Raw genomic sequence first — 71,669 nt, 5'->3', positions numbered from 1 at the left:
GCACATGCCCCCCCAACCCCCAACATATAGAAGATATAGACCCTGTTGTCAGGCACCAGAGGTTTGTAAATAGTCCCTGCAGACCAAGTTTCAAACGCACTTAAGTTACAGTGCAAATTAAACAGCCCCGAGTCCTCTCTCTTTTGTCCTCGACTTTCAGACTCCACGAAGCTGATTCATAGGGGTTATTCATAAGAGTCTAGCTAATTAGCAGGATGGCCGGAACAAATGGGGCAAAACACAGGAGGGTGGGGATGCCCAACCTCTGCCATCTTACCAAGGGCATCAGTTTGTCAGCTCCCGGTCCTGGCTCTTCCGTGGAGAAGTGACGCACGGAGGCTCGTGTGGAGAGCGACTGTTGACTGCGCTTTTTCTTTCTCCTCATGATGCTTCTGCCCGCTTGTGTCATCACAAGCGGGGTTTTAAAGGTCTTTTCTGAATGGAACAGGCATGCCTTTCTCCTCCTTTTAACAAAAGCTGTATCTTTTGCTGGCTGGCTTTCTTTATTCCTTCCCCTTTCAATAGAGCCTGCTTAACAGTAGTGGCAAAGCGAAACATAATTTATTTAGGGAGGCACACCTTGAAATGAATTACCCTCAAAATCCCACATACCTATAAAACAGAAGCATTTAAGTTTATTCAATATAACAAAGCACAGTGAGCCCATCAAAAGGACCATCCAAACAATGGCGCCCAGTTAGCTGCCTAAGGAAAGAGGGGGCCAGCTTCTAACTGACTTTTGACTGTAGGATCAAATTCTGAGTCCAGTTAAGGATTCTATTATAAAACTGGGTAAATTTTTAGTGGGTAATACAGTGAAGAATATTGTTGCACGTAATGAAGAAACAACTTGTATTCATTTTTATTGTTGTGATTGTGTGTGTGAATGCAAGTACACATGTATCTGTGTGCACATGTGTATGGAGGTCAGAGGACAACCTTGGATGTCATCCTCAGAAACACGGTCACCTACTTTGAGACAGGGTCTCTTATCACCCTGGAACTCACATATTAGACTACCAATTAGCTGACCATATTAGCTGACCATCAACCCCCAGGCATCCTCCTACCTCTACCTCCCCGGCGCTAGGATTATAAACACACCACACCATGCCTGACATCTTTATGTGTGCTCTGGAGCTCAAACTCAAGCCCTCATGCTTGCAAGGTAAACACTTTCCCCACTGAACCCTTTCCCAGCCCCATCAGTTTTTGCAAGTGAAGACACAAGAGGTCCAATTAATTTTTACTTTCAGCTCAATAACAAATGTTATTTTAGCATTAGTATTTCTCAAACCCTTTATACAGGTGGTCCATCCTAAATTGAAAAATTAGAAGTTGAGAAATATTTGTTAGTCATATGCCTCGATTGCTAACCCTCCTATCTTAGCCTATCCTACTTTTAATGTGAGTAAAGCAATCAACAGTTGGACAGAATTTGTCTTCTGACTTCTGGGTGCTAGAATATGCTTTGCACATTCACACATACACATACACACAAATTAATAAAATAAAATGAACCAAATTAAGCCCCTGATACTTAAACTGAGGTAAGTGTGCTCTGTTTTAAATATTTTCCTGTTTTTTGTTTGTTTGTTTGTTTTGTTTTCCTCTAGCTGTGATTTAAATTTTCTGTGAACTTTCTGATAAGGACGGAGAACTCATGTAGCTTACATGCATGTGGCTTCTGTTCATTTTTCAAGTCATTCATATCTAATTCCTTCCTGGCAGAATCATAGTTGGTTATTTGGTTGGGATCATTGGCTTCTAATTTGAACAAGTGGTTGCAAATTGAGTCTGTAATGTTATTTCTAAAATACCATTTCAAGAATAAATTATCAAATGTAATAAGAAAAATGTTTCAGGTGAATTATCTGTTTATTCCATTTGCCAAACATCAGTCTGGTCTCCTAAACATGATTGTGCAGACAAGAAAATTTTTATAATTCTTCCTGGTCAATTGTCCAACAGACAACAAAGCAATCTCAGAACAGAGCACCTGCATGAAAATTACAGAGTATTAGACAAAATTACCTAAAAAATAAAATGTGGACAGGAAAATTGTGTCATTTTATTGTCAAATATACAAGTTACTTTGCACATACCTATACGTGTGTGCGTGTGTAAAGGTCATTGGTCAAACTTCTGGGTCATTCCTCTGAAGCTGTGTTTTGACACAGGGTCACTCACCAAGACCTGGTGTTCTATTCTGCCCTAGTTTGCTCCTCTGTTGCTGTGACAATGCACAGTGACCAAACGCAACCTGGGGTGAAAGGGATAATTTCATCTTAAGGTTTACAGTCCATTCAGAAGGGACTTCAGGCAGGAACTAAAGGCAAGAACCTGAAGACAGGAACTGAAGCAGAAGCCATGAGGAACACTGCTTACTAGCTTGCTCCCCGTGGCTTTAATCTGTTTGCTTTCTTAAACACCTCAGTAGCACCTGCCAAGAGATGGTACAAACCCACAGCCATCTGGGCCCTCTGAAATCAATCAATCAAAAAAACACCCCACAGACTTACGTAAAGGAGGCACTTTCTCCTTTGAGGTTTCCTCTTCCCAGATGACCCAGTCTGTGTCAAGTTGATAAAAACTAACCAGTGCAGGCTGCTGGTTTAGGGTAGCAGGTTTATCAGGATCTCTGTCTGCCCCTCTAGCACTCGAATTAAAGGTATATGCTACAGTACCTTGCTTTTTACATGTGTTCTGGGTACTGAGCTCAGGTCCTCATACTTTCTTAACAATCTGGCTTAGCTGCCTGCCCAGTGCCCAACTATGTAAAATTGCTCATGTGTACAGTGCTAAGGAGATCAAGTGGCTGTAGCATCTCATTTCAAAGCTGTCTCAAACTCACTTTAATTTTTAAAAATGAAACAGAGTTTTAATGTTAATAACAAATAGGGATACAAAACATAATACTATCCAACAGACACTGTGTGTGTATTCCTTCTCTGTCTTCTAGGAACTCTGCAGGTCAGATGTTTATGGATGAGGAACTAAGACTATGAGATGTTAAATAAACCATCAGAGAGCATAGTAGTGAGGGTGGAGCTGAGTGTTGATTCTGACCTAGAGAACCCAGGTGTACACACTTTTCTACTGTTAGCTGCTGGATCCCTGGACCAAGATGATCTGGTAAAAGATATCATGCAAGGTGCATAAACATCTTCCTTTCAAAAATGGAGTAGTGGCAAAATAAGGTAATATAAAAACATGCCAAATAAAGTGAGGACAGAACGAAAGGTAGTTCAGGTGACTTGATCTTACGTCAGAACACTTCAAATGCACTTTAAATTTAGCTGAGTGCCCTAGCAGCCAAATAATAATAACAATAATAAAAACAGCAATTTGAATTATATTTTTCTTTCCAAGCTAAAAAATCCAATTCCCTGAGCACAGGTTTTGGGAAGCAGGGCAGGGAAGCAAGCCCATCTGTACAAACGATGTTCTTTTTTTCATTTTTTTTTGATGGAAGAATTTGCAACTTAGATCCTTTGTTTAAAGAGGAGATAGCTCAACAATGAGTATGACTTAATGTTGATCTTGTAGAAATATTGTTGGCTTCATGGACACTGATTCTAATGGAGGCTGAACTGCATTTGGGGATCATAAATTATCATTTCAAAAGATAAGATATATCTTCTGCTTGGTACAAGTTTTACACATGTGGATATAGTCCATCTTAACATGTAGAGAGGTTAATAGTCCATTGCAATTCATTCAGGATGTTTTGGCAGAAGTCTAAGCCACAGTACCATCTAGCTAGTGCCATTTGGTAATATTATACAAGTGTCATCAAACTTTACCTGTGAAAAGCCATGTGGTCTCAGCTGCAATTCCTCAACTCTGCTGTTGCATGAAGGTCACCATAGACGCTACATAAAAGACTATGGCTGTATGCCAATAAAACTTTATTAAAATACCTGTTAAAGGGCCAAATCTGGATCACTAGGTATTATTTGCTGACAATAACTTTGATATAAAAGAAAGAGCTTTAGGATGGTGATGTAGATGTAGACATCATGTAGATGTCCAATTGAAGCTTTTATCACAGGCCTTCCGAGGAGAATTTGCTCAAAACTTATGCGTAGTCCCATTTATTGCTAAGTCAAAGTTTCATTATTTTTTTTTTTTGCAAGTGTATATGTGTGTTTTATGCAGGCATGCATATTTTCATGTGCATGTGTGTGTGTATATGTGTGTGTGTGTTTAGGCCCACAACTGACATTAGATGCCTTTCTCAATATCTCATATATAGAGGCAGGGCCTCTCACTTGAACTCAAAGCTTGTGGTGTAACTAGCCAACTTGTACTGGGGATGCCTTTTCTCCGCCTTCCACTGCTTGGCCTACAGGCGTGCCTCCGCTTCTACCCAGCATTCTATGCGTGCTAGGAATTGGAACTCCAGCCCTTAGGTTTGCCCAGCCGCTGAACCATTGCCTTATCCCCATAAAGCTTCATTGTGAAGCAAGGACGGCAAGATGCAGGGGTTTATGTAGTAAGGATATGGGGCAACTGAGCACACGTGACCAGGCTGAAGGCTTCCAGTCATAGGCACCAAGGGATGTGGAAACCGAGTGGATATTATGCCTCACACACCCAGAGGAAGGGTGCCATTTCCTAATTCTTTCCGTCAAAGGAGGTGCCTTTTTCTAATTTATCCACAGGGAGGGACGTCTCTTTCTCATTCCTACGAGGGTGTGGCCTGTGCTCAGAGGGGCCCTATGAAACCTAAGGACCTGACTCATACCCTTCCCATTTTTGTGGGCTGAAGCTTGGAAAGCAATGTGTGCATAGATCTTTAATAAAAATTAATTGGAAGACATTAGGGTCGGTGCCGCCTTTTAGAGAGAAAACAACTTAGGCCTGAAAATTATTAAGGATCTCTGCTAACAATTGCCCGTTGCAAGCAGAATGCATAAGAACGTGCTTACCCTTTAGCTGCGGTTTCCGTAAACTGTCAGAGACGTTTTGAAATCCCAGTCCTCTAAAATATCTAGGGAAATTTTATGATTTCAGTAAGGGGCCATTACTCCTGAGAGTGTCAAAAGCTTGTTTTGGTTGGCCGTTCCTTCTTTTGGATAAGATTTACCATTGTACTGACCCATTAAACTTTTCTTTGTTTACTCTCTGGAGTTTGGGCCTTTTTTTATTATTATTATTTTTAAAAGTCATCATTGAAATCTAAATAAATTTAATGCATTTAAATAAAGAAAAAAACAAATTGAAGTCCATTGAGAAAGAAGGTAACTCCAGTTAGGGCTAGGAAACAAATCTTGGCACACTTTCTCGTACTAGTTTTCTTGTGTTATATTTGTATGTAGGTCTTCAATCTGACCCACTTCAATCACTGACCCACACAGTCAGGAAAACAACTACGGTGAACTCTAAGCTCATAAACAGGTTGAGAACTGTGCACTGTGGGAGCTGGCCTCGTTATTTATTTGTGTGACCCTGTTCATGCATGTGCTGATATTCATGTCATGCTCATGTGAGAACATGCACGTGTGAGCATGCTCATGTGTATGTGTGTACAAGTACACATACACATATGTGCGCGTGGAGGTCAGAGGTTAAAGTCAGGTGTCTTTCTCCGTCATCTTCTGCTTTATCTTTTGAGACAGTGTCTTTCTGGAAACTGGAGCTCACCAATTTCTGGAGAGTAGCTCTCCAGTTAGTCCCAGAGGTTCTCATGTCTCCAACCACACCGTGCGTGCTGGAATTGTAGGTGTGTGCTGCCATGCCCATTTGTATGTGGGCACGGGAAATCCAAGTTCAGGCCCTCATGCTTGGGTGACGAGTACTTGACTGACTGAGCCCCCACCCGACCCCTTTTTTCCTTTTTTCAGTCCTATAACTCTTGGTGCAAAAATTCAGTAGATTATGTTTGGTCCTAAGAAGGAAAATGCTAAAGATACATCTTCCGTGACTATTTTAACCCTCTGCTGCAGAAGCTTATCTAGGTTTATAGACTCATCAGATCCCATTGATATAATCCATTTTGCCTGAGCAGATTTTTAAACTACACATTAGAAAAATTTAATTTTAAATACATGCACACCATATCGTTTCCATGCCATGAATTATGGTAGTAATCTCACATTTTGTGTTTGTTTCCTCCAATTCAGTTCATTTTCATATCCTTAATCATAAAACCATAAAAGCAAGATGATACTGTTACCAATACCTTGTAATGTTCTGACAACTTCCTAGGCAAGAAGAAGCGAATCTGAGGTGTGACTTTAGCTATACCTCTACAGAAACATCAACGACTTTGTCACTGAAGCTCAGAGAATGAAACAAAGTCTTGAGGATGCATTGTGTCCTTAACCATCACAGCACAAGAGGGAAATAATAGATCAAATGAGCTGTCCTAAGGAAGCTGGCTATTTGTTGTAGTAAATAATAAAAGGCTGTTGGCTATATAACATTTATTGTTAGTCCTAAGGTCATCATGGCAGTATTAGTTTAGCCTGCTATCACAAATAATAAGGCACAGACACCTGTTAGATTTACAATTGCCTTATTTACCTTGAACCGGGCGGATATTTCACTTACACTGTCTCAATATCCTCACCATCCATCTCGCAGCCTCCATCCAATGCCATCCACCTTAATCCTCCTAAATTGGACTACCTTTCATCCATAATCCCATGGTACTTACTTTTACTCTTTATCTGGGCCTTTCCATGCCATCATTGGAGTCTTTTCTCCAGTCCCGCATTGTTTTTTCTCCACAGTAACCCATGGTAGCCTCCTCCTTCCTTCTCTCTTCCCATCCATCTGTCCTGTGATTGTGATTCTTTCATCCTCAAAAATCCCAGAAACCTAGCCACACCTACCCCAGGGCCATGCCCTGCCCAGGGATAGGCCATTTAATGAACCAATCAGGTGTGATGTTTTAGGCAGATTTACATAAAGAAGGATGTGTGTATCTGGCGGGGCAGTAACCAGATCTTGAGTGCCAGTAGTTAGCATTAGACCATCCTCCAACACCTATTACATAGAGAGACTAACAAATCCCATGTAGGGATTGAGGGATACACGAGACTGTTGCTAGGAGAATGGGAATTGGGGGAATGGAGGGTGCTGCATCCATCTTTGAAATGTCACTACCTTTTGTTCAGGAAGGTGCATCCCCATCTACATTGGTCGTTAGTGGAATGTGCTACACCTACGCCAGTGTCGCCATAGTAGCATAAGCTACAGGGCGGGGAATATGCTTTCTCTGGAAATACGCCCCCTGGAAGGTCCCTGGCAAACTCATCCCACTTGGAAAAGAGACGTGTTCTGAGATTTCTACGCTTCTTCAGTTGTGGCTCTGGGGCTGGAATAATGAATTCTTTGATCTTTCTCTGTGACATCTGAAACAGCACAACTAATTTTATAAAGAAATTTATCATTAGTAGATTGTTAAAGGCTTTAATATAAATAATAAGTTTAAGAAAGGTAATAAATTAGATTTAGTATTAATAGGCATTAAGAATAGTGAAAAAATAATAAGCTCCTTCTTAAGAAAAAATAACAGGAGAAGTACAGCTGGCACAAGTTTACCCCTCCCTTCAGCGTCTTGTTCCTAGGGAAGATCATAAATCTTTAGCAGGACATAAGGGAGGATGGTTGACAAAGGTGTGTTTAGACTTTGGCAGGTATTCTCGGCTCAGCTCGGAGGACTATTACAGCTCCTGACTTTCCTCTTCACTGCTTAGCAATAATGAAACTATATTTGAGGTTTCTTTTCCTTTGTTTGCTCTGATCAAAAAGTTTCTAGTCAAAGATTTCTTGTGGGCACTGTCCTATGTTAAAACATAAACTTTGTATCCTTGGTAAAAGTCTGAATGTTCTGGGAAGTATGCCAATTTTAAGGTGCCTTTTGTATAAAAATACTAGCTTGATTTCAGTAAAGTTGCAGCAGAGTCAAAACCATCAAGGTGTCTCTGTCTGTCAATTCTTTGCCGAAACCGTGTCTTTCCTGTCTAAAGCCTTGTTCTCCCTCGGACGACGAGAGCCCGACTGGGCCGGTCCGTGGCAGGAATGCATTTGTTTGCATCCTTAGTGAAACATGTCATAAGTGTCTTTAATTCCAGTAAAAAATAATAATAATAATAATAACATTTTGACAGGAGGGCTCAGTTTCCAACACCCACAGGTTGGCTCACAACCATCTGTAACTCCAGCCTCAGGGGACCTGACACCTTCTTCCGGCCTCTGTGGGCCCTAAGCATGCATGTGGTGTACATACAAACAAACAGAGAAAACATCCACACATAAAATGAATAATTTTTTAACAAATTTTTTAAATCACTTCTTTAAGATGTGTTCTTAAAAAAAAAACAACAAAAAAACAAAACAAAAAACATGTATCAGAACCCAATACAGATCTTACACCTCTCTAGGTCTAAAACTAAGGTGAACATTGATTACCTCTGCACAAAAACCTGAGTGAAAACATGGAGAATGGAGTGACAAATAAATGTGTACTCTACTCGGAGAATGTACTCACATTGACGTCACTCAGCAGAAGCAGGAGTGACTGAACCTTTACTGCAGAGAAGTCAGCCCTTACGATCCCAGTGCCACAGAACTCTCTGCCCATTAGAACACTGCCAGCCACCAACATCCTCCTTTTTTTTTTTTCAATCACCCCAGACCAGCCAACTCTGAAGTTGGAAAAACAAGGGACCCCACAGGCATAGGAGGCCTCAGTGTGCCTGCCACAGCTCACAGTTGGAAAAATGGGCTAGGTCTTTTTTTCCATTATCACCATGGGCTTTGAGATGGAAATTCAGTGTTCCTGTACCTGCATCTTAGGGGTGCTGTGAATATTATACAAAACATGCCCCCTCCCAGAGCCCTTCTCTGACGTATCCTAAGGCCTGTCCAGGCCTCTCTTTTGTCTGCCAATTACTTTCATGGGAAACTCCTCCCATTCCATGTTGCTCTGATGTAGCTTCATCCACAGTGCCCTTGCTCTCCTGCACGCTTTCTCTCTCTCTCTTCCTCCTCTCTCTCTCTCTCTCTCTCTCTCTCTCTCTCTCTCTCACACACACACACACACACACACACACACGAGCATGATGACACTTAGTACCTGTATCTATCCTACCTGATAACCTCTCTATGAACTTCCCAAACTGGGGCAAAGGGGCAGCTCTCTATGCTGATACTCCTTCTTTCCCTCATCTTTCCTTCCCCGGCACACCCTCACTTATAAGCAGCTTTCTCCCTCCTCCTCCCTCCCCCAGTGCTTTAACGCTGCCATTTAGCACCTGTTTACAAAGAAAGAGCCAAAGCGACATAACAGAAGATGCAGAGATGAGCAGTGACAAGCAGAGAGAACTCAGTACTCTATAATTCCTGGAGCCTGCCACAGCTGCATTCGCAGCTGATATGGCTCATTGCATTCTCAGTGGGGCTGAAGCAAGTGGATTCGAGTCTCTATCGTTTTCAGTCACAAGTCTCTACTCCTGTGCTCTGTCTTTGCAGTTCTGGAGCCTCAAGGCCAGTCCTTACCGTACAATCTCTGTGACCAGGCATGTACCTTTAGCTATAGCACATGCATGTGCCAAGGTGGGCAAGCTGTTTAATGCAAGAGATACCGAGTGTTGATGAAAATGAGGGTGTTGCAAACTCAGGCTGTTTACACAGAGCGTTTCTTGCTGCATTAGCTATTTCTCCAATAGCTGTTACCAAGTACCAGGCAAGAAGCATGTTAAGGGAGGAAGGGTTCATTTTGGTTCACTGTTGGAGAGGGCTGAGCAATTCCCACGCCATGGAAGTAGAGAAGGTGAATCCCCTGGGGCTGGCTAAGTGGCCAGCCAGTCTAGCCTATGACACTCCAGGCCAGTAAGAGGCCCTGTCCCCAAAACAACAAACAAACAAAGAAAAAACAACAAAACCAACCAACAACAACAACAAAAAAATGGGGGATCGACTGCACCTGAGGGGCAACACTTGTCCTCTCACCCCTGACACACCTGCGCTCACATACATGCGTACTCACGTGCACATAAACACACACAAAACCAGGATCTAGGTGAACACATAGGATCCAGAGCAGAGCGCTGTCCTAAGAGGAGACACGGCTCCAATGATGGCTTTCACTGTGCTTCAGACACACTTGAGCATGTAAATCAGGTACCACAACAGCTGCTGGAGAGATGTGACGCTGACAAGTCTTTGGCAGAGAGATAACAGTTGCTACATGTCCCGCTGATGAAATGAGATTTCATCCATTTGGGCTCTAATTGGCTGACACACGACATCACAGACGGATCCTACACTGTCTCCGCTGCTCAGAAATAGGAAATTTAAAGCAATATGCACAATGTCTGGAAATCAGCTAGCTTAATGAACCAGAAAATTAGACCTTCCTGTCTCTTTATTTAACATCCAGTTTTCTGAACATATCCAAGTTCGTTGCAAAGGTGCAGATTTTATGTAAATACCACTAACTTCGTTTAGAACCGAGAAACCTTGTGTTTTTAGAAGACACTGTTAATAAATACAAATTGTTTAGATGACAAACATTGAATCTTTCTTCTGCTATTTATAGTTTAGATTTTGTAACATTGCTTCAAAGATAATCAGTTTCTCTCCTCCAAGACTCAGCAGTGAAATTCAGAGAAACAATGGCAGATCTTCCTTTACGGCTGCTGTCAACCATTTGTTTCGGGAGGGGAGGGATTTCTCACCAGCAGAGGACATGAGACCACGTGAGAGAGAGACTTATTTGGTTCTCACAACTGGGAAGGGAGGCACTCAACATGCGTCTTGTAGGTAGGGACTACCGATAACAGCAAATGTCCTGAAATGCCCAGGACAGGGCCTCACAGAAAGTTCTTCTTACTTACAGCAATGGTGGCCCCCAGACTCCACAGCTGCATCTCACTAAGGAATGCTGTCCATAAACACTTACACACACACGTATACCCAGAGTGCTGAGTTTACAGGCACACAAAGGGCACATACATGACCGCGTACCCAAACATGCATGCTCTGCGCTTAATTTATCCTTTCTTTTCATTCTTTTCTTTCCTTTTCCTTGGTTTTTTAGAGAGAGGGTTTCACTGTGTAGCCTTGGCTGTCCTGGACTCACTTTGTAGACCAGGCTGGCCTTGAACTCACAGAGTTCTGCCTGTCTCTGCCTCCTTTAGTGCTGGGATCACAGGCGTGTGCCACCATACTTAGCTTAATTAAATGTTTTCTAATATGAGACCACATTCCTTCTCTTATAGCTTAGAGTTTTGTTGGTTTTTGATTTGTTTTGTTGGTGGTGGTTGGTTGGTTGGTTTTTATAAGCTTAGACTAAAACCAACTAAGCCTAAATCTGTATCAAATTAGTTTTTTCTTTAATATAACATGATGACTTGACTTTCACATCAGCAATAAAGATGGTAGAGCTGAGTGCTGCTGTTAGCCTTAAGGATCATTTCATTTCAAGAAATGACTTCAAATGGCCCAAACATTATTATTGGCTTCAGGAGATATACTTCCCTCCTGAAGCCCGAAGCATCTAATTAGCTAATAGATTTCTAAATATTCACCGATTGGGTCAAAGTATTGAAAATCTACTTGAGTTGCTGATCTATGGCCAGAACTAAAGATGAAGGCAAGAGATGGAAGGTCAAAGGTCAGTGTAACTGAGCTCTTGTTTCCATGGAATATTATCTATGTTTTGCTCTGAGGAGGAAATCTCACACCAATTATAGAGATAAGTCGGATTTCAGTGTTACAGAATTTCTCTTTAAGAGTCTACATCTTTCTTCATATTGGATTTTTTTTGTTGTTTGCTTTGCTTTAAAACCAAGTCATCATCATTATCTACTATGATTGTATGTGTCTGAATGGTTTATGTATGGGCACTGGTGCTACTGAGCATGTTTGTAACTTCATAAAGCCCGTTTTCCCCTTTTCCCTTTGCACAGCCTCTAGGGCATAAACTCAGGTCACCGGGCTTGCACAGCAAACACCTTTATTTGCTGAGCCTTCTCATCAGCCCTTGTTTCTAATTTTGTTCTTTGTTTAAAATAGTATTTTCATTAATTCCTTAGAAATGCCGTATGGTGTATCTTATTAGAGTCACTCCCCACCCTCCTCCCTTACGTACCTCATTGCCTCCCTCACCCACTCAAATTTGAGTTTTCTTGGTCCCTCCACCCCCACTAATCGAGTCCAGCTTGTAGTGTCCAACAGCTCTTGGTGGTGGGACCTGTCCTGGAGTGTGGTCAGCCTTTCGTAGGTCAGACACAGAACCCATGCTCCTTCTGTCTATATCTAAGAATTACCAATACCGCCTCAGCCAGGGGCAGGATTTTGTGCCCACCTCCCGGCCTCCATGCTCGGATTTTACTCAGCCCCAGCTCACCTGCAGTTTTAATTCCTACCGAGATGGAAGTGTGAAACCACCTCAGCAAGCCTGTTTAAACCAGCTGAGCCAGAGCTAGCTGGCAGAGGGAGCAAGGCGAAACTGGCCTGGAAGGCTGACTGTAGCTTCTGAGAAGATGAACCCCTTGAGTTAGTTGAGAGAGCATGTACTGGTGAATGGACCTCCCAGAAGTGTGCTCATCCATGTGCCCAGTACGATATTAGCAAATGCGGCCAAGATCTCGCCAGTAAATAACTGGTTAATGAAGGGTGCTTGCCTGACAGTGCAGAGGGCAGTTCAGCCAGCCCTGGAACCAACAGACACACTCAAAGAGCTCCACTCAGAATTTCCCAATACAGGAAGACTGAGGGACGATGGCTTCAGCCTGTGCCCTATGGAACAGATTGAATTCAGCTTCCACAGGTGACATCTGTCTCCTTGGTTATCTGCAATAACAATGCTTTAATTAGGTAGGGTGTTTTTTTTAACTTTCCAAAGGACGGTCAAGTTCATCAACTCATCTGCTTTGTTGCATTGTAACTGCCAGTCGATTGTCCAAACAGAAGGCTGGCACGCTATGAAGAAGGATGTGCTAGCAGGTAGGTCACTGCATTAAAATATATATGTATATATATTTCTAGAAAGACATTAAGTGTTGATGAAAGGATCTGAAGATAATTTGGGGGGAGCTGAGGAGATGGCTCAACCAGTAAAGCCTTTATTGAGCATGAATGAGGATCTGAGGTTTGACCCCCATATGGGAAAAGGTCAAGCCTCGTGGCCCACATTTGTATATCCAGGGCTTGGGAGGCAGAGTCAGGCAGACACCCAGGGCTCAACGGACAGCAGCCTGGCCTACTTGGAGAGCTCCAGTGCTAGCTCCGTATCGAAATCAGAATAAATGCCTCCTGAGTAAGGACGATTGTTCTCTGGCTTTCACACGCATGCACACACATGAACACACACACCCGAATGCGCCCATATACACACATGTAGGCACACACATGTACATGCAAACATATGAGCAAAGGCATCTGCATGCCCAAGTATGCCCACACACACATGTAGGCACACATATGAATCATGAATGCGTGCAACTACACACCCAGGTGTGCCCATACACAGAAGAGCATGTACACACATCAATATACGTATCTGCAAGTACACCCCCCCTGCATGCATGCACACATGTGCATATATACATACAAAGAATTGGGGTGTGTGAGACACTTATTTAATCCTCAAAGATTATGGACCTTTTATATGCTGGCAGAAGAGTAGAAAACAGGTCATAATGTAAAAAAGAAACCTTGAGTGATTTCTAAGTACAAAGGTGAAAAGCAATGGGGATAACTGTGGAGTTCCCTCTTTTGCATCTGTTTTTTGTTCCTGTGTTTTAGGGATGCTGGAGCTTTAACCCAGGGCCTCCTGAATGCCAGATAAGTACTCTGCCCCTGAGCTATAGCCCCAGTCTTGATTCATTCCTTTCTGTCACTTTCTCTCCCTAAAAAATGAAATGATTGGTGTTTACTATACACTCACAATTCCAGAACACACTGAAAGTGGATTTAAAAACTAGCAAGGGTCTGGAGTTGGCCTCTGAACTATGTATGCTGTGTTTCTCTAAAATTGCATCTTTCTCTGGTTTACGACAACGACAAAAAAATCATATACTCACCATATTAAGAAACTAATAGCTATGTCGGCAAACCCCTCAACTATAAAACCTCCTAAGTGGAGTTTAAAACAGCGGGGAACATTTGTCTGAACGCTTCCCATTACTGCTTTGAATTGTATGAGATGAGATTATATGGCATATTTTAACATTAGGTGTCAAAAGAAAGCATAAAACTCTTAAAATATACAAGGCTCTAAACTTATATTTAGATATTTCACTATGTAAGAAGACAAGCTTGCAGGAGGAAATGAATAGAAGGGACGCACTTAGGCAATTTTAGGAGTTAGATCAAAGAAGGAGGGCTGTTAGAGGTGGTATTTCTATCCAGGAAGAGGTCATGAAGATATATCAGCTAAGGAAAGGACCATGTGGGCGTATGGTATGTGGTGGATTGAAAAGAGTCGGATAACTAGAAATAGCGTGTTGCCGCACCAGTGTTGATTTTGCCCACAAACACTCTTGAACTACTGAACTCCTGCCTAATCAAAGATGGCAACTGGGATTTTCTCTGTCCATTGTGTTTCTATAACTGTGGCTACTTGTGTCCCTGGTTGCTGTTACACAGGCCCAGGTACCAAACTGGGGGGTTTACTCTTTGTCCCTGAGCTTCACAAAATTTATGACTGTCGTTTCATCACCCCAAGAATGATGTCTCTGTCCCTGCCTTCTTTTTGCAGTAATAGAAGGAAGACACCCAGCGCCAGGGCACCACGGAGCTCTAGAGGCAGCTTTCCCAGTGTAGTTTAGAACGGTACACACCTCCAGAGTGTTCAAACTGTGCAGACGAGTAAGAGAATCTGAGTAATCCAAGTTCGCTCCGTGAGTTGGCTCTTCTCCTCCACCCAGCGTCCTTCTCAGGGTCCTCTGCTCTGCTCCCAACGCAGGCATCTAATGGGACAGCCCAGAGCTGAAATTCTGACAGGCCCAGGGTGAGTCAGGTCCAGTTAGCTGCGGCTACAGAACTGGCACCGTGCTGTTTGTTTAGCTGTAGACAGACCCTCCAAGAAAACAGTCTGGTCAGCCAGGTGCGATGGCTGCCAAGCTGGCCGGGCATGCACAGCCAGTGCCAGATCTGGCCAGGGCAGCGCGGACTCTGTAAGAATTCCCCCTCCTCCCATAATTTTTCTAATCATAGAAGGGAAGAAAGACGGCGTTACCACACCACGGAGCTCCAGAGGCCAAATTCACGTTATAGCATAAGTGGATCGCCAAGCAATACACGTCTGTATCAGCAGCCTTCACAAGACTAACAGAACTGAGAGTCCCCATAACATAACTGCAGAGAATTCGGGAAAGGGGAAGTAGAGGACAAAAGACAGGACAGAAGAAAAAAAAAAAGATGTAAGCAGATAAAGTTATATTGGTCACCACAGTAAGTAGTAACATGGCCTCTGTTACAACATAAGAAGAAGGCTCTGGGGGAGGCCATGAATGGCCCTTCAATCTACCCAGAAGTAACACCCATCATTTTCACCAGCACTGTACAGGACTAAGCAAGTCTTGAGGCCATGGGAATTAAGACGAGAGCTCAGTCAGTGACGTACTTGAATTGCAAGCATGAGTACCTGTGTTCAGTACCTCAGAACCTACTTTTAAGGTGAAAATAAAAACAACCCATGCTGTGCCTGGGGCACATGTTTATAATCCAAAGATTGGTAAAGTAGAGAAAGGAGGCTCCCTAAGGCTCACTGGCAAGCCAGCGTAGCCTCCTGGCTGAGCTCCAGACCAATGAGAGACCCTGTCTCAAGAAATAAGGTGTGGAACCTAAGAATGACAGGGGAGAAAGTCCTCCTGATATGCACATATGTGCACGTATGTGCACATACCTGTACACATGTTTGTATGTGCAAACATATTCGTAGAATTTTCCCACTAATATGTAAGTCTCTGACTAGGGACACTTAAATTACACACAATAGTGGATATAGCTTAATGTAGTAAATGTATTTCCCTTTTTAAAAAAATGATACTGCCCTTCCTTGGGAAGGGGGAGTGACACCTTGCTCTCTGAAAGTCATGTATGGCTTTTTAGTCAATATTCTACTGCTTTGAAGAGATGCCATGACCACGACAACTCATACAGAAGAGCGCATTTAACTGGGGTTTGCTTACAGTTTCAGAGGCTTAGTCTGTTACCATCATGGCAGGGAGCATGGTTGCAGGCAGGTGCTGGAGAAGTAGCTGAGCTATATCCTGATCCATCCTGATCCGTAGGTGAGAGAATCTGGCCGTGATGAGAGCTTTTGAAACTTCAAAGTCCACCCCCGATGACACACTTCCTTCAACAAGGCCACACCTCCTAATCCTTCTAATCCTTTCAAAGAGTGCCAATCTGGTGACTAGGCATTCATACATGAGCCTATAGGGGACGTTCTTATCCAAACCACCACACTGGCTATCCTGGCTAGTTTTATGTCAGCTTGACACAAGCTATAGTCATCAGAGTGGAGAGAACCTCACTTGAAAAAGTGCCTTCATACGATCTATCTATAGGGAAGCCTGTAGGGCATATTCGTAATTAGTGATTAATGGGAGAGGGCCCAGCCCATTATGGGTGGTGCCATCCCTGGGCTGGAGGTCCTGGGTTCCAAAAGAAAGCAGGCTAAGCAAGCCTTGAAGAAAGAGCCAGTAAGTAACACTCCTCTATGCCATTGGCATCAACTCCTGTCTCCAGGATCCTATCCTGCTTAAGTTCCTGATCTGACTTCCTCTGATGATGAACTGTGATGTAGAGTTGCAAGAGGAAATAAACTTCTTCCTCTCCAAGTTGCTTTGGTCATGGTGTTTCATCACAGCAGTAGAATCCCTAGCTAAGACAAAGCAGTGCGTCTTAACAGCATCCCTCTTTAATCTGTGCTACTGCTCCAGATAAAATTGTCTTGCTTTGAAGGTCTACGTCAGCTCTGACTTTCAATCCTTTGGATAAAAGGCTAAGAATCGGGAAATATCTGGCCCAAACCCTCACTTGTATGTATTTTCTGCTAAATCAGAAGTTACTCACTCTCATACCTCCAGACCAGTGATTCTCAACCTTCCCAATGCTGTGATCCTTTAATACAGTGTCTTGTGTTGTGGTGATCCCTAACCATACAATTATTTTCATTGCTACTTCAGGACTGTAATTTTGCTACTGTTATGAATCGTAATATAAATATCCATGTTTTTTCAATGGTCTTAGGTAACCCTTGTGAAAGGGTCATTTGACCCCAAAGGGGTTGCAACCCAAAGATTGAGAACCTCTAGAGCCTGCTTTTATACCTAGTGCGGTGATTCTCACCCTGTGAGTCATGACCCTCTTGGGGGTTGCATATCAGATATTTACATTACAATTCATAATGGTAGCAGAATTATAGTTGTGAAGTAACAACAAAATAATCTTAGGGTTGGGGTTCACCACAACATGAAGAATGGGTATTAAAGGCATTAGGAAGGTTGAGAACCACTGACCGAACGAATAAGGGTCCAACAGATATTTGGTGAAAAATTAGAAATCTTCAAATAGGAACAAATTCCATGAAAAAAATGGCACACTAGTAAGAAAGGTATGCCAGTACTCAAATAGTTCTTTTGTGTGTATGTGTGTGTGTGTGTGTGTGTATGCTGTATAAAGTACAATTTAATGGTCAGTAGGTTTAATAACTAGATATAAGTCTAGCTTCAAAAGCAAATTGTCCACGTCTAAATCCTAGGACTTTCACTGACCTCTTTTGGGGTGTATGTTTTTATGTGTATGTACATGTGTATGTGTGTGTATCTATATATGTATGTTATCTATATGTATGTAATGCATGTGTGTGTAGGGTGTAATTTGTGCACGTGTGTGTGTGTGTATATGCAGCCTTGGCACACACACATGTCCATAGGTTTCCTCGTCTGAAAACAAAGATATCCACATCCCCCAGTCTGTAGAACTGTGGAGAAGACAGAGTGGTATAGCCGAAGGGCTTGGCACAAGCTCGTCAGTCAGAGATGAGCAGGCATTAGCTACCTCACTGTCACGACTGCAGCCTCCCTTCCCGAACAGGTTGGCATTGTGTTAGGTGAGCTGCTCCTGGCTGTCGGGTACCAAAAGGGCACACCCTGTGTGGCACAAACAATGGGACAACGGATTGTTGAGACGACAGGAAAGTCATCCTTTCAGCAGTTGGCTCCATGCACCGCCTGCTCTGCACACGTCTCCGCTTCTCTCTCCTCCAGATGGCTGAAGCCCAGGTCTGATGCACAGCGCTGCATGACTGCAAGGCTTGGTTGCCATTGGCAACTGGAGCTACACGGTCCTTGTCCTCAAGTACCTGTTGAGAGAGAAGAGCCACACCCTTATGCATAAACAAAAATTCTTCCCCTTCATCCTGGTTAGGCTGATCTCAGTCACATGATCCCTGGGTCACAGGGATGAGGAGAGCGGCATAAAGTGATTAGCTTGGATTCCTCAGAACCTAATCTGAGAGGCTAAGTTTAAAGAACACTCACCCAAATTGTGAAACTCTGGAGGCGGTGACTGCTTAACTAAAACCTGAGTTCCCTTGGGAAAAGATGGAAGGAGAATGGAGGTCGCTGGGACCCAGCGGTGTTCACCACAGGCACTGTTGTCCCTAGCAAATAGAGTGATGTCCTGCATGAAAGGAATGGGTTGTGCCCCCTGCACCGTTGTGGGAAATAGAATACCAAACATAAAAGGTGAAATAAGGGCACACATTTGTGTGTAGGTTCATCTGTTCTCAGTGAAGATTTAGCAACGCTCGCTTGGCTGAGATCGTTGTGCGATGCCTTCCAACCTTCACAGTATCATCCTGCACTTTATTAGCCAATGTTGAGAGAAGCGCCTATGCTAATTAGGCTTCTTCAGCTTGAGACACACTACAGGTATCTGGGCAGAGGGAACCTCTTTTGGGGAACTGTCTCTCTCTTATCGGCCCTCATGCGTGTCTGTGGGGGTATTTACTTAATTGCAAATTGATCTGGAAGGACCCGGCTGCTATGGGTGGTGCCATCCCTGGGTAGGTAGGTGGTCCTGGAGTGCATAAAAAAGCAAGCTGAGCAAGCTGGAGACAGCAAGCCAGTGCACAGCTCTTCCTAGGCCTCTGCTTCAGTTCCTGCCTCCAGGTTCCTGCCATGCATTCCTGCCCTCACTCCCCCCGCTCAACCCCCATATGAAGATCTGTGATTTGGACACATTAACCAAACAAACTCTTTTCTTCCTGTGCTGGGTTTGGACAGTGTTTTATTGCAGCAATAGTGAAGCAGAACAACACATGGCCTCACTTAGACTCTCATTACTGGGAATTCAGTAACCATAACACAAGATCCCTTGTCCTTGTGAGAACTGTGTTCTCTAGTTAGGAAACTGAGGCTAACAGATTGCTGAGGCTGGCGGGGGCGGTGGGGGTACTTCTGAGCTTAGACACAGCAGAACTGAAATTTGGGACTACTGAGAAGTGCTCAGCAAACCTTACAGGCTTTTTCTCCAGCATCCGCTGCAGGGGAGGGAGTGGGTTCCCTAGCACCTGGATGAGGCTTGGCCTAGGGACCAGACACAGTCTTTACAGTTAACCCAGTCATGAGAGTTCTCTGGTGGAGGACAAAGGACATGGCTTTGGAGGAGGGGGTAGGGGAAGCTCGTGAAAGCCAAGGGTATGTCTGGGCACTCTGTGAGTGCCCAGGAAAGACTCAGGAACCAATCATTCTTCCTACGCTTCCGGATTCTATTTAGTAACGTAAGCCCATGTTGCCTACTGCTTGATTCTGGGATGGACACCAGTGTGGCTACCATAGCAGAAGCCTTCCAGAGTTCTGAGCAGGAATCGAAGCAACCTGAAAAAGGATGCCCATTAAACAGGTGGCTCTCTCATAATGATTATCTTTTTTTTTTTTTTTACATCACATTTAAAGCTTTAATTCCCAGCTTAAGCTATTTTTGTTTTAAATTGCACCACATAAACTCATACTTGGAAAGATAATTTGCTTTAATTGTTTCCCCCCAGTTATAGGAAGATGATTGATTTCAAATATCTTTCCACTGGAAATATTTGTTTAGTCTGGCTTATTTTATTTTATTTTTTAAGTGAGGTCTTGCTATCTTGCTCAGTCTGGCCTCTAACTCTAGGATTCTAAAGAGCCTCTTGCCTCCTGAAGAGCTGGGACTCTGTACCTGCCACTTGGTCCAGCTAGGTTTATTTCTTTCAATCAAAACTTGAAGTTTGGGAGCTGGGAAAATGGCTCAGTGGCTAAGAGTACAGTCTGCTCTTCCAAAGGACCCAGGTTCAATCCTAGCACCCACATGGCAGTTCACAACTGTCTGAAATCCCACTTCGAGAGTATCTGACACCTCACGCTAATGCACACAAAATAAAATTAAACGAATTCAAAAAACAACGTGAAGTTTGACACAGGCCCACTGTGTGTGAGGCGCCATGCTAAGTGTTAGGTGTGTCCCTCGGAGGAGATGCTGAAATGAATTCTTATCAGAAGACTGTATTCCTGGGAGATGCTAGCAGGGAGTAGAGACATACACAGGGCAGAGCAGGGGGAGGAAGGCGCTGGAGATGAGGCTCTCAGACTATAAGGAAATGTAAGTGTGGGATGAAGTCAGCCATCTTCAGAATGGAATGAAGTCAGCACTTCTTCAACCTGCCTCTGAACGAGGACCACACCTCCTTGCTAATAGCATCATAGGGAGTTTCAATCCTGGGCCCAAAAGCTTATCTCAACTGGCTCCATAGCCAGGAGGAAGGATTGATCTAGAGAGAACATAGCACCCATTCAATGGCACCAGTGTTAGGAAAGGAAAGCGCAGGGTGAACATGAATTATCCCTCCCTTCTTCTGCATAGGGACACAGGGTGTGTAACAAAGGACATAGTTGCAAAGGACGTAGCTGGTTGTCTTTGGCAAGTCTTCACCAATAGAATTTCTCCTCCTCATCGCCGTTGACTTCAGAGCTAGGTAGTCTTGTGTGTGGTGCGGCTTGATCCATGTCGGATTTTAGATGCATGTTTAGGCTCTATCTGCTGTAACAAAACATGTCTCTCAACACTGCTCAATAGCTCCTAAAGGTCAGTACTACTCCCAAGCTGCCATCTGAGATCTTTAGGCCTCAAAAAAAAAAAAAAAAAAAAAAAGCGCTATTTGAGCTTTTTGTGATATTAGAGACTTACTCAGGTTCTCCTCAAACCCCTGGGCTGGAGTGATCCACCTGCCTCAGCTTCCTAAGTAGCCACAGTGCCTGTATAGATTTGCATTGTTCCCAATATCCAAAAAACATAAGTGAGGCAACACATGATAATCGGCTTGCTTTAGCCGTAATAAAGTTTCAGCTTTCAGTTGAAACTATAATATGTGATAGATATATATGATTGTATTGGCTTTATTTGACAATTAGAGTAAGTAAATGAATTTTTAAATGACATGAAATTAGCAACAAGCTGTTTCTCCTGTATTTGTGGTTCAGTTATCTTTAAAAAACAAACCTCAGTTAAAAAAAAAATTCCGCATCATTTCTTAATATCTACAAAGTTTCTTAATTTCTTAATATCAATAACTAATAAATTACACCAGAGTTGCAAAAATATTGGGGGGCAATCTTTTGGTCTTATATATTCACCTTTCTTTAAGTGAACATTGGAAGCAAAAGTGTAAAATCATGAAAACAGAAAGACAATGATGATGATGATGACAATGAAGACAAATCCGAAAGGAAGCTGGGAAGCTTGGGGCTCTGGTGGCTCAGGTGGGTCTGCTCTCTCTGTGAAGCCAGGTCAGGTTCAGGGTTGAGAATGGTGAGGCTGTATGTAAAATAACATGGAGATATTTTTTTTTCTCCTTTAAAATGAAAATTAGCCTATGATTCATGGCAAAAGAGGAAATACCAAGTTACTTTGGACCTTGATGATTCAGTCTATAAAAATGAGACTTAAAATATATGCAAATTTGAGGAAAAGCAGGTCTATAGAAAGGGTCTGCTCTGATTTTGCTTCCAAAGGTCCAGTTAAAGAATATAACTATTTTAAGGTTAAAAAAATTGGCACTGATACATTGGCACACATATTTAAAGCATATAAATTGTGCTAGTATTGACTCGAGGGCAGGCTGTCTTCTGAAGGCATTTATGATCAGGGTCTTGCATTCCTTATCTGACCATAGTAAACCATAGGCCAAGCAAGGTATGGAAAAGCTGAGGTAAATTTATGAAAGGGCAGGAGAGAGGGGGAGGAGGGAGAGAAGAATAGGAGGGAGGGAGGAAGAGAACGAGTTCCATGACTTCTAATAAAAGCATAAAGAGAATGTGAAAAACAAAAAGCAGTTTGCAGTGACAAACAAAACCAACTGCTCTATAAATATTTCATAATTTCAGCTCCATAAGGTCTCATTGTCTTGTGGGCATCTTTATTATGAGTAATCATGGGTTCTTTTTTGTTCGCTTCTGGCTTTTTCTGTCATTTGTCTCTTTACCATGTATCTCTGAAGTAGCACCCACTAATTTCATTCCCATTTACCTCATACTGGTATACAGAGAATATATGTAGTCATCAGCTAAAGGGCTGGATTCATAACTGTACATTTTAAACATGTAAAGTCCATTTTTAGAGCCAGAGTGTGGTAGATGAAAACTAAAAAACGGAAGATACGGGGTTTTACAATGTTGTTCATGTGAAAGAGAACAGCCCGTATTGAAAATGTCCCCTGCTACCCAATGAGGCTGGGAACTATCTGGTTTGAACCTGCTTTGTTCCTTCCTAAGTTCCTGCTGGAGTCTGTCATCATAATGCTGGGAGATGGGCCTCTGGGAGGTGAAAAGGTCTCTAATGTCCCTCTTGGGGAATAGATGAATTGCTAGAGTGGCTCATGATAAATCCAGGATGTCCATTGTGGTTTGCCTCTGGTTTACTTGCCAATTCTGCTTTCATCTAAGGCTTGAAGTAGTTCAAGATCTTCCAAAACCTTGGTATTCCCCCTCCCCCCGGTGTGTGTGTGTGTGTGTGTGTGTTGAGGAGACTGCACCTGCATCAGCCTCAGGTGTCATTTGTCACTATTTGTCCATGTTAATTTTTCTTGAGACAAAGTCTCTCAGTGGGAACTGGGATTTGCTGATTCATCTGTGTTTGATGGCCAGAAAGGCCCAGGGACCCATCTGTTTCTGCCTCCCTGTCCCTGAGATTCCAATGCAAGCACCACCAGGCTTGGCTTTTTAAGGAGGCCCAGTCAGCCATCTCTCCAGCCTCTGAAACTGTGACACAAAATAATTGTTTTTAGAAGCTATCTCACCCGAAACTAGATGATAAGACAGGTGGACAAGTTGTTTGTTGAGGCTTTGAGAAGAATCGGGATAGCCTACTGGCAGCTGATAAGTGTGGAAGAGTAATTCTGCTTTGCTCAGAAGGGTGGGGGAGGGGGCTAAGCTGTCACCCTTGTCTGTATACCATCTTCTCCTCGTCCCTTTGGCAATAGCACCATCTAATCAGATGGCTTCATCCCTGTGGCCAGAATAGTTAGTTCAGCCATTAACGTCTAATCCATAATATTCCACAGAGACTTAATCTCTGGACATCTACTGTGGGAAAAGGATTCTCTAACACACACACAGAGGGATCAAGGAGAAGAGGAGGACAAGGAGGAGGAGGAGGAAGAAGAGGAGGAGGAGAAAAGAAATATGAAATGAAAAGCAAGATTGACTCCCCCAGAGTGACCAAGAACCTCCATATGTAGACAACCTGACCCAGGAGACAGCCTGCCCCAGGAGTGACAATGGAAGAGTAGGCTCTTCCTGCCACTGTCCTTTCAGATTCTAGAAAGCAGTTATGCCCTGGTATCCAGGTGAAAGTGGTTATAGCACCCTGAAGTCACTCAAACCCGTAGGTGCCCAGCCCCTTATATAATATGGAGTAGATAATTTACATGCAGCTGTGCAAATGATGTTATCTTGTACTCTTTAGGGAATAATGACAAGAGAAAAATGTCTGTTTGTTTTCAGGGCGAGTGCAGTTCATTTTCCTCTATTTTCCACCCTAGGTCTGCAGATGCAGGACCAGCACAAACAGACCCTCAAGCACACCTAGAACGTGTCCTTCATTTAGGCTATTTGAGTTGGGTTTCATAATTGCAATGGAAAAAAACAGTTCTGGGGAGTTCGGTACATCAAAGTTTGGTTTACCAAAACCTGGAGAAGGGAAAAGGTTCAGAGATGTTTATGCCTTGGCAGAAAGAATTGGAAAATGTTTAGGGATCTGTATGTATCTGGGACAACTGGGGGAAAACAAGTCAGGGGTTAATACACTAGGAAACAGTGAGAAACGTGCTGTGGTCAGGGGTGAGGGAACAAGATATATTTGGAGAGGGGGCCACCTGGGCTTCTGAGATCCTGTAGATTCAAACAAATGTTGACTGGAGTTTGGCTACATGCTCTCTTTCTTGTTATTTCCTTAAGTAAACACATATGTCCTTTCTGTGTAAATGATATATTTCAGTCTTTCAGAGTAGAAAGAAGCCGAACAACAGGTACCAAACTTGACTTAACACCCAAAGGAACACATCCCACTTCTACAGCACAGTGAATATAAGTCAACAGCTACACTTCAAGGAATCTGAAAAGGTAGATTTCAAAGGTTCCCATCCCCAAGAAATGATAAGCGGTTAAGGAGGTGGAAGGGCCCATCACCCTCATTTGGTCATTACACAGTGTAAACATCTGTAGAAATATTGCACTATATAGCCCTCCTTGAACATTTATTTTGTGCTGATTTTTAAAATGAAGATTTGCAAAAAGAACACAGAGCTCATAAACGGGACAAAAGGAACATTTGTCATACATGGTTGTGACAATGAAGTGAGGTAGAACTTTCAAGTTAACAAGCATCAAGTGCTCCATCATGTTGGTACAGTTGATAAAGGGAATGTTGGGAGGATTATATAAGATGACACAAATTAACCATTGCACATGATTTCTGGCATGAACAGAGTGCTTGTTTTGGATTGGGGATGTACTGCAGTTGGTAGAATGCTGGCCTAGCATGCCTTAATCCCTACCATGGCATAAACTAAACATGGTGGGACACACCTGTAATTCCAACACTTAGAAGTAGAGGCAGGAAGATTAAGTCATCCTCAGCTAACACTGAGCTCAATGCCTGCCCAAACTAAGTGAGACCCTGTGTCTCCAAGAAGGAGAAGAGGAGAGAGAGGAGAGAGGAAGAGGAGGAAGTGGAAGAAAGGGGAGGAAAAGAAGGAGAAGGAAAATACCACTTTTATTGGAAGCAGCTAATCTGATTTAGCCTGCAGATCTTCTTTTTTTTAATTTTTTTATTTTTATCATTTTACAATTTAGTCATTAAATATCCTGACTGAAGCCCCTCCCTCAACTCCTCCCAGTCCTACCCTTCCTCCTCTTTCCTCCTATCCCCTTCCCCTAGTCCACTGAAGGGGAGTTCTCTGCCATCTACCCATAGCTTATCTCATCAGGACTGCCTGGATCCTCTTCCTCTGTGGCCTGGCAAGGCTGTGTCACCAGGGGCAAGTGACCAAAGAGCAGCCAAACAGAGTTTATGACAAAGGCAGCCCCTGATCCCTTACCTAGGACCCACATATAGACTGAGCTACATCTGAGCAGGGCGTCTAGGTAGGTCCTTTCTATACATGGTCCTTGGTTGGTGCATCAGTCTCTGCAGGATGACCTGGGCTCAGGTTTTTTAGTTTTGTTTGTCTCCTTGTGGAGCTCCAGTCCCCTCTGTGTCTTTCTATCCTCCCCTTCTTCCATAAGACTCCCTGTGCTACTGCAGATCTTCTTGAATACAGCTCTTGACAGTAACTTTTGGACTGAAGCCATTTTATTTCCACCGTTCAGACTGTTTCAGCCTCAGGTTTTAATAATCCTTATGTCACAGCATTATATAAAGATTTTAAATTATAATTCTAGATATGGTGTAGAGATCACCAGCCACCCATTTGGGAGGAAGTTCAACCAGTAGAATGCTTGCCGCACAAGAATAAGAACCTAAGTTTGATCACCGTACCCATGAGAGAAAAACCAGGCAAATATCTGAAATCTCAGCACTGGGAAGGCAGAGATAGGTTCTCTCTGGGGCTCTCCCGACTTAGGTAAGCCAGTGAGTTCCACCTTCAGTGTAGGAGAGTGACCAAGGAAGGCTCCTCATGTCAACCTCCAGCCTCTACACACATGCCCATCTGGCTACATCAATGTAAGGTCTCCTTCACCCTCACGGACTCTGTCTAAGATGTCTGCAGGCCACACAAGGAGCAGAGCGCTATGACAGTGAGCAGACTGGGTTCAGTTCATAGAATCTGAATCAGAATGTCAGCCTGCTCTCTACTGATAATACTCTCTCTACCTTCACGGCACCATGAGCTGTCCTGCAGCCTGTTGGCCTCTCCCCACTGACTCAGCCACTGAAGCTCAGTCTTGATAGACTGCAGTGAGTCAGGTGGGGCAGGAACAGCATATTGTGTCTGGCTCCAGGGTCAAGTGGGTCTTGCCTGTCCCTGGAGCCAGACAGGGTCATCTGGTGGCTATCCCTTTGGTGTTATATAATCGAGTTTCCTTGCTGTTGTGCTTCCTAAATTTTTTTTTTTTTTGTGTATGTGTGCATGTGTTCATGTTTGCATGGGTATGGGCAGGCTTATGGGCAAGCATGCATGCATGTATGTGTATGAGCATGCATGTGGAGGCCCAAAGGTGAAGTTGGGGATCATCCTTAAATTCTCCTCAACCTTATCCTTTGAGGCAGGGTCTCTCAATTAGACCCACAGCATACTAAGATAGCTAGTTTTGCTAGTCAGCTTGCTCTGGGGAACCCATACCTCTGCCTTCCAGGGCTCAAAGTGCAGGTGGTCCCCATGCCTACCTGCCATTTATGTGGGTTTTATGTGGTATTTATATCCTCATGCTTGCGTGACAAGGGCTATCTCCGCAGCCCTTCTTTCTAATGCTTTATTTTAAAATAATGTTAGATTCAAAAGCTATTGTAAAAAATAATGTAGAGGGTTTCTGAATATCTTTCCCTTCACTCGTGTGTGCGTGTGTGATGAGTGCGTGCACGCACACACATGCACACACATGCACACACATGCACACACATGCACACACACACACACACATACACTGTTCTCTTATTCTAACAGCATCTGTCCTTGTTCCCTCAGGCATGTACAGCAAGCCAGTCCCTCTCCCCTGGATTTACTTACCACATCTCCCCCTTCATAGTACCTCTCTCACCTTAAGGAAAAAAAAAGAGAGAGAGAGAGAAAGAAAAGAAAAAAAAAAAGAAAAAAGAAAGAAAAAGAAAGAAAAAAGAAAGAAAAGAATTTTATTGGATAGAATTCTTATAAAAACTTCCACATTCCACTAAAAGCATAAAAATCTGAAATCTGTTGGTTTCCATAAACTGGACGCATAAAAGAGCCATTGACAAACCAGGCTGACAATGAGTCCGTTTAAAGATGACGGTTGACAATAGCCAGTGGATGCTGAGTAGGATGTACAGCATTTCAGGAGCTCTGAGGAAGACTGTGAGCCTTTGCTTAGGACTGGTACTGTAGCCATGCAGCAACAAAAACTGCCCTCTTCTAAGCATCACAATCAACACATCTTTACATGCCTCCCTGCCTCTTCTCCTCCATCTCCTGCCGTTGTGATGGGATCTGTTAACTCAGACACAAGAAAGGAGAGGGAGGGTGCTTATCTAAGCCATCTAAGCTTATCTAAGTCAGATGGCTATGGATCATTGGCCAGAGCTCAGAAGTACCATTCTATGGCAAGTCACACGTGGAGGCTCAGAAACCTCTAGAACGTGAGCAGATGGCCATGAGGTTTGTGGAGACAAGTTTGAAGACTGAGGGCATGGGACACTCACACCAAATTGCTGCTGCTTTCTTCTTGTTCTTGGCCATTCCAGGCTTTTATGGCAGTGCTGTAAATTTGAGGAGAAACTATAACAGTGAAATGCTTGGCATCAGACCACACTAGGTTTAAATCTAGTTTCTTTCCTTTGCAGTTACCCTGGCTCGAGGTGGCATGGTTGACCTTTCCAAATTCTGCTTTGTTCTTCTATAACAGGCAGTGAAAAGCTCTACCCAAAGGGTCCCGGGGGCATAATAGAAGATGCACTGAAATTTATGAAGTACTTACTATGTCCAGAGCATAGAAGAAAAGAGCTCTGCAGTTTAGAAAGAAAGACACCACAATTGTCCTGTGTCCTAAAAGAAAAGGGGGAAAAAAACCCTGAAAAACTGAGACAGGGTCTTGATATACAGCCCAGTTCCCTGGCAAGCCTCCTGACTCAGCCTCCTAAGTCCTGGGATTACAAAATAGGAGCCCCCACACCTGGCTCTAAGAATTTTGTGCCTATTATTTCCGTTGTATAAATGTCTTATTACTTCTTCCAGGTTCTTTCAGTCTTTAGAGGTTGCTGAATAACAGCTATTTCAGTGTGATAGCTAGTTCATGTTGACCTGAAGGGATGATAAGGCAATTACCTAGTCATGGTTTCCAATCATAAGAAAATGCCTTTCTTAGGCGAGGCTTCTTTTTCCCATCTGGAAAGTTAACAAATATGCCACAAATTTGCATCACAATCTCTTTCTTTGAATGAAGACTGAAGTACATGAGGAGCAAGCTTTGCCTTTAGGCCCATCTTCAATAACAAAAAAGAAAAGAAATCCGACAGAGGAGAACAGCCAGCATTATAATGAATACAGCTAAGTCTTTTAGAACCAAATGTTCCTCGGTGGCCCTTCATATTATCTCAGAGTCATTGTGTACTAATTGTTTTAAGAAAACTCTTTCTCCTAGATTAATATTCCAACTGTTTAAAAATAGATAAACTTTACTGTACATTATCACTTGAATGGAACAAATGAATTTTAGCACCTCCATAGACAATTGGCTTTCAAATTGAATCTTGGTGATTTATATATTTTTTTAAATAAAGAGAAAATCATCAGCATTGAACTGGATTAAAATAGATATCTTACTTAGAATTATAAAAGCCATTCCTTTTCCGTGTCATATTTAAACATGGTTATTATTTTAGAATGATAGCAAGGATGATATTATGGGTTTAACAAAAGGAGCCACGTGGAAGAATGTCATTAAAGGATAAAGGCAAAGCAGAAAGGAGAGTATCCATTTTTTGAAACAAATCTAAATGAAAAGTCATTTGCACAAAGACAAATAAAACCCAGTGATGATATTACCAGGCCCACCTATTATCGTATCATAATAAGCCATAAGAAAAAAGACACATACAAAGTAAGTCTTCAGCGAAACCAGAATCATTTTTAATATCAGAGCCTTATGAGGAAGAATCTGGAAAGTTTTCTTCTTCTGTAGTTCAAGATGAAGAACGGGGCATGTGTTTCTTCACTATTCTTTTCAAACTCTACCAATACTGATTAAGCACCTACTGTGTGCCAGATCGTTGAGATCAGTTATAGTAAGGTTACATGCAAGCTATCAATTAATAAGCCAGAACTTTAGGCAATATCCCAAAAGTAAAAAAAGAATGCAAATTTTAGTAGTGAGTTGGGGTCTCCATAGTACACCCCACCTGAGGTTCAAGCAAAGGCAATGGTGGCAAAAATCAGTAAGATTTTATAAACTTGCAGTAAGAGACAGTATAAAAACTCTAGGCTCTCTTTTAGCACTTGGATCCAGAGGCAGCATAGCCAGGAAACAGCTCGGCCATAAGCACATGGGGCTGAGTTTGCTGACTGGAACCCACGTAAAACAAGCCAGACTGGTATACATATCATAGTATGTACATGTCAGCCCAGAGCTGGGGAGGCAGAGATAGGCAGCTCTCTGGGGTTCTCTGGCCAGCCAGGGGAGCTTACTCGGTGAGTCCCAGGCCTAGTGAGAAGCCCTGTCTCAAAGTACAAGGTGAAAGGCACCTGAAGAAATGACAGCTGAGGCTGTCCTCTGGCTTCTACAAAACCGTGCACACACATGTGCATACAACTCTCTCTCTCTCTCTCAAACACACACACACACACACAGAGACATACACACACACTAGCAATCAGCAAGCTTTCTCTACATTAGCAGATAGTAATTTTTTTGGGGGGGGGCTTTTGGGATCACGTGATCTCACAGGTACTCAGTAAACACCAGCCACGGGCAGAAACAGGCATGGCTAGGTCCTAGTAAAACTTTAAAAAACAGCAACAGCCAAACAAACAAACAACAACCACCTCAAAAACAGACAGCAGATCACAGTTTTCCTGAAATCTTAGTCATTGTGCCTACATTACATGGAATGGGAATTTTTAAAAGTCCAATAAGAAACCACTGGTTTTTAGCACATCCACTCCCCCCACCCCATCCATCTGTCTGTCTGACTGCCTTTGCCCACACCCACGTGAGCATCAGCATCCCTCCCGTCAGCCAGTTCACACGAGGAATCTTGGAGTTTCTGTTTTCCTTCCCACTCACTGTAGTCCTTACACCTCTTTCTCCTGACTGCCAGCAAGGTTTCTGCCTGGCTCTCCCATGAGGAGAGCGGAACGTGGCTATTCTCAGTCATCCTTCAAGATCTCCACCAAGTTCCTAGGACTTTGGTCAGCAAATATGTTCTGCACCACACGGTGCTTTGCTCAGTGCTTGGTATATAATTTGTACCTGTTGAATAAGTGAATGAATGAAGGTTTACTGCTTAAAACACTCCCAGCTTGCACATTGGTACTGTTTCACACTGTATCACTTGAAGTACTGAACAAGAAAGAAAAAAAAAAACAATACAGGAACATATTATGCTTTGTAATAAGAATTATTAAGATCAGTCAAAGTACACTGAGCTCTTTAAGGGGCCCAAGCCACCGATGGCTCCTTTCCTGTAGAATCTGGCCCTGCTCAGCAGATTTCTGGTTCTTAACACCAACCACATTTGCACTGCTGTCCTTAGCGAGGTGAACTATCATGTGACCTGTTTCAGTCACTGCACAGTCAGGCTGGAGTTCCAGGCAGAGGCAGCAGAGAGCTGATGTGCAATCATCCTGCCCCGCCCTCCCTGTTAGTCTCCCAGAGGTGCCCGGAGAGGTGAGCAGGAATGGGTGGCTTCATACACCAAAAGCCATTCTCTTGTGGTTCTGGAGGTCAGTAAGCCAACAGCAAGGCGTGGACGGGGCCTTCTCTTTGTGAGGCCTTCTGGGAAGATGCTTTTCTCTACTCTTCTGGGTTCTGGAAGCTAGCTATGGGGAAGGGTGGTGGGGGAGGTGTTGATAGATGTCTCATTTCAGTCTCTGTAGCCAAGGAACTTGTTTCTGTTATAAAAACTGGGGAGACAGCTTGGTCCCCTCACAAGCATGATGCCCTGGGTTCGGTTTCCAGAGCCCATATAAAAAGCCAGGTGTGGTGGCAGTAGCCTGTGGTGACATGAGACTGCCATTCCAACAATGCTTAAAATGGGAGACTGAGGCAGGCAGCTTCCTTGAGGCTCACAGGCCAGCGAGGCTGACCTACGTGGCAAAGTTTCAGCCTAGTGAGAGACCCTGTCTCAAACAAAAGATGGAAGCACCTGGTGATAGTACCTAGGGTTGTCTTCCGACCTGCACATGTGCTGTGTGAATGTGGGCCACACACATACAAATTCACACTCATGCATGCACACACAAAACCACACTTTTGTTTTGTTTTACAGAGATATCAGTCGTTGGATTTAGGACACACTCTCATCCGATATGACTTTGAGTTTGGTTGATTATATCAGCAAAGACACTGCTTCCAAATAAAGTCACGGGCGCCAGGGGCACCTCTGACAGCTGTGAGACACTTCTCCAGGGGCACCTCCATATTCTTGGAGGAAACAGCAGGTGAGTCCCCGGCACCAGGTCTCCCTCTCCCTCTCGGCTTTTGCCGACTGCCTTCACGGTCCGAGCAGATAAAGTACAGCTGCATCATGCACCATTTGCTTGTAACCTGTCTCCATCCGTGAACACACTCCTGCTGCTCACCAGTCATGTTCTGGGTGCTGGCTAAGGCCGGGTGCAAGAAGGGTTTTCGAGGAAAATTGGCTCCTGCCAACATGTGTGTGTGTGCGTGTGTGTGTGTATGATCTAATGAGGTGGCAGGACAGAAAACAGCTGTATCACTGTTCAATGAACCCATCAGGGGAGAGGTTTATTGAGGGGGCCCCCTTGCACGACTGTCAGTCTATCCCCCCTGGTGTGAAACACTTTCAAAGGGGTTCCCTTTGAGCCCCATGTTGGCCAGACCCCAGGAAGTTGGTATTTTATGCCCAGTTCATAGGAAACAAAGCAGAGACTGTGAGGGGTCGAAGGCCAGTCCAGTTGCCATGAACGATTCCAATTCAGGTCATTCTAACTCCCAAACATAGGATTATTTGGGTGCTCTTGTATCACCTTGTCAAATCAGCTGAGCAGTGGTGGCCTGCTAGGCTGCCAGTCCATACTCTGAACCCACAAGTTTTAGTCCTCGTCCAGCTAACTTGACCCCATGACAGGTTGCAGAAACAAAACAGGACTTCAGTTTAATCATTGTTCCAATTCCCCCCCCCCCCCCCGGAAGGGGTAAGGCAGCAGTGATCCAAGTTGCATCTTTCCATTCCTGAGAATTGAAATCAGAGACGATGTGATAACTTGCCCACGGGCTCAGAGAAGTTGTGTTGAAGAATTTTCACTATTAAAGCCATTCAAAGGTTCCAATATATATATATATATATATATATATATATATATATATATATATATATATATTTTTTTTTTTTTTTTGAGACAGGTTTTCTCTGGGTAGCCCTGGCTGTCCCTGTTTTGTAGAGCAGGCTGAGGGAACAGGCATATGCCAGCGTGCCCGGCTTCAACCTTGATTTAAGTCTTAGAGGACTGTTTTGCAAATAGCCCTGTAAGAAAGCTGGTCTCGATAGAAGGCTAGCATTTCCGGAACTATGTAGAGATGGCCCATTTTCTATGCTTGGAGAAGTCGGGAATACCCAGTTGGCATTTGATAGTAACAAATATGAAACCGACCATTTAAGAAAAAATTTAAAAAAGTGGCAGGAATGTTAAAGTCCATGTTGACTGTTTTTTACATTTCCCGGGGCTGCACTCCATGCCTCCGTTGGCATGGAGACTGGAAAAGGAAACTTTCCACCAGTCTGTCACTTGCTACTGTTTCCACTTACTCTACTGCAAATCCACTTTTAACAGTTTTCTCAAAGTTAAAAATGAGTTTGATCCCGTTTGTGTTTTCAGCCTCAGGATGCTTCTTGAACTCAAAACCATGGAACAAACGGCTTTAAAACTCAGCCAAAGATCTAGGTCTTGAAATGCCCAGCTGTTTAACATTCAAATAATTCCCTGGCCCTTTGTTCATATTTTTTCCCCTCTACAAGTCTGAATGCTTTGGCATGGGGGAATCCCACAGTCTGAAAGTAACTGTGGCCCGGCTCTCCTTACTGCATTGATTAAAGAGGCTGAAAAGGCCCATCTGCCCTTCAGCAGTCAGTAGTCCTAAGGGACATGAGAAAGTCTGAGGTCCCTAGCCTTGGAGGAGGAAGGTGGGCACCCCAAAACCTCAGAAAAAAAAAAAGTAAAACTGATCGTCCCTGTAGAAGCAAGCAAGGTGAGATCATTGGAGCCACCCTAGGGACACAGAGAGGACAAAGTTGTCCCCTGTCTCTTGGAGGACCTAGGATCCAGCAGACACAGAACAGTGTTTGACCTGAACCAAGGAATCACACATAGGACCTTGGAGTTTCCTGGGCTGGAGAACAGAGCTGGGAGAGAGCCACCTTCCCAGGGCCTCAGGCTGGCAGAACAAGCTGAGGAGTTCTCTTCTCCCACCCCCACCCCCAACCCCCTTGGCAGCATCCTGCTCTGCCTGAAGCTGGCTAGAAGCTGTCTGCCGAGGGGAGGGAACGCACGTGAGGGAAATAAGGGCGGAGAGGGTCAGGAGCAGATGTGGGCACCCGGGGAAGTCATTTCAAAAAAGTAAGGGAGCCTCCCACAGCTGGAGAGGCAGTTGAGTCCCTCCACTTCGCAAGAGACGTGGGATTGGGGATGTGCATGGTGCTCCGTTTTTCCACCGCACTACACACACTTCCCGTTTGTTGGTTTGTTTTGTTTTCTGTCCTTCCTAAGTTGTGCCACCTCAGAGCCGGTGGCAGTACCTGGCACGCACACAGAGCTCTCTGGAGACGTGCTGAACAAATGTGTATACAAATACGGGGCAGTTGTGTCCGCCGCGCCTGGCACGTCGTGGGTAGTACCCACCCACCCCACCCCCCGTGCGCACATCTGTATAGCAAATGATGTGCGTCTACGAGTGTGGGGGGCTGAGGCACGTGGAGCCCTGAAAAGCAGGACAGCGGAGGAGGGGGGGGCGGCCTCTGAGACCACAAAAGCGGCAGGCAGGCTGGCTGGGGCTGCGGCGCCCCGCGGGGGGCTCTGCCCGCGTGGCGCCCGTGCGCGTGGGGAGCGAGGGGCACGTGCGCGTGGGCTGGCAGGGCTCGGGGTGTGTGCCCGCGCCGTGTCCCCCGCGTGCTGCCTGGCGTGAGTCACCCGCGGGGCTCGCCTTTATAACCGCCGCCAGGCTCGCGGCTCGGCAGAACAGCCCGGCCACGCGTCCCCAACGTCCCGGCTCCCCCAACGTCTCCGATCGCGCGCCTCCACCGCCACCGTGTCTCCGGGGAGCCATGGGGGGCCCGCGCTGTGCCCCGCTACTGCTACTTCTGCTGCTACCGCTGATGCTCTCGCCGCCCGCCGGGGATGCCGCGGTCATCACCGGGGTAAGCTGCTCGCGCACCTGTCGCGCCCCCAGATCGCCCCCCGGAGACACTAGGCCCCGGGGTCTTAGGGCACCGGGAAGGGCTCTCCCCGGGTGACATCCCCCATGGATCGCCCTTTGGACACTTGGGAACACGCCCTACTCCCAAGGCAGGCTGCAGCCAGGCGCATCACGGACTTGGACAGCCTCAGCCTCTGCCTTCCTCACCTCTACCTCCTGTGCCCCTCAGGTTTGCTCTGCTGTTCTGTTGAGCAGCTCAAAGAAGTTTCTTCCCCAGTGAGAAAGTTCTTTTCCAGGAGCTGGAAAACCCCTGGCTCAAAAGCTGGCCACCCTTCCTTAAATTAGGAAAGAGCAAAACATATACCTCAAATTCTACGGCTCCCGTGGGTCTTACCTTGGGGTCCGGGTCACGTGTGAGTTTTGGAAAGCACCTGTGGGCTCTTCATACTGTGTTCTGGGGCAGTTGCTCTTTTTTTTTTTTTTTAAATATTATTCTTTAACAACGCCTCCCCACCCCCGTGAAGTTCTTGTCCCATAAATTGTCGAGTTGGATTCTTGATGCCTCACTCATACGGCTTATTGATGGAGCAGGCTGTCACTAGACACTGTTTAAACTCAACAGAATATCTTCACCGTGCTTAGAAAGAGCCTATTCCTGCAAGTCTTCTGACGCTTTCCTTTTCTTCTATCTGAATGAGCTCACAGCACAGAATTTCAGAAGTCTGTTCGAACAGCCCGGCAGAACCTCGGCTGTTGGCTGTTGTTTTACTCATCAAAGAAAAAAAAAAAGTTGTTAGCATTTTTTTTACTAGATTTATTTATTTAAATCACTTTTTAATATCCAAGAGCACGTTACTGGATTTTAATATAGATGTGTTCGGAACAATGGCTTACAGGTAATAAAATAACATGCCATTTAAGAAGAGGCTCAATAGTGAATAAAGAAAGATGGATGTTCTCCGTCTTCCCCTTGTGTATAGACTGCATTCTGAAAGCACGGTGGCTCTGACAGCATGGAGTTCTGCCCCATAGATAGTTATTCTATGCTTTGTGGTATTTATTAGAGCAGAGATTTTTTTTTTAAACCCACTTATATAGCTTCATCAGTAGCCAGTTGGTGTGCGTGAACAAAAGTTTCTACAGTGTCTTTGTAGCACATGGGAATGGAAACATGATTGGGCTGGATTTTTTCCCTCCTTCCCCTGCTGGTTCATTCTAAGTGTTTCCTAATCCTCTAAGCCCCAAGGTTCCTGGGTAGTGCCAGTGTGGTTTTGTTCCATTCACAGGAGGACCCTGTTTGCTTGGCTCTGCAATGGGTTAAGAAGAATGAAGGGATGAAGGGTACTAGGAAACAGCTGTCTAATTAAAAAGACATAAACTTATGCAATTCTTTGTAAATTTCCAACAACTGAAGCTTTGTGTTATAAAATGAAATTTTATCTCATTTCATGTTTACACGCTGGTGGGGCTGGGAGAGTTGTGCATACAGTCACGTGGCCTCTTGGCTTTTTGTTGTTGTTGTTGTTGTTAGTTCAACGTTATGAAAAAAAAAAGTGTTGGAAAATTTATTCTCTAGAGCAACGTGGCAATAAAACGTAGTTATATCTCCCTGACAGAAACCATCTGGATTCAAATGAAAAAGTCAGTGATTTATCTAGATATATTGTATACAAGGTGATGAGCATCTAAGTGATTGATTGGATTTTAAAAGATTTTGCCTGGCTTTTTTTTTTTTTTTTTTTATCGTCTTAGAAAAAGAGCTGATGGGGCTTCAGTAGTTAGCGTCTTGTGTATCTATTAAAACACTGGCTGAAACATCCCCCCCCTTAAGTGTTTAACACACACACACACACACACACACGTGTGTGTGCTCATGGTCTTTGAACTTGGTATCTTCATATAGGTGTGTTAAAACCACATTGCAAACGACTGTTGAGTAGCCCCAACCTAGGGCTCTGATGGTCATGTTTGCAGGATTTCCGATGTCCAGACAAAAATTAAAAGGCGGGAGTGTTTAAACATCACCCCCCCCCAAAAAAAAAGCCATAAAGAAGTTAAAGTTGTCGTTTTCAGCCACGACTTATTTTGAACCACAAACAGATTTCTTTACGTTGTTGAAACAAGGCATCCCACTTTGTTGGTGGTGCTAAGAAAGAGCTCTAGTCATTAAGATAGGTTTTCATGTACATAAGTGTAGGCTGTGTGTACTTGTGGTCCGTGTGTGTCCTTTGAGGGATGACTGCTGCCGATGGCATCTGTGCCTTTCCTCACCTGCTTGGACCTTAGGGACCACTTCGACTGAGTTTCTAATGTACACCTCTGCCCATTCTAAGCCAGCCAGTTCCTTTCTGCCTGTCAGTCTCACAGGCCAGTGGGGACAGCCTTGGTCTGTCCCCTCCCATCCTCGGAGAGTTCTTGTTTTGAAAGAGGAAATGGTGAAAATCAGGGTACCCGTGCAAGAAGCACCCAGTCTCACTAAGCACAGGAAGGGAAAAATGAGCACTTCTGGATGTTACATTGGTGCCCTCACAGGTCTCCAGTGGTTTGTGCCAGATGTAGGGGTCATTTCAATTTCTTTAAAAAAAAAAAAAAAAAAAAAGAAACCAGGCCCCATATATTCAGCAGTTAATAGTCATAAAATCTTGTGGTTTGTGTAGTTCCTTATGACTGTGTAGAGTGCAGGACTAGCATAAACTCCTTCAAGCTCAGCCATAAAGCATCAAGGGAAGAGAATTGAGATGTTGTTTTCGTCATGTCCCCCGCCCCCTCCCCCCTGTCCTCCAGCCCTCCTGTCCCTCCTGCCTTGATCCTGGGTTTCATCATATAGGAGCTCTTTAGTTCATGGAAACATTCTGATCAGTGTTGATTGTAAGGATAGACAAGCAAGTGGAGCTTATGGTTCTATTTTATTAAAATTGGTGCTTAGGATTTGTTTGTGTGTGTGGGGGGGGAAGTGTATGTTGGTGTACATGTTGGGTGTGGGGCATGTGTGGAGAAGACAGGAGTTAAACTCAGGTGTGGCCCACCTTATCTTTTGAGACATACTTTCTCTCCGGCATAGAATGTCCCAATTTGGCTAGAATGGTTGGCCCCCAAGCATCCACCGGCCTCCATCTTTCCAGAGCTGGAATTGCATGCGTAAGCCACAGTGTCTGGTGCTCCATGGGGGATCTGAGGACTGAACTCGTGTCCTCGTGTTTGTGTGGGGAGTACTATCCTGGCTGGGTAATTGGATATTTAAAGAGGGTTTTCCCTGCTAATTTTAGAGCTTCCTATCCTGGGCCTTTCCTACTGTATTTATCTGTTGGTTTATTTCATTTCAGGCTTGCGACAAGGACTCTCAGTGTGGAGGAGGCATGTGCTGCGCTGTCAGTATCTGGGTCAAGAGCATCAGGATATGCACGCCTATGGGCCAAGTGGGAGACAGCTGCCACCCCCTGACTCGGAAAGTTAGTGTCTGCCCAGGCACTCCCGGTACACCTTCCCTCTGAGCAAGGCCTGTATGACGGAAGGCTTGGCTACTTCACTTGAAACAGAAGTCAGAGGCCAGTACACTGAGGTCATAGCTACATAGCTATCTCTTCCTTTTCCTCCCCTTCCACTCCAGCGATCATTTCTATACCATTGCTCTTCTGACACCAAAAGCAACCTATCAACATAATTCCTAACGTGTGAGTTCACTTATGTTCGTAGTAGACAAAGCAGATACTCTGCTGGAATACGCTGTGTAAAATCAAAAGGGTTCTCAAAAAGACTCCATGCTTACTCAGCTGGTGGAGCTGCTACAATCAGTCAGCTTTGTGGGTTTTGTTTGCTGTGTTTTGTTTTCAGACAAGCACCAAGAACAAACTTGCTTGCTCTTGCGTCTTAAACATTGTTTTGTTGGCATTTGTCTCTGAGACATCTTCTCGTGTTGACATGACTTGACTTTCTCTAACCTCCTGCCTAACCCCCCCCCCCCACCAATTACTGGGCTTACACCACAGCACCCCATTGAAGTTTTGATTTTGCTTCTGTTCCCGTGAGATAAAACCTTCATAACTTTGGAGATTCATGGCATTTAATTTCCTACTGTGATTACAGAGCAGCAGCTCAATGTCATGATGACCTAAAGAACTATAGAAAGGTTATGGACCCTCAGAAGCAAGGCCACAGGCCTTTGGAGTCTGGTCAGTCAGGGCTTAGAGGCTTTCTTAGGAACTGCATATTCTGCCACGGGAGGGCCAGTGGGTTTGTGTTATATCAGGAGGTAGATAGGGGGAGTTTGAATGTGACCAGACAGTGTGTGGATCTGTGCTCCTGTCTTTCATGTGAAAAAAACAAACAAACAAACAAACAAAAAACCCTAAACAGAGGATAGTGTCACTCAAGTTCTGCAGGTTGGCAAGGGCCATCCCCTTCTTGCTATCTCTCCCTCATTGTTCTCATCAATAAAATTTGGTACAGGGGCAGTGAGATAGAGGCCTAGGGCAGCGGGCGTCTTGGAGGAACTCTGTTTCTTTTTACTTTTTTTCTCAGAGGTGTCCGTAGCATATTATCAAATCACATAGAATTCTATCTTTGACAACCCCCATTCCATGTCTTTGGGTTTGAAGCTCTCATAGTTACAGCCATCTACCCTGGGATTCCAGCCGTCCCAGATAACACCCCATATTTTTACCCTCTCAGAGTAAACATAAGAAAATGAACTTTGGTAGCCTGTTGGTGAGGTGAACTCAATGTGGGAACCCCACTTGGCTTGCTGGGAAGCCTGTCTGAAGGCCGTATTCATGGCCAGCTTTCCCGTGGTTGGTAGCCTTATGAAATGTTTCCTGTTGCATTTGAGCCATTCTTCCTGTGGTTTGACCGTGCAAGACTTCACTGCCGTTTTTTAAAACATGACACACACCTTCTGTTCCTGGACATTGTAAGGCAACAAGGGTCTTTACCGTTAGCCACCTGTCTAAACACCAGGCTTCCCAGGAACAGGTGAGGCTGGCCCACCTGCTTTTGGTAACGAATCCAGTTTCTTCCTTACTCCTAGCGAGTCCTCTTTTGTGCACCAAAGCCATTGTCCCTAAAGTAATTTCCTGTTGTCTTTTTGCTTTGAGAATCATGTGATTAGTGTATAAAGTTTATAGAGCATATATATACCTGACCTTTTGGTATTAACAGTAAGTACTGTCACAGGTCAGATGTATGAGCCATATGATCTATATAAAATGTTTGTTTTGTATGTCACTCTAAACCAATATCTCACACCTGTGTTGCACTTTTATATTTTTCTTGCACTCTGTACAACCTTAAGCCCAGCTGAGGTCACACAAACAGCATGTAGGAATACATACAGCAACCCTCATGACCTTCTGACACCCGCTTGCATGTGTAACCCTGATGACCCGATTGCTCTACCCCAGTGAAATCAATTGTGGTCACTTGAGCATTTTCCTTAACTGAAAACCAATGGCAGAAACAAGATGGCCGCCAGAATAAGTGCTAATAGCCCAGGTTTGTAATTGTGCCATGTGTGTATACATACGTACATGCGTGTGTGCACATGCTTTTGTGTTTGCCTGTGGATGCCAGGCATCAGTGTTGGCTGTGCTCCTCACTTGGTGACTGGCTTTTTAAAATAAGGGCAGAGGATCTGAACTCGGGTCCTTGTGCTTACCTGGCAAACAGTTTAAAGTCTGAGCCATTTCCCCAGGTCCTTCCATTTCTTTTTGTTTTTGTTGTTGTTGTTGCTTGGTTGGTTTGTTTTTTGAAAAAAAAAAAATTTTTTTTTATTAGCTGGGTGGTGGTGGCGCATGCTTTTAGTCTTAGCTCTGAGGAGCCAGAGGCTGGAGGATCTCTGAGTTTGAGGCCAGCCTAGTCTAATAGGACATCCACAGCTACAAAAAAGAAAAGAAACCCTGTCTCAAAAGACTAGAAGAAACAAACAAACAAAAAAAAAAAAAAAAAAAAAAAAAACAAGGAGGAAGGAGGAGGAGGAAGAAGAAAGCATTTAATGAAAGCATTTAATTAGGTTTTATAGATTTACAGAGTTAGGAGTCCATGGTAGCCCAGAAAAGGCATAGCATCAGGAACATAGGGGAGCTCACGGGCCCAAACCACAAGCAGGAAGCAGAGAGCACATGTGGAATTGTCTTTTGAAACTTCAAGCCCACCCTGGTGACACACTTCATCCAACAGGGCCACACTTCCTGCTCCTCCCCAAACTAAGTGTTCAAACGCGTGAACTGATGGGGGCTGTTCTTCTCCAAACCACCGTGGGCTGCTTCATTCCGGAGGCCAACTGAGCGAGGCCATCAGCTTTGTGGAGCAGACACATGGCATGTAATTCCAGGAGTCAGTTCCTGTCTTCTCTACCTTTTAAGCCGTATCTAGGAAACCTTCATGTGCTAACATCCTGAAATGTTTTCCTTGCGCAGGTTTCCTTGGCTACTTGATGTCTTTTGTGCTCTCCCATAAATTTTGGGATCTTTTCTCCAGTTGGTTCTTGCTGTTAAAATCCACCCGCTGTTGCATGGGAGCCAAAATTCTCTTTTCTATGTCTAGTAATATTTTGTTTTTATAAAATTAGGTGCTGTTCCAACACCTGGCATATAGATCCATATCTCATTCTGATTTTTTTTTCAAGTAGTTTTGAATGTATTTTGGTCATTCATTCCTGTTTATAAATTAGGGGGTTTGCTGTATTAGCAGTCTTTCTTACTCCTAATTGGCGAATCTCTTTTTCTAGTGGGACTTACTCATGTTCTTAATGGTGGTATTTACTAAATTCTTTCTCTTCTGGGTATAGGATTCCTCTAAGCATCTTTTGTGTTCCTGGTTTAGTGGCCATGAGTTTTCTTAGCTTATCCTTATCACAGGAGATTCTTGCTTATCCTTCAGCTGGGAAGGACAGCCTTGCTAGGTACAGCAGTCTTGTTGGTAGTTATTTTCCTTCGGGACCCGAAATACATCATTCCATACATTCCTGGCCTTTGAAGTTCCTGCTGAGAAATCTGCCTTTAGTCTAATATATTTGCCTTTAAATGTTACTTGACATTTCTTTCTAACAGACTGTAATATTCTTTGGGTCCCACACTCTCATCAGCTTAGCAATGACATATCGTGGTGCCATATTTCTGTAGTTATGTGCATTTAAGATTCTCAGTGCTTCTTACACCTGGGTGTCCATGTGTTTGTTAAAATTTGGTGAGTTTTTCTTTTCTTTTTTTTTTTTGTTTTCTCATGTATTACATCCAGACCACAGTTTCCTTGTCCTTCTCTTCCCGGGGTCTCTCCTGTCAAAAGACAGCAGGCCTCTGAGGAGGTTTTCTATGCCCTCAGACTATTGTTCTTCACGTGCGCCAAGGAGCTGATTGTTTGGCTTTTGAAGGGTATCCCAAAGCTCCTGCATTCTCTCTCTTCTCCCTCCCTCCCTCTTTCTCTTTTGTTCTTTCTGTCTGACACTAACAATCCAAGTGGTCTGTCTGCAAGCTCTGTCATTTTTTTTCTTCTGCTTGATCTAATCTGTTACCGAGGCTGCCAACTAATGTTTCTAGCTTTTCTCCTCGTTTCTTCTGTGACTCCTGTCAGTCCTCCTGATCCTGCGCTGCCTTCCTTAATTCATTTGGCTGCTTGTGCTTTTTCGTTATTGCGTTTCTGATGAGAATGGTTCATCTGCCGGGATGGTATCTTTCGTGACATTATGTGGCTTTCTCTTGAAAGTGTGTCTCAGGAGGTGTCAATCCTGGGTTTTGATTGATGCACAGCACAGATTCTCTCATTCTTATAATCATCTTCAGGGCTTCAGTAAACCTCCACCAAGTTTCTTCCTCACAAGGCCTTAATGAGGCAAAGCTAAAGTTAGAAAGAGGCTAGCTGAGTGCTCACATGGCCAGGGCAGGGTAAGGCAGGGCAGAGGTAGGGGCAGGGGCAGGGACTCTCTTGCTCTTTTTGATACTTAAAAAGCAACTGAATTTTATTTCCACAATTTAACTTCAAGCTCAGGTCAATTCTGCAAGAATTTCTTCTCCAATATACCTGCTTATATTCCTGCAGTTTGTTTTCATGGCAGGTTGAATTAAAAAAAAATCTCTAAGTATGGTTTTATAGGAAATATGAAGTGGTAAACTGCCATACGTTCTCAAAGACAAGAATTAATGTCAAGCTCACCTTCCCCCACTGAGACGTCTACCTTAAATGTGTTTCTAGAACTCAGCTTTACGACATTTTATACCCTTTTCTTCTGTTTTGGAAAATTTGAAAGGTTGCTTTGACAAGCTCTATTCAGAGTCAGTACTGAAGTTGATAATAGTGGTGAAAATTAAGTTAGTGTATTCTAGAAAAATACTGTTCTTCCAGAATGCCCTCAGCTACATTCAGGATAAGTAAAGAAAAACGATTTTATAAATATGTCCTGATGAATATTACAGTGCAGCTTTTCATTTCTGCTCAAGCTCAATGACGGTTTCTTAGTGAACTGTGAATCTATAGCGCCTTTATGGGAAATTCTTTCTCCTACTTCAGGTTGGCATAGTCAGCAGCTTCCACGTCTGTCTTTTGAATGAATAAAACTGTGTTTGAGATGAAGCAGGAGCGGCAGGTGGAGGCAGGCAGTTTTGAGGTCAGCCTCCTCCTCTGTCTCAGGTGCACCCATTGACGCAGAGACTTCCAGCCGGTACTAGACTGTCATTTTAAGAGTGTAGGGCTTTTGACTTTATATTTGATAAATCAAAACAGTGCAAACAAACAAACAGTGGGACTGGATTGTACATGGCTATAATCTTAGCAGTTGGGACCCAGAGACAGGAAGAACCAGAGTTCAAGGTCAGCCTGGCTTAGGGAGTGGGTCCCTAGGGCAGTAGCTCAGGGTTAGAACATGTACCTCATGAAGCCAAGGACCTGAGTTCAATCCTGAGAACCACCAAAAGCAAAATAACCAAAGAAGAAAAGAGCTTAAAACATTAGTTTACCTGGAGAAAACACATTTTATGTCAAACAATAGCTTTAACGGATATCCATGGGTTGTTTTTTTTTTTTAAACACTTTGAGTAACATATGAAATCATGTCTGTAGGAAGCACTAGTATGAAAACACACTATTTTAATTTCTATTAATAGTTGCATTGTGGCTTTTTTACTAGAATATGAGTTTCATAATTAAGAAAAAAAGATTTTTATGCCAGGTTTTCTATTCCATTTGATGAATGTAATTAGTACTTGAATTTATTTATTATTTTATTGTTTTTTGATTTAAAGAGGTGTTCTCTTATCTCATCTTTAGATTTGTTCCATCTTCTGGTTTGTTTGTATGGGGACTAATCATGGAGCCTTGCCCATGCTAGTGTTCTCCCACTGAGCTACACACCCAGCTCCAATTCACTTTGTATGTGTGTCCGTCTTGATTATTTGTTTACATGTGTATGTGTGTGCGTGTACATGTTGAGGCCAGAGGCCGATGTTGCCGTCTTCATTAACTTTCAATCTTCTTTCTTGAGACAGGCTCTTTCGTTGAACCCAGAGCTCATGGTTTAGGTAGGCTGACTGGCAGGTGTTTGTCAGTCATCCAGCTGTTTGTAACTCTTCGGCACCGGGATTACAGATCTGCACTGTGCCTAGCTGTCATGTGGGTGCTTGCACAGGAAGCACTTAACTGAGCCATTTCCCCACTTTCCCCCCACACTTTTATATACACATTTTAACATACTCTTCTTCCTTTCCTTTTTCTTTTCTTTCCCTTTCACTCTCTCTCCCTCTATGTCTCTTTCTCTATTTCTCTTTCATTTTGTTCTATGGTCACAATGTAGAATTTATAACCTTCTACCTTCTGAATATTGAAATTATAGGAAATAATTTTTTACTAAAAAAGTTTTTGAAGGAGTAAAACTTTATTAGTGGTTCCTCTTTTGAAACCAGTGTATGACTAAATACTGTAAATATAACTCAAGAATATGCTCTTTTCAAAGATTTTAAGGGTATTTGTTAATGTTGCAGAACTTTAGTAATTTTGAGCAGTGGTAGCACACACCTTTAATCCCAGCACTTGGGAGGCAGAGGCAGGTGGGCCTCTATAAGTTCAAGGCCAGCCTAGTCTATAGGACTGCCAAGGCTACACAGAGAAACCCTGTCCTGCAAAACAAACAAACAAACAAACAAACAAACAAACAAACAATTAAATGATGTGGCTTAACAGTTTAGTAGAAGATGGTTAGAGAGGACGCAACATGTGATTTCTGCATTTTTCCTACGGTGGACATCAAGAGTTGATGGTGCAGTGATTTCTTGGAAGAGCGTCAGAGCTGTGGCTGCGGGTTTAAGTCCGGTGTCACCAGACAGAAACACTGCAGTGTAACACAGGGTTCTCAAACTTTACTCTATACCTAGTTTCTCCAGATGGTGGCATCTTATAAAACTGAAGGACAATGTGCAGCAACAGGCAACCGATGCACTCAAGATAGAAAACAGTTCCATCACTACGGAATCATGTCCCCCCGTCCTGCCTTCCTCTCTCCTCCCTAAGCCCTCCCCCCACCGTGTGTGTGTGTGTGTGTGTGTGTGTGTGTGTGTGTGTGTCCGTGTGTGAGTCCATACGTCTGTGTGTGCTACTGGAGACTGAAGCCAGGACTTCACCCCTTAGGCAGGTACTCTGCCACTGAACTATATCCTCAGCCCCATGTTTTCTTTTGCTTTGAGATGGGCTCTCACTAAGTGGTCCAAGCCGGCCTTGAACTAACCACCCTAGGCCCTCAGTCCTTCAGCAGGGAGGCTTTTACAGGTCTATGCTTCAGTTTTCAGTTTGGAAAGTGCTTCACGTAGGTAAGAATCATGCTCTCTCTGTCTTGGCGAGTTTAGAACTTGCTGTTTGAAACGGTAGGCTGTAAGAAAATGGTGTCCCGCTGTTCCCCAGCAAGCCACCAGGTCTGGACTAGTGGTCGCAATGTGCTGCGATGTAAGCAATTCTTCACTCTCAGCACCTGTCTGCTGTAGGTATTTTGCGAGGCTTCTGAACCTAGAAGTGACTGGGCCCATGGAGAAGCAGGCAAGAGCCTGCCGAATGGATGATTTCAGATCATGCCACTAGGGAGTTACAAATGAAAAGGGAGAAAGAAAATTGCTGTGAGCTGGGGCTGTTCCAGTAGGTTGCTTGGAAAGAGAAATGCAGATTGGGTCTTGGTTTGCATGAGAAAAGGCAAGCACCCGGATGAGAGGCAGGGCTGGATTGAGGTTCCTGCAAAGGGCCTTTCCTTTCTTGGCTCATAGTTGTATCCTTCAGTACTTGGAATAGGGGCTGTAGATATGTAGGCTGCACATCCACTGGAAACCAGCTTCCGGGATCCTGTATATAAACCTTTGATGGGATGATTAATTTACACTTGCCTGGAACAAACCCTGGTTCCTTGAGTATTGCTGCCAGCTGTTAGTTATTAACTCCACTCTCACGTACGTTTTAAGCTAGCTCACTGTTTACAGAGAGGGCTCTCCTGGACACTTAGGATTCAGCAATGTTTCTAGCATCTATTCACTAAATTTGGGCATCCCCCACCTCCCCACCCATCCCAGCTGTGACAGACACAACCGGCTGGGTATTGGCCTATGGACAGAATCCTGCCTGGTAACCGAGAACCGCTCGTCCATGTTGGATTTTAAGGCTTGCCTCAAGAGAAGTCTTGCAAAAGTCTCAGGGTCAGAATGGGTGGTTGCAGCTCGCGCTGCCCAGTTGTCATTGTCTGAGCTGGCCCTGCTCTCCCCACCTGTCTGGTGCGTAGGCCTTCCCCCACTACATCCTCGAAGCAGCCTTGACTCACACAGTGGCAGAACCATTCTGAGCCTACCATCTGCCCTAGCCCTTGAGGGCAGCATGGCTCTGTGCAGATGCCGTGTTTATTAGCCCCTTGGAAGTAAGCACTCAGCTTACCAAAAAGGCCAAAAAAAAAAAAAAAAAAGCGCCAGGCGAGCCACAAGCCCCTCCCTCTGTTACGTCTCCCCCGCTCCCCTTTGCGTTTATTGATGTCAATCATCTCCCTGACCCATCCAGAGCCATGTTGCAAATGGAAGGCAGGAAAGAAGAAGGGCGAAGAGAAGAAAAAGGAAGAAGGAGGTAAGAAGAATGAGAGAGGGCGTGGACCTTCCAAGGGGTACACCTAGACTGCTGCCTTTTACCCTGTACCATGAGCACTGGGTCCGCCCCCGCGGAGCAGCCCAAGAGGAAGGTTGAAATGGTTCTGCCACTGTCTGAGGACAGCCTTTTGCACCCCGCCCCCTTTTTTAAATGTCTAAAGAAATCTATTTTGAAAGCGTCTGGGGTGATTGGTGTGGGGTGGCTTCTTTTGAGAGGATAGGCTAGAAACATACAGAATGGCAGCTCATAAACCTCTTGAAGTTGGAAACAGTTCACGTTCTCTGTCAAGGAGCCCTAGAGCTAATCAATCAATCACTCAATCAGTCTCTCTCCTTTCCCTCCTTTTGCCCCCTTTCTCTCCCCACCCTCCTCCTTCCCCAGGCTATTCTCACATTCATGATTCTGCCTTTTCAGCATCCTGAGTGCTGCAGTTAAAGGACTTAGCCACCCAAGCTGGCCAGGGTGTTAACTAAGCTAGAGGCCTACAGGACAGGGGTGGTGGTGTGGGGGGGTGGTTTTCCTGTCTCTCTTTGTTCGAGCACATCGAAAAGCACACGTCTTGAGTGGAAGCTGCTGCTTGCCACGCATCAATCCAGACCCACTGGCGGCATGGCTTTGAGCACGAAGCAGGCCTTCTTTTCTGGGTCAGCCTGGGTCAGCTTCCGGTCCAGTCTAGCTCTTCAGGCTGAGCTTGTCTTTCCCATGATTCTCCTATACACATCCTCAGCGATGTAACTTTGGCGGCCGTGTGTGAATGCGTGAATGTCCATATTCCTGACTGGCTGTGGATTCATACTTGTGCACTGAGGACGCCCGATCCTGCTCAGGCTTGCCTTTCCTCATGGAGCTTACGTAGCAAGACACTATATAAGAAAGCAAATGAGAGGGGCTCAGGAGACGGCTCACTCAGTAACATGCTTGCCACACAAGCCCAGATCGACAATCCCCAAGACCTCAGTACAAAAGCCAGGCACCGTGGTGAACATCTGTGATCCCAGCACTGGGGAGGCAGCAAATGGATCCTGGGGCTGAGTGGCCAGCCAGCCAGGCAGAAATCAGCCAGCCCCAGCTTAATTAAAAGACCCTGTCTCAAAAAGTGGAAAAGTGATTGAAGAAGGAAGGCATTCAGCATGCGCCTCAGCCCTCCCCATGGGCATAAATGGGCATCTACACCCCTCCCCCCCACACCACATGTATGTATATGCAACACACACACACACATACATACACACGATACCGAAATGAGAAAATGCAGAAGGGAAAAAACTATTTCTGATCCATCTGAAGCCAAGCCTTCAGCTTCAGATATATGAACTTGGGCTGTTTTCTCATCTGTGTGCTTCCATCTCTCATCTATAAAACAGGTGTGAGTCTGTATTTGAAATCTTCACAAATTGATGGCAGGGATGGGTAATCTTACATATATATCTTATATAACACTATAAGATCTATAAAGCAATAATCTTATATAAATAACATTACAAACAATATATAATAATATATCTTTATGTATTATATAATAATCATATATATGTATATATATATATATATAATATGCCTCTGTGTATTGCTTATTGTGCATTTGGTTACACAGATTAGGATCCGACTATCTGCAGAATGGCTTAATTTGTTTTAATTTTTATTTTGTTTTGTAAGATGGCACAGTTGGTAACGAGTGCTTATTCTGCAAGCACAAAGACCTGAGTTCAAGTCCCCAGTGTGCACATTAAAAAGCATGGGCGCTCATGCTCATGATGTCAACCATGGGAGGCAGAGACAGCTGTACCCCCGGAGCTCACTGGCCTGCCAGCCTAGTTGAAACAGCAAGCTTATGGTTTAGTAAAAGACACCGTCCCCAAGAAAACGAGATGACCGGGGACAGGAGAAGGTGGATGGCCTGCTCCAGCTTCTGCCTTCACGTGTTTGGGGGTGGACCCTCACATTCAGATGCACACACATACACACGCACACATGTTACACACAGGTAAACAGAAAGGTCAAACTGCTCTGACTTGGTTCCCTTTTCTCTTTTAGGTTCCATTTTGGGGTCGAAGAATGCATCACACTTGTCCCTGCCTGCCAGGCTTGGCATGTTTAAGGACTTCTTTCAACCGGTTTATTTGCTTGGCCCGGAAGTGATCACTTTGAAGTAGGAGCATTGTGAAGCTCCGCTGCACAATGTCTGCCCAGTCTCACTTGTGATTGTGTCAAACAGAGAATATGCCAGAAAGAAATGTTCTTACTTCCTCGACTTTCCAAGTAACTTTCTTTCTTTTCTTTTTCTTTTTTTTTTTTTTTTTTTTTTTAAGGAGAGTTTTGATATTTGGAGACACTTAACAAAAGGCAAAGCTTTCTGGTATGAAATTCTTCTCATTTCCCTGTTTATGTGTTGCCTTGACATTTTTGAATGCCAATAACAACCATTTTTACAAATAGGAAAGAAAAGAGTGAACCTTCTGTTGCAGAACCTCTTTTTTTTTTTTTTTTTTTCTGTCTTTTGCTACACCTCCGCCCATCCTGCCTGGGGCATGGACACACCCTTACTCTTCAAAGATTCCGGTGGTCCTCACTTTAGTCTACTGTTTTAAAGGGGGGCCCTGCATCCCCTACATCTTGCTGGCAGACCCACTGGGGAGGCTCAGACAGCAAGCTCTGTACTCGCTTGGAGGCAAGAGGGTGCATGGGAACCAGACACTCCAGGCAGCTCCCTGGAGCGGAAGTCGGGGGTGCCTCTGGAACTCTTCTGCATCCATCCAGGCCACTGGCTTTCAGTTCTGCTGTTTGACTGATGGGAGGAAAAAACAAATTAATGGAACATTAAAGAAAGCTGGTCTGGTTTTTTTTTTTTTTTCCTAGATTTAAGTAGAAAATATTTTCTCCCTAGTGGAATATTATGCCTTTTTCTTTTTTATTTGAAGCTTCTTTGTCTTTTTTTTTTTTTTTAAGTCTTCTTGTTGGAGACATTCTAAGGAATGCCACTTGAGGAGTAAGCATACATTTTCATCTGGCATGACAGGAGTCATCATTTAAAAATCGGTGTTAAGTTATAATTTAAACTTTTATTTGTAACCCAAAGGTCTATTGTAATGGATTTCCTGATATCTTGCCATTTGTACTGGTATCAATATTTCTATGTAAAAAAAAAAATTCTGTATCAGAATAATGACAATACTGTATATCCTTTGCTTTATTTTGATATTATATCCTTATTTTTGTCATGGTTGTCAACAGTTTTTATTACGAGCAGATTCCTACATAGCCCTCATCCTAGAGTCGACAGGCACCCCAGAGCTGGTGAGATGACCCCAACACTGCATGCCTTTTCATCTCACAACTAGGAGAGTTGTGTTTGTACGAATCTCAAGGTAGCACAAAGATGAATAAACGTGTGTATCACAAGTGAAGGAGCGTGACACCCAGAAGTGACTGCTAGCTGGGATAGATCTGCAGGTTTGCCCTGCAAATGCTGATGGAGTGTGTGTGTGATGTGTGGTGTGGCTTGCGTCAGGCTCCAACTGCAGAATGGTGCCAGTGTGGTCCGGCCTCGAACAACTCCCTAAGTGTTGTCAACCCATATTGTGTCACAGTAAACAACATCTGAAACCTTAAGATTAAGTGACTACACAATTAGCCATACCCACTCACCAGCTGTCCCTCAAAGCAGACACCAGGCTGTCCGTCCTGCGGTTATTTGCTCAGTTAGGGGTCACACAGGTACAAACGTGTGCTGCGGTTGGGTGGGATCTGGGTATATTAATCACCACAGCCAACCAAGAAGTGCTTTCCGTTTACTTTACCCTGGGGGAAACCTTCAATATTCCTTCCTCTGAAGGTGTGTTGAAAACCGAACAGTAAGCTTCAACAAAGGGGGCAGATGGACTCTTGTTTGCTCGACCAAGAGGACCGAAATGCATGGAAAATACAGCTGAGCTGGGTAGTCATGAGAGCCTTGGTGTTTCGTCTCTCTCTCTTTGTTCATCATCTTTATTGTGTTTAGTGAAACATACCTTTTGGAGGTTATTTTGCTAATCGCCATCAAACCCAACACCTTTCAAATAACTGTTTCACAAACCTAGTAATCCCATGTATTAAGCATTATTACTGCACGTAGGCAGCAGTGTGTGACAAAGGGGCAGGGAAGGAGGAGATCAGAGCCATCTATGGGAGCTGGTTTTCTCCTCCCACCTGCTTGCATACAAAGCTGCAGGGAGCAAACTCAGGTGCTCAAGTTTGCAAAGCAAATGCTTTAACAAGCTGGGCCAACTGCCCCGCCCTCAGAGCTTGTGTAGGATGTTTTTATGTGACATGTTAGGTCCCTGGCAACTGCATTGTCAGCAGTTTTATATATATATAATATAAATATAATATTTATATTATAATTTATAAAATTATAATTTTATAAATATATATTTATATTTATAAATTATACAATATTTTATAAGTATACTATATTTATAATTATAAATATAAGTATTATAAATATGCCTGTTTATTGTATAAATATTATATATATTTATATTTCTAAACTATACAATGTTTATAAATATGTGTTTCTATAATATATTTATTAAATATATTTTTAATATATATAGTGATATAGTGGGTTCTCTCAAGTGCAGGGCAGAGCAGATCTGGTGCCAACAGTGAGCAAGCAAACTCAAGTGGACCTTTCAGCTTCTTTTTCTATGTTGGCTTTCATTGACAGCGTTGAGGTGTGAGTGTGAAATGTCTTCAACCCTTGGCCACCACCGGGGATGGGCCACCACTGTGAGGTTTATACCCTGGCCATGCCCCCATTCTGTTCCCTCACTCTGGGCTCAACGTGAGCAGCTTCAGACTTCTGCCGCCATGCCTCGACGATAGTCTAACCAATGGCCTGAAACCCTGTGAACCCGCCATACCCTCCCTCAAGTTGCTCCTTGTCAGGTACTTTGTCATACCAGTGAGAAGAGCAACTAATACAGACCATCATTTCTAACTGTTTCACTCAGCATTAAAAACTTGTATTTGTTTTTTCACCAAAGGCAAACTCCTGTCCCCACAGGTAAATGCTGAAGGCTGAAGGCTCAGGTGCTTGTCATCATTTCAATGTGGCTCTTGTTAAAAGTCATGCAAAGTCAGTCAGTCCAGGCACAAACCTAACACAATCTTATCCTCCTCTGGTTCTCATATCAGAAATCTCATCCTGTTCCTTCCTGGCTTCATTTTCCAGGGGACGAAAGGCAGCGGATATTTTTAAGATCAGGACATTTACAGTATTAGCATGCATCACTCTAAAACCCACTGACAACCTTTTGTGACCTTTCCATTTTCACATTGTCACACATTTTAGCTAAAAACCTTGGAACTGATCTTTCATTAGCTCTGTGACCTTTCCCCCTAATCCATTGTGTGTGTGTGTGTGTGTGTGTGCGCGTGTGCACGAGTGAGTAGGTGCTTAACATCTTTATATCTTCCACTATTGGAAAAAATGCTAACTGGAATGTAAAATATGCCTGTCTATGGTATCCATAATATTTGAGTTATACATATATTATAAAATGGCTAACAAGTATTAAAGAGCATGCATCTCACCTCACATACCTTAATGCGAAGACATTGAGCATCTACGTGAAGGATAGAACATCAATAATAGTTACCATTACACTCAACAGATTTCTCTGCTAGCTTTTCTTAAAGGGGTCCTAAAAATGACAGTCTTTTGTCGATGGATCCTTAAGGGAATCAATCTTACTCTCCACTCTCATCGAAGGCACCGGGCCATTTTCAGGCTCCACATTCCCCAAAGCTAGAGGTGCTATTAATATGTAACCGCGTTAGAGGCATGTTCTCACTGTGTGTCCCAGGCTGGCCTGGGAACCAGCATGTTCCCGCCTCAGCCTCCCAAGTCCCAGGATTACAGATGTGCCTCCATGCTCAGCTGACATCCTATTGTGCAGGGACTGTTCAGATGGTTCCCCATCATCTACCATCCTCCAATATGCTAATACAGTTGGCCTGAGATGAAGCCTAGGTACTGTGATACTACTTTTAAGGTTTTTTCATTTACAATCCACCTACAGTTGAGAGCCACTGGGGATGGGGAGGATGGCTTGCATGGAAAGGCCACCACTGACTGTCACAGTGTTCAACCTCTACTTAGAAGCTAAATATGTTTGGAAGTTCCTTCGGTCCTTGGGGTAACTGATTTCTCTCTCATTCTAGAAGGAAGCACACAGAGGGGGCTTCGGTGGCAGTGGCAGTGGTGGTTGCAGTGGTGTGTAGTTCATTTGGAGGATCTGAAAAGCCCCCTCGAGGCAGGTGAGGCAGGCAGGGTAGTTGGGGAAAGCAGGTGGTGGGAGCGGGGCGTGTGGTGGGAGTGAGGCAGATGCTGGTTGAGAGGGGCAGGTGATGGGAGGGAGGCAGGTGGTGGGAGGGAGGCAGGTGGAAGGGAGGGAGGTAGGTGGAAGGGAGGGTTCCACTCAGTTGGTCTGTGGCTTTCCTGTAGCTCAGATCTTTCTTGATTGTAGACTTCCCAGGGGGAGAACTTTCTGATGACTCAGTGTCTGAAATCTTGGTTCTTCACCTTGATTCTCAGGACTTCTGATCTACTGGCCCCATAAATCATCATTTCTACAAAATGTCCATTAGTGGCCAAAGACTAAGACAAGAAAATTGGAAATGTGTATGTAGTTTGAGTACCTGTCCTTGGGTCCTATTGGGGACTTCCTTGTGATGTCTGGGGACCCTCATGTTTGCAGCTGTGCGGTGGCCTGTTCCCTGGAGGTGCCACCCATGCTCACTCCCAGGTGCTCTGTCCCATGAATTCCTGAGGTTCACGGCCCTGACGCTGCTTGCTTTCTGGTTGGCAGCATTCCACCCTGCAGTAGGATTCCAGCACCCTGTCCTAGCTCTGACAGCTGGCATTGTCTTTAGACATTGCCATACTTCTTCCAGAGGCAGCAGATAGAAAAGAGAACCCGCGCTTTTAGTCTAAGCTCTTTTGTGTCTACTTGATATATTTTTTTTTAACTGTACGTTCTACTGTTCTACTTCATTCACAAAAGGTAAAAATAATCCTAAAAGTTAACCCTTCGCAGACTGGGGAGACAGCTCACTTGGCTAAGTACTTATGCAAACACAATGAGCTGGGTATGGTCTCCAGAAATCACATAAAAAAGGATGTAACAGCAAATGCCAATAGTCCCAGAGCTGTGGCAGAGGAGACAGGAGTGCTGGGATTTGCAAACCAGCCACCCCTGGGGCTTTGGTGAGCTTTAGGTTCAGTGAGAGGTCCTCTCTCAAAAACGAGACTGAGTGGTTGAGGAAGATATCAGAAATCGATCTCTGACCTCCACGCTCCGATGGGCCTCTGTATGAACATGCACACACATACATGTACACACAGACAGAGCAAAAACAAAGGAAACAAAATACATTCAAAGTAGTCAAAAGGCAGCGTGGCATGGTTAGATAGCCACAGCTTGTCCCTTTTGAGTCAGTGCTGAAGCAAGGCCCAGTGACATTAATCACCGAGGAATGATTTAGCCTCTAGATCCACAATGGTTTAAATTCACATTTTTATATTCTTGGTTAGAATACAAGTAATTTGTATATGTGAGGGGTGTTTCCGTTGAAGAAATTCAAGCAAATTTAGAGAAAACCATGTTTTATTAAATTAAGACTGAGTAACTGTTGAGAAGTTTCCTGGATTGCGTTTCTCTACAGAGAAGATTAATGCTGGCATGAGTGTTTTTAGCTTTCATTCTTTAAAACACAAACTCAATCAACAAAACTTTTATTATGGAAAATGTAAACACAGACTTTTTGGAGTTTTGGTGTGTGTCCGTTCCCCCACAACCCCCAACACCCCAGACAGGGTTTCTCTCTGTAGCCCTGCCTGTACCGGAACTCACTCTGTAGACCTGGCTGGCCTTGGGCCTTGAACCCACAGAGCTCCACCTGTCTCTGCATTCCTAGTGCTGGGATTAAAGGTGTGTGCCACCACGGCCTAGCCAGTATAGACCTTCTTAAGGGGAGGGGTTGGCGAGATGGCTCAGCAGATAAAGGTGCTTACCACTCTGACAGTTCAAGCCTAATGGCCGGAGTTCAATCTCTGGCACCTTCACAAAAGTGAAAGGAGGAAACCGACTCCATGAAGCTCTTCTCTAACCTTTATACGAGTGCCTTGGCACTGAGTACATGCACTTGTGCATGTTCATGCGCACACACCTCCTCCTCCTAATGCAAGCCAACTTAGTATCCTCTTGAGGATCTTCTTGTCAATATATGTGTTATTCTGTTTTTCGTTACTGTAACAAAATGGCTCTTGTTAGGTTTTTGTGTGTGCGAGCATGCGAACGTATGTTCTTGTATATATACATACAGATTCATATGGATGTGTGTGCATGCGTAGGCAGGTTCATGGGCATGTGTGAGTGAGCAAGTGTACATGGAGACCAGAGGTAGTTATAAGGTAACTTTTCAAGGTCACTCCCCACTTTTATTTTTTTAAAGCTTCTCTTTATATTTAATCATGTGTCTGTGTGTCTGTCTGCGTGTGGATATGTACACTTCTGTCCTGGTGCTCATGGTTGCTGGGAGGTCTAGAGTTGGAGCCAAAGGAATTTTCAACCACCCAATGTGGGTGCTGGTAACTAAACTTGGATCCTCCATAAGAATAGTGCAAGCTCTTAATCACTGAGCCATCTCTCCAGCTCCTGTCTTTATTTTTGAGGCAGAGGTCTGCTTTATTATTTGTCTAGATTTGCCACCCAATGAGCTTTGGGGATCTGCCTGTGCCATTTAAGACATGCACAAGCGAGCGAGCGCTCACACAGACAGACAGACAGACAGACAGACAGACACACACACACACACACACACACACACACACACCAGCACTGAGAATCCAAACTCAGGTATTTGTGCTTATACATCAGGCACTTCAATGACTGAGCAAGCTCCACCGTCCCTGCCTAGGTGTTTTATAAAGGAAAATTTTAAATATATAATACAGCAGGTTTTCAAGGCCCCGAGGAGCAATTTTTTTGGCTCCATTGCGTCTTGCTAGATGGCATGATAATGAGAGGGAGCAATCACAGGGTAACATGTGAAGCTGGAAGGAGTAGTTAGGAGAACCCGAGTTTGCTTCTCCCCCGTCTTAGTTAGGGTTACCATGGCCATGAAGAAACACCATAAACATAGCAAGCAGGGGAGAAAAGGCTTTGTGTTGGCTTAAACATCAAAAGAGTCAGGACAGGGATTCAAACAGGTAGGGGCTGATACAGAGCCCATAGAGGGGTGCTGCCGACTGGCTTGCTCCTCATGGCTTGCTCAGCCTGCTTCCTTATAAAACCCAGGGCCACCAACCCAAGGACAGCACCACCCACAGTGGGCTGGGCCCTCCCCCATCAACCACTACTAAAGAAAATGGCTTACAGCTGGATCTTATGAAGGCATTTTCTCAACTGTGGTTCCCTCCTTTCAGATAACGCTGGCAGGGTTAAGTTGACATAACACTGGCCAGCACAACCCCCTTGACGGCACTTACCAGATCCTCATGGGAATTTCATCAACGTTTTCCCCAAGAGCACCACCCTCCAGGCCTCAGTTACTGCCCTATAGGTCTCACCACCTACAGCTTCCACCTGCCAACTATACTGGCCAAGTGTCTAATATGGAGCAACTGTGGGCAAGCCACCCAACCCAATGTCTTCCTGCTCCTTAGACAGGGCATGGGCCAGACTGGATTCCTTAAATATTTGCTTTTCAGGGGTTGAGGGTTGGATTTGGAACTGAACCTCCTGTAGCCAGGCTGGCCTTAAACTCACTCTGTAATTGAACCTGACCTTGAAATCATGATCCTCTTTTTCTACCTCCCAAGTGCTGGCAGCTCGGCAGGCTTCTACCGCACCCAGTCTAACTTGAGATAAAAAAAAAAATTTTTTTTAAAGTTCCAAGTTGGAGTACAAAATTAAGGAGCTAAATAGTTCAAGCCAAAAGTATCCATACAAATGAGTATTTGTTCCTGTGTAAAATTTCAGAAGTTAACATTTTGCTTCTCAAATGTAAGATGCTTAGCAAAAACTATTTGCTATGTTTTTATGGGGATGTAAAAATAATCAGTCCCTTGCATGGCAAATGTTAATATTCCCTATCATTTTTTTCTTTCATTTTATTAAGAGCAGAGAAATCTATGACTGAAAGAAGAGACCTATAGATTGCAGTTTTCCTTCACAGTTCATTTGTTCCTCTGTTCAGAGACTGCTTGCTGTCTGTCCAAGTGTGACTGTGTGATTTAAATTCTGAGCAGGGAAAGGGAGCAGATGTGATCTCCCTCACTTTACTAAAAGAAAATTGAGCTTCCTCTCCAATGGAGAGACATGAGTAGATTTTGCATAAGTCCCTGGGCAATGAAGCCCCTGGGAAGGCTGGTTGGGTTGATCTTCTAGCCAGGATCCTGGGGGGTTGTGGGGGGGAGGTTGCTCCTGAAGGTCACACCTCAAAGCAGGAAGAAACACCTAGATGGCTCTTCTTTGGAGCCGTCTGGGTAGACGTCTCCATCACTTCTTTCCTAATCACTAAGCTGAATATTTCTTCCTAACAGGTTAGCATCTTGTTATCCTTTCAACTTCAGTTATCTTTGAAAATAACAATGGGTGCTGGAGGTATGGCCCAGTGAGTAAAAGCACTCTTCCAGAGGATCCTGGCTTCCATGAGCACCAGACGCCAGGTGTGCCAGTGGTACATAGACATGCGTGCAGACAAAAATAACAATACACATAAATAACTCCACAAATAAACAAGTAAGACAATGGCGGCCAGGTATGGTGACACATGGCTGTAACCTCAACCCTCATTAGCTGGAGAGTTGGGAGTTCAAGATTTTCCTGTTACATAGTGAATTTGGGGCTACCTTAGGTAGCATGAGACCCCATCTCAAAGCCAAAATTTAAAAAATAAAGATACTCATCTTGTAACGGTTGTCCTTCAGAGAGCAGGGTCAACCCCAGACTGACCCCACATTGATTTGGATATCAGGACTGATGACAGGTCAAACCCAGAAGGGACGTGTCCAGATTTTATAGGGATGTGTGGTGAAAGGCAAAAGTGGGTTGGAAGGTCCTGTTGGGCTGCCTAGGTCAGGTACGCAACCAGGGTGGAGGAGAGGACGTGGCCAAGAGTCGCGCTGTTCACAGGTCTGAAAAATCTCCCTCCTGCAGTCTTCGAGAGCCAGAACTTAGGAGGGCTTCCTCCTTACAGCCTGGATGGACCCTGAAAGAAGAAGAAATTGCTACTGAAGCGGAGCAAGGATCTCACTGGAAATGGTGAAACGTGGGTAGTTTAATCAGGAGCGTCCCACGACGGCAAAAAATGAATCTGTCTGTCCTCTTGCCGTTAGTATCTACAGCTGCAAACATGTCAAATACCCACAGACTACAAATTGGGGAGGGGGTGGTGATCAGAGAGTCATGGAACAACGGTTTTAAGTGAATTTAAATCTTTCCAAGAAGTGTTGGGGGGCGGGTGAAGAAGTGATAAACTTTAAATGATAAACTTTCGGTGAACAACAATAGCAAATGTAATAAGCCATTCATAGCAGACTAATGGCTTTATGTAATTGTGTTCCTTTCAATAGAGACGGGTTATTAAATATATACCTACCACTATTTAATTCTAATATCTTTACAAACCTTATGAAGCAACTTAACAAATTTTTTTTTCAAAAATCCTTTGTCAGACCACACGTGTCACCATATTCATAAAAGACTAGAACAATTATGCAAATTAGCATTCTAGAAATAGCTCTGGGTATCCCATAATTCCTCAAGATAGATATGCAAATGAAACGGATCTCAACTGTGAGCTTAAAGAATTACACATGGCCCAATTACACCCGCCATGCCACTCTGTTGCACGCAAGCCTGCAAAGGGGATCCTTTCTCTTTCTGCCCAGCACACGGCCACACTTACAGGGAAATAATCATAGACTATTGTGGGGAAAAAGGGGGGGAAACATAGGATGTTAAATAGGGTAGGGGGAGATCTCCTCTTCTTGTGCATTTCGAGTTAGATTTTCTTTTTACTCCCAGGTCTGGGGATGGAACCTAAGCCTGGCGTTTGCCAAGCAACCCTCTACCACTTTTCTCTCCTTTTCCTCCATCTCTATCTCCTCTCTCCCCCTCTCTCTTTCTGTCTTTCTCTCTCACGTGTGTGTATGTCTATTCATAGTATATCGATGTACATGTATGCATATGTGCAGATAAAGGCTGCAGGTTATCTAGTGTCTTCCTCACTCACTCTTCATTTTATTTTTTTGAGACGGGGTCTCTCGCTAACCAGCAGTCCACTGATCCAGCTGTACCAGCTAGCCAGAATGCTTTTTCTGTGGCCTCTACACTATGGGATTACAAGCCTGCACTGCTGCCCTTAGCTTTTTTGATGTCAGAATTCAGGTCCTCGTGCTTACATGTCAAGTAAGCCACCTCCCTAGCCCATACTCTGTAACTGAAAATGAGACCTGAGTAAGATGCCATTGAAATGTAAATGGCTTCCAAGGCCCCTCTGAAACTGTGGTGTGGCTCTGTCTTCCAGAAAATGAATCTACTCTGCTTTCTCCAGGTTCCAAGCAAGAAACCACGTGTGCGTCTCACACGTCATTCCCCAGCAGAAAATGAAGACGTCCCTCCCACAAGGCCACACAGACTGGCATTCCACAGGTAATAGAGTTGTTCCCAAGAAATGTTTGAATACATAGCTTTCTAACACTTTATATTCTCCCCATTTGTTGTAGGCCAGCCACTTAAAACTTAATTTGTAGATAACTAAATGGTCCCTCCTAGAAACCAGGAAATAATAGCGACCACTTACCTGTCTCCGTAATGTTTATCAGGAAGTGAGTTGGATGCATTTACACCTCTTGAAAGTGTTTGCAGTTTCCTGGTATACTTCGAACGGACTTCAAGGCTCCCAGATTCCAGGTGTAAATCTCAGGCTACAGGGTTGGCTGGGTACTTTCTAAGCCTTCCTTTGATTGGGCCTGTTCTTTCTTAAAACAAAATCCACAAAACACCTTTTCCTTGTGGGGTAAGCCTGTTCGTCCTTCATGCTTTGAGAGGGGTTCAGTGGTCCTTTTGAGGGGAGCATGTTTGCTCTCTACAAAGTTTGGACAGACCTCACCAGCGGCATCCTTGCTGGCTCTTTTGGCACCAGCATGATACAGAACAAAGTTCTCCCACGAAAGTAACCCCATTCCTTCCTGGCACTAGAACATTCGGCTAGAACAGGGGCAGAACGTTTTGAAGAGAGAATCCTGTGATTTTATTTTGCTGAGAAAAAAAAATTTTAAAACAGATTCCACAGTGAAGGGAGCATTGAAGGAGTCAGAGGGAAACGTACAGCCCAGGAGGAGGGGAAGGTGGAGCCTGGGCCGTTTTGGTTTCTGTGTTCTGGTTTCCCCTTTCTCATCAATTGGGAAACCAGAGCTGAATGCTAGTCAGCCTTTCCAGACAAGCTGGAATGAAGTCTGGCTTCTGTGTTATCCCAGCTCTCTGAGTGGACCCCTCTTGGCATCTGGTTCTGCCTTGCTTTATGACTCTGAGAGCCTTTGCCAAGTTTCCCCAGTTAATTAACTAGTAACCAAGAAAACTGCACCTCACTTGCCCTGTCCAGCACTGGCCAACACAGAGCTGGCTTTCAGTATGTATTGGTTGGGTGGGTTTATATGTCATTTCCCAGATCCCTATAATTAGATATATGAGCGTAATAGTTACTTTTCTCTTCACTGTGACAAAAATACCTGACAAAAGCAACTTCAGGGAAGAAGGATTTATTCTGGCTTATAGTTCAGGGAACATAATTCCGCGTGGCAGATCATGGCGCCCTATGAATGCCAGGTGAATATAATTCACTAAGGCATGGTAACTGGAGAGTGGGTGGGTCTGAGATGGTGGATGTCTCCATGGCAGCCTTTCACAGAGAGTGACCTGAAAGCAGAACAGGAAATAGGTAGGTCATGATCTCCAAGCTGTGCCCCTGTGACCTATATCAGCCTGCTAGGTCCTATTTGCCCTCTGTTCCATCTTGGTATGCATTTTAACTCCATTTTATTTATGTTTCTTATGTCTTTTCTCCCTTCTCTACCCCAATCCCTTCCAACACCCCAACACACTGGGTAGGAGAAAAAAGGAACTTAGTGGGGAAAAGAGGCATAGTTTTTCTTAGCTACTTCCTGATGGTTAGGGTCATCAGGTTCCTTGGGGGAAGTCCAGTCTTCATTTCAGGATAACTTTTCTTCTCACACTGCATCAGGGGGGAGGTACAACAGCAGCCGCCTTCTTTCTCAGACCTCTCAACGCTTTTTGGGCCCTGGCTTTGTTCCCTCTCAGAGTCCTCAGATTTAAACCATCCACAGCTAGCAAGGGGCCCCTCTCAGAGCCTGCATGAGGCAAATAGTGTGCTGCTGTGGGCAACCTGAATCAGAGCCATATACTGCACATGGGATCAAAGCAAAACCATGTTTACCTCCACAAAACAGTTTCCACAGCCTCCCAAAATAGTGCCACCAGCTGAGGGGGCAAATATGCAAACACATGAGCCTGGGGCAAAGGGAAAGTAGGACAGGACACTTCACATTCAAACCGTAAGAATAACCTTTAAATTGTACACATACATTGGTCAAAAAGTTTACAATATAGTTACATAGAACAACCTTGTAGTAATAAATAACAAAATAAGTCTATTTCAAGCCAGGTATGGTGGCACATGCCTTTAATAACAACAGTTGGGAGTCAGAGGCAGGCATATTTCTGTGAGTTCAAGGCCAGCTTGATCTACTTAATGAGTTTCAGGCCAGCCAAGGATACATATTGATGCTCTGTCTCAAAAAAGCAAGCAAGCAAGCAAGCAAGCAAGCAAGCAAGCAAGCAAGCAAACCAACCAACCAACCCACTCTATTTCATTATTTTTCTGGATTGTTAGTAACAGACAGGACAATCTGATAGGTAGAAGGCATGACTTTGGTATCCATCTTTGTATACGTGAGTATGTGAGTGCAGGTATATTTACACACAAGTGTGCACATGTGTGAGGACGCATGTAGAGCTCAGAGGACAACTTATGGTTGTTCGAGATCCTCAGGCACCATCTACTTCATTTTTGTTTGTTTGTCTATGCGGTAAGCATGGGAGCGTAGGCATGTTTGTATGTGTGGGGATGTGCATGGGTACAGATGTGTAGAGGCCAGAGTTTGAGGCCAGGTGTCTTCCTCAGTTGCTGTCCATCATGGCAGGGTCTTTCACTTGAACCTAGAGTCCACCCCTTGAGCTAGGTTAGCTAGCAAGCTTGCTCCAGGATCCTGTCGCTACCTTTCTTGTTCTGGGGTTGTTGTCTGGCCACCACACCTGCCTTGCACAGGTGCTGTGAATCTGAATTCTGCTCTTCTGGTCTTCTGGCTTGCTCAGCAAGTGCTTCCCCAACTTTTTTTTTTTTTTTTTGAGACAGAATCTCTCACTAGTCTTGGTCTCTCATTAAGTGGATTACCCTTGCTGGACAGTGAGCTCTGGGGATCCTTGTAATGACCAAAATCATGGTCGTTTCACTTCGAAGTCAGAGTCTGGGGAAGCCGTTCTCAACCTGTGCGTCACAATCCTTTTGGAGGTGGCATGTCAAATAGCCTACATATCAGAGATTCACATTATGATCCATAGCAGTAGCACAGTTATGAAGTAGCAACAAAATAATTTTATGATTTGGGGATCACCACATGAGGAACTGTATTAAAGGGTCGCAGCTTTAGGAAGGTTGAGAACAACAGATGTAGAGATTAAGGAGCATTCAAGCAGGTGCCCCAGCATCTTCTTTCTGTCCCTGGCTTTCACTGCAATCACAGTACCTCTCATGGTCTTAAGATAGCGGAACTGCTGTGGCTCCAAGTATCACGTCCTCACCCAAGAGCACCCCAAAGGGATTGAAATGAATAAAAAGAGGGAAGAGGGCTTCTTACCAGCTGGGTTCAATCCTAAAAGTTTTTCCTGTTTTTGTTGTTGTTTTGAGTTGGAAGAAAAGGGGAAAGCTCTTGAACTCAGCTAAATCTTGTTTTTACTTCTCTTTCCTCCTGGAGGAGAAGTCTAGAAGCAGAGAAGTATAGAAAGAGTGCCGACACAGGACCAGGTGTCAGTAGGTGACAATGGCTCCCCATTATCTCTTCTTACCTCTAGTCATGGCTGCCCACATAGGTGAAGTGTCTCTCAGGTGACAAGAAAGAATGCTTTGGGCCGACTATGCATCACAACCCAGCTACCTCAGTGTCTGACAGCTCAAGGCTCCAGAGACAGTAGTTCATTACTTGGCTGCTCCAGGCAGGAAGATCTCATGATTTCAATGGAGCCTGAAATCTCTCCCACAGCATGCACCGGGACAAAGCCCATCAATGTGTGGAGGCCAGGCATTCACCCTTTATGTCTAATCACTCCTTAGGTCTGAAAGATTAACATAAATTCAGAGGGGGCCGGCAGTAAGATCTTTGGACTTAGGAAAAAATGATATTGTGTGTGACCCTACCAGTCCCCTAGAGTGGCTGGAGGACAAGAGAGGGGCAGAGGAGAGAGCTGGGGAGGGACCAGGAGATACCAGGTACCCCATGAGCCTGAGGTACTGGTCTTCTCAGAGGAAGCGGGGTAGAAGACATTACAGCTGGCCAAGCAGAGCTTCCTAAAATCCTTGGTCAGCACATAGCCAATGTCCAGGCAGGGCCTGAGGCACTGTCGTTTGTACAGTCTCATTGTCTCCTGCCATCTTAGAGGCTGACCTGCTGGAGGTAAGATAGGGATGAATGCCCGGGCAGATATGAAGAACACACAGGCAATTCAAGAAGGGAGCATGGAAACGCCAGGAGAGCCAGAAGTGGAGAAAAGGGCAGGGGCCCACGAATGCCCTCCTAAGACAACAGAGACTGTTCCATCAGGTCCAGAAGGGTACGTGGCACATCCTACCAACTCTATGATCCACCCAAAAATTAAACTGAGCTCTCAACCTTGGTTCCATCTTCCTTGGAAGTTCTGGGCCAGGGGAATGAAATAGAGGAAAGATGCTGAGGAAGAAGGAGACTGGCTTGTACACATATGGGGGCTGCAGAAGCGGAAATAAGGATGGACAGAGGCTGGCACACTGATGAAGCTGTTAGATTGCATGCCATGTCCATAATTTGCCTGAATGGATTGGGAATGTTGCCATATAAGACCACCTCTTGAGAGACTACCTTGGCTTATAACCCAGATAGGCCTTGTTAGACCCCTGCTTCGGACCTGTGGTATTTGGGGACTGGTTCTCTTCTCTCACCAGGGCCAACTCATCTCTTTCGCTACTTCAGTTTGAAGAGTTAAAACCACCACCACTATTACCACCGAAGACAAGCAAACAAGTAAGCTTCAAATTAGACTCAGACAATCTTCCCACAGGGCAGAAGATCTGAAAGATGAGGGGGTTGTTGGCCAGACCAAAGAATAGGCTGAAATGATTGTATTTCCTTTAGAGAAAGATGCAAAGAGTGGGGGTACGTGCCTATAATCCCAGCACTCAGGAGGCAGACGCAGGCAGATCTCTGTCTGATCAAGGCCAGACAGCCAGGGCTACACAGAGAAGCACTGTCTCAAAAAAACTAAACAAAACAAAACAACAACAAACAAACAAAAACCTCAAAAAAAAAAGAGAGAAGGGAATAAAGAAATAAAAGAAAGACAAAAAAGGAGGGAGGAAGAGAGAAGCAATAAAAAAATGAAAGGGAAAGAGGTGGGTTGCTGGGACGGGTCAGCAGACAGTAGCTTGTTGTATACTACACCTGACCAGCTGTTTAATCGCTGGGACCCACACGTTGGAGGAAAGGACCTCTGCTCTTCAGCAGAAGAGACAACATCTTCAAGCTGTCATCTGTCATCCACGCTCACAGGCTCTCATAAGACTGCACAATGGATCCAAAGGTGGTTTAGCATTATGGCTTCCTATTTGCTATGTGCTCCCCATTTTGCCAGAAGTACTCACTTCTTAAAAAAAAAAAAAAAGGAAAGTCAGGTTTCAATTTATATACAGCTCTACTCTTGCTGCAAAGCTATTTGAACGGATGTACCAGACCCCAAACTTTTCATTTTAAACTCAATAAATGCATGCCAGGACATGCAGATGGAGATTTCTATATATAACTTTCTTTTTTCTCTTGCTTTGAGTATGGGGACAACTCATTCATCTCACCCTGGGGAGGGTGTGTGTGTGTGTGTGCGCTGAATTAACGTCCCAGATGAACAAATAAGCCATCTTAGTGCCCATCTTTCTTGAGTGCACTGTACCTGCTTGGCTGCAATGAGCTAAGTATCGGGGACAGACCTACACATTCCTTGATAGTTACTTCTTGCTGCTCTGACTCGCATCCTCACTGGAAACCATGCCTTCCTCTGTAAGCAAGTTTGCACGCAGCAGGGCAAAAGCAAATCATGTCTTGAGCCAACTGAGGGACATAGAAGATGACTTCTCCATGGAGAAGGGATCCCGACTGAGCACATCCCAACAGGAAGCACGGGGCTGTGTAAGCATGCCCATGTATTCCTCCGAGAATTTCCCCGGAACTCAGAGCCCCAACATCAATAGGTGAGGTTGTCTCTGATATAGCCTAGATGCTGCCTAAGGTTGGAATAGCTCAGGGATGTCCTGTAACGGCTATGTTCCTGTGGCATGAAAGATACTAAATATTCTGAATAAAACACGGCCTTGGCAATCTCTGTGTTTTGAACTGGAATCACTTGGATAGGTGTGTAGGAGAGAATTTATTCCCCCTGGTCCCTCTGTCTTTGGGTTGAGTAAGATTTCTGCTCAAGGGCCCCTGAAAACCCAAGGGTGGAACTCTACCAGAACCGACGTCAAGGGGAAAACAGGAGCCTTTAAGATAGAACAGTGTCTTCCACTTTCACAAGCAGAACAAAATAATGCTATTTAGCAAAGACAGATTAGCCAGAGGGCCTTATTGTTCATCTCCCTTGGACATAATGTTTAATAGTTAATGTTATGCTCAAAATAAACCATAAATTTATTACATCCATTATGAATAGTTTGTCAAGATGATTTTTGTTGTTGTTTTTAAATCAGAGGTGTTTTTCAGAAATGCTCTAGGAATCAAACTCAGGCCTTCTCGGGTTCTAGGCAACCATTCCCCTACTGAGCTACACCTCCAGCCCTTTGCTTTTGTTTTGTAAAGCTGTTTAAAATAGTATGTGTGTTCACTGTTTCTTCCCTTTAAAGAAGTTTGCCCATTTTTATCTTTCACTTCAAACTTAAAACGCTGGAGCTGGGGAGCAGGCTCGGTGGTAACCTTCTTACTGCAAAAGTGGGGGTAACGAAGTTCAAATGCCCAGCACCCACATGAAAAGCAAAAATCTGGGGGGCACCCATAATCTCCAGTGCTGAGGTACAGCAGGAAGGTCCCCCGGGGCTCACCAGTCCAGCCATCTGGCAAGCTCCTGGGTGAGCGAAAGAGGCCCTGCCTCAAAAAATGACATGGGGACCCAAAGAGGCCAACCTCTGGCCTCCATGTGCACATGCATGCACAGTCACACACGGACACACTAACCCCACGCCCACCCACAAAGAGCTCCAAACATCTCAGAAACGCTACTCTCCAAACCAAAACCCTGAAGCAGGACCCCACACACTAGAGGACAGCCCATAAGTTACTTAGCAACAGAATAAAGACGCTTGGCTTCAACAGTAAAACAGCCACTCCAGAATGAAAATACTGGTATATTTGTGTAATGCAAAGAGAAGTACAGATAGAAATCTTCAAAACGCAAGTTACATTAATAAAAACATAGCAGTTTAAGCAAAAAAGTATTATACAGTACTTGCAATGTAATCCTTCAATTTCAAATGACAATGTCTAACAAAGAGATAGTGTTTTAAATTATAGTTCTTATTAATCATTTAAAACAGCCATGAGTAGAACAGCACCACCTAACTTAGCAAACACCGCAGGAAAAATGTTTTGTCTCCTGGGAGAGGCACCATTATATCCCATTTCTTTTTACCACGGACGAAAGTCTTCAGAGTGAAAGTTAGCTTCATAACACACAGTAAAACTGGGCTTATTAAAGCACAAGCCATTTCCACGAAAGTATTTTAACTTTTTATTGGGGAGAAAAAAAAAAAAACCCAAACCCAAACAAGCCTGTGGTTCTCTGTCCTCCAGAGCCCGCCCCATCCGCAAATCACACTCGGTACAAACACATGCAATACTGTTTTGTTTTTTTTTTTCTCCACATTACTATCCAAAACACTTTTTACTCTTTAAAAGTCACAGTCTCACAGAAAGTTCCCGTTCAAGATTGATATACAAAGCAGCTGTTGCTGATGCGTAATTTTTAAAGTAATATAAACAGGGCTCCAAACCTTGCTCATTGACTGACTCAAAAGTGACTGTCTCCCCCCCCCACCCCCATTTCCTCCTAAAGTTCAGTGTCACTGCTGGGAAAAGTTCCCCCGCACTTCACAAGGCGCACAGCACACCTGGCCCTGTGGCCTGCAATTCAGAGGGGACTTAGTCCCTCCCTTCCATCTCCAAAAGATTCCCTAGCTCGCTCTCCTTCCCTGCAACGCAAAGGTAATGCCACTTGAGGTTGTCAAAAATAGCCTCTGTAGAAAACTGGCCATGGTCTCTAGGAAACTTTGCATGAATAAAACCAGTGTAGCCTTTATTTGGAAAAAAAGAAAAAAGAAAAGAAAAGAAAAGATTACACGTGGAAGAAAAGAAGTCGGTTACCAGTACAAAAAGACTGCAGGGCTTACTGCCGGGAAGAAAGTATAATTAGAAGGACGAACTGGTCCACGGCATCCCCTCCCCCGCCCCCAGAGCAGGAGTCTATACAATCCAAGTGCGAGTCCACTTCGAGAGTCTTGTGAAGGCAGCGGAGAAAAACCAGACACGGGACAGAAGGGGAAGAAGAAGCGCGGTCACCATCGAAGCCAGAGGGAGCCTGGGTCGCAGAGTGCGCCTCACAAACCGATGCCTTTCAGGTCGCAGGGGAGGGTGGCCTGCGTGGCCTGCGGGCTCTGGCAGCAGGGAAACTGAGCTCGGAAACAGTCCCTCAGCTCCCGGTTGAAGAGGAAGCACACCACGGGGTTGATGCCGGCCTGCGCGAACGTCAGCCACACCGAGGCTGTCAGGTAGGCCTGCGGGACGGCGCTCGGCCGCACCAGGACGCGCAGGTAACTGGCCACCACGTAGGGGCCCCAGAGGAGCAGGAAGAGCAGCGTGATGGCGTAGAACATCTTGCACAGCCTCTTCTCGGTCTTGAACTCCTCCAGCACCAGGAGGCGCCGGGCGCCGCGGCCCGGGCCTGCAGGCCTGATGCCCACGAGCGCAGGCGGCGTGGGCCCGCGACCGAAGCCCGCCGTCCAGTTGGCGGCCGCCTGGCCGGTGGCGCCCGGGCCGTGGAAGGTCCAGTCGTGGCTGACGGCGGGCACCAGGCGCGCGGGCCGCATCTTGCGCCGGTCGTGGATGAAGAAGAGCAGGCGGAGGTAGACGAGGTGCGTGGCGCCCACCACCGCGGCCAGCAGCAGCAGGAAACCCAGCGCCCCCGGGGCGCCGTCGGGCCGCTGCTCCAGGGCGCACGGCGCGTCCTCGTCGTCCGCGCCCCCGCCGTCCAGCACCGGCGGGAAGGCCGCGGCCAGAGCCAGCGCCCAGGCGGCGCACACCAGCATCGCGGCGCACGGCCAGCCGGCCAGGCGCTCGGCGTAGAAGCGGTGGTGCGCGATGGCCAGGTAGCGGGTGACGCCCACGCCCAGCAGCAGGAAGGCCGCGTGGAAGCAGAAGAGCGCGGCCAGGAAGGCCAGCAGCTTGCAGCCCAGCGCGCCGGGAGGCGTCCCCGCCGCGGCCGCCGCGCGCCGCGCCGCCAGCATGACGGCCGGGAGGCAGGCGAGCGCGCGCAGCCCGTCGGCCAGGCACAGGTCGAGCAGCAGGTAGTAAGGCGCGCGGTGCAGGCTGCGCTCCCGCACGATGAGCAGCGCAAACAGCACGTTGCCGGCCAGGCTCACACACAGCAGCAGGCTGAGCGTGGCCAGCCTGAGGCCCAGCGCGGCCGCCTCGGCCCCGCCGCCGCCGCCGCCGCCTCCCGGCTCGCTAGCGTTCGCCATCGCGGCCGTGCTCCTCCCCGCCGGCCCTCGCCGCTCGCCGTAGGCCGCCCCCGGCCTGCGCTCCGCCACGCTAGCTCCCCGGGCCCGCGGGGCTTGTCAGCCAGCGGCCGGCCGGCCCTGCCCCGGGGGCTCGGCGCGCCTTGGCCGCGCCGGCGCCATCTCAGCCGCGGTGCGCGCGGGAGGCGACGGCCACTCCCTGCGCCCTGGGCGCGGCGGGCTTCACTGCGGGCAGGCCCACGGCCCCCCGCATGCTCCGCGTCCTCCTCCCGGTCCTCCTCCGCCGCCGCGCCTCTTGGCTCTGCCCCCCGCCGGGCCCGCCGCTGCCGCCGCCGCCTTCGCCACCGCCTTCGCCTTCGCCGCCGCCGCCGCCGCCGCTGCCGAGCCCCCTCCCCTCCGCTGGAGCGCGCAGCGTGGCCGCCGCCGCCGCCGCCAGTCCCGCCGAGGCATCCCGCGCCGCACCGGGCCTGGCTGGACTGGGGGCGCCGTTGCGACAGCCGGGAGGGGAGGCAGGGCCCAGGACGCGAGGTGGCGACAAGTCGCTTTTGGCCCCAGGTAAACGGAGGTCCGGCGGCGGCGGCGTCAAACGCCAGCGCTGGGGTCACTGTGGCCGGGAGCTGGGGACACGGTGGCCTGGGGTGGTATGGTCTGGGAGGCCTGGGGGAAGAGGAGGCAGGGATGTCTGGGGTGAACCTTCTGTTGGAAAGCTGGTAGTGATGGACAGCAACACAGCGGGGTAATCACAGAACACGGATACCCAGGTGAAGCCTGATGTGGGCGGCAGCACGCGGGGGGTCGAACATCTCCCCGCCACCCCCCACCCCCACCCCCACCTCCAGAGACAACTGCAAAGTTGCTTCTGTTCGAAAGCCCACCAGGTACTCCAGGAAGCCTGGGTTTAGAGGGCTAGGGAGCCCAGAGCCAGGAAGTGGCCCAGCTGGCATCTCAATTTTAGTTAGTTCTATTTCTAGGACTGGACTTTGAGGGACCCTCAAGCATGCTTGCTCTCTAACTCTTAAGTGGAACCAAACTCGGATCATAGAAAGAAATCAGGTGTTTTCCTTAAGGGATGCCGGGTTATCCATTTCCTAGTCTGCAATGGCCAGTCCCATGTTCTGGTCCTTAAATGCCTTTGCTCCTGCTGGGCCCACTGTCAGCACCAGCTTCTCAAACAAGCCCTGTTCTTAAGGCGTTGGGAACAGCCAGCCTACTTTTCTATCCTCCGATCATTTGCTTCCTAACTTAACGGATTCCCATCATCTATTTTTATTTCTTCTTAAAATCCTATCTACTTAACTAGTCCCTAAATATTGTTCTGTGTGTGCGCTCGTGTGTGTGTTTGTGTGTGGTGTGTTTACATCACTGTCCTCATTGCTCATCATGGTAAAACAAAAATTAAGGCCGGCATTGCTTTTCGGCCACACTCCTTAAAAGTTCTATATGCGTGATGGGCATCTTGGTGGGCATTCTTAAGATGACCTAAGAACACAGAGGGCCTGGGACAGAAAAAAAGGGGAGCGCAGATGGTGCTGGAGAAGAGAGAGGCGTGAGGAGAACTGTGGCCAGCAGGGCTATTCCAGGCAGCAGGGCTTAAGGGGGATAACATCATCCTTGTGGTGGCCTGCACCTGTGGTCTCAGCACACCGAAAGCATGGCGCATTGGAAACCAATCTGGGCAACATAACAAGACAAAGCCAAGTAGAGCAGAACCTGAAAGTTAGTCCAGGGCCTCAGGGTTTTCCATTTCGAACTCACGGGAGGGGTATCCCCTGAAAATGTAGTTGTGACTCAGTTTGTCCAGAGTGGGCCTAGATAGTGACACTGATTTTGGCTGCTGGCCCCACTTTGAGTAGCAAGGCCTTTGAAGACAGTTTGGTTATCTTTGCAGAAATCTTAAAGGAATGCCTTTCTTGGTACTCCTAAGTGGTCATGAGGAAGTGGCTGACTGGGCAGTCCTTTAAATATATGTGACAGGAAAAAATAAAATAAAATAAAGCAGTGTGTTTGGGAGGGTGCACTAGCTAGGGACTGTATTTTGATCATGATAGCCAAAACAGGTTTGGAGGTGAGTAGTTCCTGGTGTTGGCCCACAGACCAAGTCTGTAAAAGTATTTCCCTATCCTCATGATCATGAATGGACGGACCGCAGATGTCCAAGGCAGAGAGAAAGAGAGGAAGAGGGAAAGAGTGGACGAGTTCCTGGTACATAGGTTGGCCGCCCTTTGAGTAGCTTTCTAGAAGTCCTACACTATAGTAAGCACAGTGTGATGCACTCCTGCTCTCAGCGAGAGACTGGAAAAGGGATCTTTTTCTTTGTTTGAAGCCAGATGCATAGCTCTAGACAATAAGATTTTGCCACCCTGTGGGCTGTGCTCAGAGAAGGAAATTCCTGACAGTCCATGAAGACATCATCACTGGGTTATGTTGATATAAAACGCAGCTTTTTATATGCCGACACCCAGATGTCGAACTCTGTTAAACAGCAAAGTGTTACTTAATGCCATGGCCCTGGCCATGTGTGGTATGTATGGTTACAGTTTCCACTTTGCAGGTGAGACAGTGTGAACGTGTGTGTGTGTGTGTGTGTGTGTGTGTATGTATGTATGTGTGTATGTGTTTAGGCCAGAAAACAACCTAAACTAT

General features: G+C 45.1%; 2 protein-coding genes across 3 annotated transcripts; one reads left to right on the top strand and one right to left on the bottom strand.

Moving 5' to 3' along the window:
* The first annotated feature begins 34,519 nt into the window (after positions 1 to 34,519).
* On the top strand, positions 34,520 to 49,096 carry Prok2 (prokineticin 2). 2 transcript variants are annotated; one of them, XM_021643609.2, is made up of 4 exons: positions 34,520 to 34,791; positions 38,114 to 38,239; positions 46,794 to 46,856; positions 48,912 to 49,096. In XM_021643609.2, exons 1-4 carry the CDS (start codon positions 34,699 to 34,701, stop codon positions 49,014 to 49,016), a joined length of 387 nt encoding a protein of 128 aa, XP_021499284.1. In that variant the 5' UTR covers positions 34,520 to 34,698; the 3' UTR covers positions 49,017 to 49,096. The 2 variants fall into 2 exon arrangements, with proteins under 2 accessions (XP_021499284.1, XP_021499283.1); XM_021643608.2 differs by lacking the exon at positions 46,794 to 46,856 and having other exon boundaries at positions 34,530 to 34,791.
* Positions 49,097 to 66,621: 17,525 nt separating this feature from the next.
* On the bottom strand, positions 66,622 to 69,043 carry Gpr27 (G protein-coupled receptor 27). The gene has a single exon (XM_021643614.2). The coding sequence runs from the start codon at positions 69,027 to 69,029 to the stop codon at positions 67,890 to 67,892; it is 1,140 nt and encodes a 379-aa protein (XP_021499289.1). The 5' UTR covers positions 69,030 to 69,043; the 3' UTR covers positions 66,622 to 67,889.
* Between the last annotated feature and the right edge of the window lie 2,626 nt (positions 69,044 to 71,669).

This window comes from Meriones unguiculatus, chromosome 5 (genome assembly GCF_030254825.1).
Source record: "Meriones unguiculatus strain TT.TT164.6M chromosome 5, Bangor_MerUng_6.1, whole genome shotgun sequence".
In the NCBI taxonomy this organism is placed as follows: Eukaryota; Metazoa; Chordata; class Mammalia; order Rodentia; family Muridae; genus Meriones; species Meriones unguiculatus.
The sequence above is the reverse complement of the archived record's forward strand: the minus strand, read 5'-3'. Positions and strand labels throughout refer to the sequence as shown.

Coding starts and splice junctions, on each gene's coding strand:
- Prok2 (XM_021643609.2), top strand. CDS start 34,699: ATGGGGGGCCCGCGCTGTGCCCCGCTACTGCTACTTCTGCTGCTACCG. Junction 34,792..38,113: donor ATGCCGCGGTCATCACCGGG/GTAAGCTGCTCG, acceptor ATTTCATTTCAG/GCTTGCGACAAGGACTCTCA. Junction 38,240..46,793: donor GCCACCCCCTGACTCGGAAA/GTTAGTGTCTGC, acceptor TGACCCATCCAG/AGCCATGTTGCAAATGGAAG.
- Gpr27 (XM_021643614.2), bottom strand. CDS start 69,029: ATGGCGAACGCTAGCGAGCCGGGAGGCGGCGGCGGCGGCGGCGGGGCC.